Source organism: Centrocercus urophasianus, unplaced genomic scaffold, assembly GCF_019232065.1.
Source record: "Centrocercus urophasianus isolate 14NV4802_14NV808 unplaced genomic scaffold, USGS_Curo_1.0 seq_27, whole genome shotgun sequence".
NCBI classification, from domain to species: domain Eukaryota; kingdom Metazoa; phylum Chordata; class Aves; order Galliformes; family Phasianidae; genus Centrocercus; species Centrocercus urophasianus.
In genome coordinates this window covers 8,009,938-8,069,001 of record NW_024884833.1, presented here as the reverse complement: position 1 = coordinate 8,069,001, position 59,064 = coordinate 8,009,938, and the positions used below count along the sequence as shown (strand labels likewise).

The following is a 59,064-nucleotide window of genomic DNA, read 5'->3' as shown; positions in this document are numbered from 1 at the left end:
AAAAAAAAAAAAAAACAAAGAAAGAAAGAAAAAAAAAAGAAAAAGTCTATTCAAACTAAAGGCCTGTTAAGGTAAATTTAATAAACTCCAACTGTGTGATTTCTCATATGCAACTTCATCACCAGCATGATAGTTGCATGACTCTGAATGTGAAAGCAAAGCACTATCTCCTCTATGAACTAATCTGAAGTAAGAGCAGGCACAGCCATGTCTTTTTAGGAGAACAAATTATCTTTTTAAACATTTTTTGGCATTAGTTAATTTCAGATTTACTGGGATATCTAGTCTAATTAGCATATGAGGTGAAGAGTCTGTGAGTCTTGCACAACTGTGCCGTGCTAAGGACCAGTAAACAACATTGGCTTCTTTTCTCTTCATGGGATGATGATATATTCTGGGCTCAGATATTTAGTCTGTGATGATTGGAAATATATTCCATTACTATTCCTTTTCTTTCCATTTATGTTATGATTTTACTCCAGTCTTTCATAATGTTCTGCCAGTATTTTCTCACTTGTTAAGATCGTGAAGAACATTCTGGTTAGAATAATGTGAGGGAAGAACAAACATATCTTTAAGATAGAAAATAACATAAATTGATATGTATCAATAAATTAACAGCAGAATTGATTCAAGGGATGAGCTTTATACCTCAGCATTTACTCTATCTTAAAATTTTGTAACAAGTTTATTTTACAGTCTGCTTCAAGTCAATATTAGCCATGCTGAAACTAGCAAGAAATATTGTGCTATTTCAGCAGCTCTGTACTGCAGAGCAGATATTGCTGGGGAGCTGACTTCTGCACTATGCATTTTAGCATTTTATTATCGAGCTTTGGTCCAGCCCCGTGGATTCAATGTCCATTGACTATAATAGTTGCAATTCTTACATAGCATCATAGAATGACTTGGGTTGGAAGGGACTTTGAAAATCACCCAGTTCCACACTCTGCTATGGGCAGGGTTGCTAACCACTAGATTGGACTGCCCAAGGCCTTATCCAGCCCCAGGTATGGGTCATCCACAGCCTTTCTGGGCGACCTCCTCCAGTACTTATCAGCCCTTAGAGTGAAAATTTTCTTTGTAATATCTAATCTCAACCTATCCTCTTTTAGTGTCAAATCATTACCTCTTGTCCTATCACTAACTGTTTATGTAAAAAGATGGTCTCCATCTTGCTTATAAGTTCCCTTCAAATACTGAAAGTCTACAATGAGGTCTCTCTGGAGCCTTCTGTTCTTCAGGCTGCACAAGCTCAGGTCCCTCAGCCTTTGATTGTAGGAGGGGCACTCCAGCCCTCTTTGTGGAGGGTTCCTCTGAACCCGCAACATAACCACATCCTACCTGTGTTGAGGGCCCCAGGCCTGAATACAGTACTCCAGGTGGGGCCTTAAAAGGACAGAGCAGAAGGGGACGATCACCTGCCTCTCTCTGCCAGCCTCTCTTTTGATTACAGTTGCTCTTCCAGGCTGCAAGTACACACTGCTGGCTCATGTCCAACTTTAAATGACCCCCAACTCATTCTCTGTGGGGCTGCTCTCAGTGTGTTCTTTTCTGAGTCCGTACACGTCTGGGATTGCCCCAAACCAAGTGCAGCACTTTGCACTTAGTCTTGTTGAACCTCATCATGTTTATGTGGCCTCACTTCTCAAGCCTGTTCAGGTCACTTTGGATGGCATCCTTTCTTCCTGTTTTACCAACTGTTCCAAGAAGCTTGGTGTCATCTTCAAACTTGCTGAGTGTTCTTACTCTCACTGTTCGTGTCATTGATACAGACATTGAAAAGCACTAGTCCCAAGACAGATCCCTGAGGGACACTGTAAATTTCTGTAAAGTGAAAAATGTCCAAAACTATTTCAATGTCTTGACTACTGGGCCTTGCTTAGTGAAGAATGAACAGAAATTTTGTCCTTAGTTTGCGATGAGAACAGAGATCCACAAGTGCTTGCTGAAAAGGACGTGGAGTACGTTTGAGAATGAGCTGCCCTAACTTCCTGTGCAAATCTGAGGAACTTTCCCTGTCACAAGAGATGCCTATGTGACCAACATGATAAGGAAGAGGCTCTCTACAGCTCCCAATTAAAAGTGATGAGCTTCTCCCCTTACTCTTCGGAAACTGAGTTTGAAAGGAGAGTATTTCTTAGCAGGGGATATTGTATCCTGATGAGAGAAGACAAAGCTAAAGAGTATTTGGAACTGGAAGGTTTCCTAACCACGAACAGTAATAGGCAGCCCTGATTTCTGATTCAGAGAACAACATATTGAGCAAGTGGCCTTGACCTGGTGGAAAGAGGAGGTCCATTCACAATTAAAACACCTACTGCTGGTCATATTTTAGAGAGTAAGAATAAAATCCCATGCCTCCAATTCATGTGTGATCATCTGGGGTTTCCTCAGTAGCCCTGTCCCATGCAACACATAGTAGATAATGCATCTTTGTACAAGGGAATTACTCAATACTTTAAAATCTTTCCTGGTGCAATTACAAGATCATATGAGGACAGCATAGCCATGGAGATGGGAAGGATTCCCTGATATTACATGGGGGGAGGTAGAACAGGAATTTTTTAACCATAGGAGAAAATGGGATTCACTAGCCAGGGAGAGACAAAGCCTGAAGCAGACCTTAGGAGAATGGAGAAGAGCAGTGACATGAGAACTAGGCCCCCGTGTGATTCCTCATCACTGACTGATGAAACCAATCCCTCCTCCCTATAATAAGAGGTACATATTATGGATGGATGGATATCAAAAGGAATTCCCAGTGAGATTATGAACAGTTTACTCACCTCCAAACTAGAGAAGCTGGTAGAAGTCAGAAGCAAAGAGGAAGAAACTAAGTTTCCCCCAAATCCTAAAGGTTGTCCTCCACTATCTTATAAGCACAGAAATGTGCTTCTCAGGAGGCAGACCTTATTATTCTGGGTACACTTGAGTCAGGAAACCCGTCTCACTGTTTCCAGTAAGTAAGTAGGGGACAGCCAGTGGATATTCTTGACAAGACTCATAGAAAAATAGTAGATATGTGTTAATTATCTTTTCCCTGAGATCTTTTAGAATTCTTGGTACCTTTTTAGTAGACACCAGAGCATAGATAGCATACACAAAACTGTATAGCTGCTGACAAGAAACTGGGTAACAGACATGTTTGACAGACAGAAATGCATCACTGTTCACTGACTATTGCCCACTGTGCATTCCCTCAAGAGCTTGCATGTGTCACTCGTAAGTGTGGAGTAGAGTATACGAGTACACTGATGATGTGTTGATTGGAGTTTCTAACGTTGCAGTGGTGTAACAGACCCAAGGAGACATAATTATACATTAAGAAAAGCTGGGGCTCCACATTCCAGCAGAGAAAGTACAGCTGTTTTTGGAAGTAAAAATGCCAGGTATCTGGTGAAGGGGGAAAACAGAGTGTATTCCCTCCAAAACCCTAACCACACATGAACAGATGACAATCCCTGAAAAAAAGAAAAAGTTACAGTTAAGCTCTAGGCTTATTGCTATTTCAGAAGAAACACATCCCAAATCTTTCCATCATAGTCTGATTTAACACACAAAAGAACTAGCTGGGAATGGGCCCTGATTCATGAGAAAGCCTAGAAGCTGCTCACTTTTGAAGCCAAAGTGTAGCGGGCTTTGGGAACAACACACTCGACTTGTTCACTTCACACTGAATGTGATTTTGCAATCCATGGATCATCAATACATATGTGGCTACATGGACCTAAAGGTCCAGCCCATCCTACTGATGTGGAGAAACGCTGTTCAGTCTGGCAGAATGGCCTCTTTGTGGTTAACCTAGCAATACAGGAAGCTGAAAATGTACAGCAACAGCCAACCAAATTAATGCAGTTCTTTAAGGTCTTAAAGCCAGTGCGAGCCATAGCCCCCAATTGGGAGTAGTACAGTCTGAGGCTATGAAGAAATGGTGTGCACAATTAGACTATTACTGCCACACTCACCAGATAGAGGCGGGAACACCCAAGATATTAAAAATACAGGAACCTTCAGTGATCAAGCAGAACAGCTACTTCCCCCACTCTTTTATGAAACCTATCCCTTCTCATGAGGCCCGCCTAGAATTTGGTTATTTACTGATGCATCCTCCAAAAGGGAAGAAAAAGTATGGAAATACCAAGCAGTGACCCCGCATGTTGATACAGGGGATGACATATTAACAGAAGAAGAAGGATGTGCCTAAGTAAGAGAATTAATATCTGTATGGACTGTAGTCATTAGGGAAGCTGAAACTGAAGAACTGGTGTTTATTTACATTGACTTGTATACTGTGTTTAAAGAATGTTCTCAGTGGAGACTTTTCTGGGAAGTTAATGGGGAACCTTATGAGAGAAGGAAAATAAATAAACTTTCCATTTTGTGAAAGAAAATACCCTTTTGATAGGATGAATTGCTGCATACCAGCCAGGAGACCACCCAGCACATTTTCTGAATAATCAGGTAGACTCTCTAACCCACTTAACAATGGTATCAGTGGAGAGCAAATAAGAAAAGTTGGAGCATGTACTGGAATAATTGCACATAAAATGAGGCAACTCAGGAATTATGGATTTATTCAAAGATACAGACAGTAGAGGATGGTCTGTAACCAGAAAGTTATGTGATGCCATTATTTCAGCATGTGCTGTATGTCACATCTGACTGGGAGAATACAACCCTCTTAAGGACTGACCACTGCCTTTGATAGATAACAAAGGGCTGTGGGAAACTTGCAAGTAGATTGTATCACTCCATTTCAGTTTTCTGAAGGGAAGCAATCCTTATTATTAGGAGTCAAGATAGTGTCAGGGTTGACCCAGGCCACAGCAGCCTCATGGACCACAGGAGGTGACAGCAGGAGAAGTCTGGATATGTGGTTTAGCTGTTTACCCATATCCAAAACATCACAATCAGATAATGGTTTTTACTAATAAGGTTGTTCAAGAGTGGGCCTGAGGCAAATGGATTCAGTTAGTATTCCACACCCTGTATTACCCCCCAAGTCAATGGTATTGCGGAATGTACTAATGGGCTCTTGAAATGAGCTCTGAAACCCCGTGAACCAGGATGAGCACAGTGGGTATCAGACAGACAGAAGAGTGACTAGCCACTGGGGAATCAGTGGTTGTCCACAACTCATTGTTTTACTTAAATCCTCCTGTTGATACTCCGGGGAAAATAGAGAGAATAAAGACTTAACAAATCAATTCCAGTACCCTGGACAGCCAGTTCTGGTAGAATTACCTATTACTGGAATGGTCCCTCTAACCCTTAAAAGTCCTGTTAGTTCTTAGTTCTTATGTGTGGGTAGAAAATGACGGCCATGGGAAAAAAAATAAAATAAAATTAATTCATATTCATTGGAATGTATCTCTTTTTAATTACTGTTGCTATTACCATCATGTTTATTGTTGTGTTTCCTCAGGTGCTGAACTGTGTGGATTTGTGTTTCTGATTATGAGGATTTTAATTGTAAAAGGTATATTGTATTTTATTCTTTTTTCCCTTTCTCCTTTTGTTCACTACATCTGGATCACCAGTGTAGAAGACATAGATACCCATAAGAATAAACAATGTACCAAATGTCTGAGCCACAATGTGGTATAAAGTCCTGTGAAAAATGTCCAAAATGGTTTCCATGTGTCAACCACTGAGGCATTGCATAGTGATGAAGAATGAGTGGAAATAATGTGCTTAGTTTGCAGTCAGAACAAGGAAAATGTATTTCCTCAAAAGGATGTATGATGCATCGGAGGATGGAAAGTTCTGATGCTCTCTATGCAAGTCCCACTCTTGCAAGATGATGCCAATGTGACCAACATGATAAGGAACAGATTCTGACCTCCTGACTCAACTGAAGGGAAGGGTTGAAACTACCCTTTCCCCTTCCATACATACACAAATACTGAATCTCACTTACTCCCATCTTGCATGCAAGTACTGAAACATCCCATTTTTTACAATAAATAAGAGCACTACAAATCAATGGTCAGGTGTGCACCTGTTGCTTTAACATCACCAAACCAGAGACTATGCTGGAACCAAAGGTAATGATCTGGATTTTTGTTCCATGTCTATTCAGTCCCTCTTTTCTCTCTCCCTAGAGCTCACTCTCTCTTTTGCTCTGTCTCCTTTCCAGTTATTTTAGAATGTAATGCAAGGCATATTACCATCGTTTGTCACCAAGAATGTATAGATAGACAAATACACATATATATGTATATTTATTTATGTGTATTTATATATATATGTATATTTTTATATATGTATATTTCTATATATGTATATTTATACATGTGTAAATATACTGTAGGTGTGCTAAGTATCATACTGGGATATAAATAAACCCTTACCCAATTGTTCAGTGTTATTTCACCTTAATTGAGCCCAAAGGAATTTGGAAACCTCAGTGACTTTGATCCAATGGGTCATGACAGATATCACATGTCACTGGCCTCCACCTGGACTTATGAGTTGTTGGCCATAACCCTCTGGCTGTGCCTATCCAACCAACTCCTTATCCATATAATAGACATCGTTCAAATTCCTTTCTCTCCAATTCAGAGATAAGGATGTTATATGTGACTATGTCAGAAGGCTTGCAGAATTCCAGATTGGTCACAAGAAGGCTGACACTTTCCCTTGTCCACTGATGCTGCACCTGCATCACAGAAGAACACCACCAAATTAGTCAGGCATGATCTGCCCTTGGTGAAGCCATGATGGTTGTTTCAGATCACCTCCTCATCTTGTATGTGCCTTAACATGTCTTCCATGATTGCCCCAACAGTCCATAGTTTCCTAGATCTTCCTGTCTACTCTTTTAAAAAATGGGGGTAATGTTTCTCTTTTTCCAGATACATCTTCTCTTTATTTTAAAAGCGATGCAAAGCAAACACAGAAATATAGATGGCACAAAGACTCCAAATGCTCACTCCTTCTCTGAACTAAAATGCTAATGTAGATGCACCCACTGACTTTCGAAGACAGTTCCACATGTAAACAAGTGGATCTGCTTAGAGAGTTCTGTATTAATCTTTTTTGTGAACTACAGGAAAAGTCATGAATAATGTCACAGTACATCACAACCCTGCTCATGCAGATACCTGTGTGTTTTCTTAATAAGTGATCAATTTGAGGACATAAGCAACTCGTTACATTTTTACATAGCCATTTATCTAAAGGTGTTGTACAGCATAAAGTTGAAGTGTATTTAGCCAAAACTTGAACGCACAAATGTTCACATATGCTGACCAGAAGAACACTATCACTAAGTGGAACGTGTACTAAACAAGCAACAGGAAGTCTAATAGCCAAAACTTCGCAAAGTTCTGTCCTTATAATCCTCCTTTGTCCCGAGTTACTTTCATCTCTTCTCCTCAAAAATAGAAGCTTAGGGAACAGTTTATCCAGCACCATAAATATAGTAAGTGTTAATACTGCCCACAGCTAGCTGCAATTGATGTTCTTTAAGAAGTAACAGAGGAGCCTACAGTGGTGGGAGGTTGTGATTTAACTTTGGCCTGAGATTAGAGCATTGTAGCAGTACTTCCAAGTTCTTGGAAGCTAGATAGCTATTTCACAATTGTATCTTGAAAACAAAATAGGGAAGGAAGAGGCATTGCTCAATTCTAATCTGCATTTCATGGCAATTCTGGACATATTTTTAGGATAATTCCTAATGAACAGTTTTAATCAGAACCAAAGCAAGAATATAGTCACAAGTTGATTAGTTTGGAAGGATGACAGCCAATTATGGGATATTAGCATAGGGAAAGCAACCTTCTTTTTGCACATTAACTATTCTCTTAGCTCATGAATTATAAACCTATTGAACTTGATTATAAATGATTCAGTACCAGATCCCAAACAGGATAGCCGTGGGAGAAGGCATGAAAATTACACTAGTAATATGTTCATGATTATTCAATGACCATTCCTTTAAACTTGCAAATTCTGTGTTCACAAATACACACTGTGTCTGACATCACAGTCACTAAAGTGAAACAGGTAATTGCGGCCTAAGATTTATGAATATACCCAAAACCTCACATTTTCAAGCAGGTTTACATGTGCTGTGCTCACATCTGAAGTTTACACTGCTTTGAATAGATGGGTCAGCTAAAATCATAACAGGGTATTCTAAGAAAAAACTGCTATTGTCCAAACTGAAATGTTAAGAACCAGAATTCCTATGCTGAAAGCCTAAATGGACTCTTCTATTAAGAACACGAATCTACAAAGCAGTTTCATTTTGCCTTTCCCCTGTAATTTGAATGACTTGTGCTGATAAGTTGGTTGAAGAAAATAGAGAACAACTTTATTTCTTTTGCACATGATATTGCATTTTGTTGATAATAACTTGCACATAATTTTCAAAAGTGTAGCATACAATTCCTCAGTGTGTAATTAGTAGTTTTCCTATGGGAATTTTTGTTTTAAGGAAATATGCCCCTGGTATGTTTCAGACACACTATTCTATTGTAGATATTTTTATGCCTTGAAAAGTAGGGAAGTGAGGAAAAATACATGAAAGTGGATGTGACCTTGTGCTTGCTGCTAAGCGCAAGAAGAAAGTATTCCAGTATAGTCTGCTCGTACACAAAATAATAAAAATGTTGCAGAAGCACTTGCTGTGATGTATCAAGCCAGAAAGTGTGGTAATGAAACTACAATAAATGCTCGAAGAGTTCTGAGTCTGAAAAAAGTCCCTTAAAATTATCATATTATATTAAAAATTGTCATATATACAAAACGTGTTTACAAACCTCTACAATGGGTGTGTCTGAGTTCCCCAGGAAGCAGGTACATTCTGTGCTTCTCTTACACTTTGCCATGTATTACTGTCTTCATTGTAAATTTTTACCTTGTCACCTTCCCTTTCTGTCCTCCGAAGTCAAACTCAGAAACAGATGAAGGCTGGTGTAAACACAAGGCCACTTTATTTTGTTTCAACAGTACATAAATTCCCACTTAGCACAATCAAAAACAAGCAGAACAAAGGCAATAACGTACACCATTTTTCCAAACACACTGCTCTTTCTTGAAATTATGCGTAAGCACAACAGGTAGGAGGAATTCAACAGCATAACTCCAAATAGGCATTTTTCAGAAAAGAATCAACCAGGACCTACAAACAGGTGACAAGCTGACAAAACCAACGACCAGAATCAGAAAACCTTACTCTGCTGACATGCCCATCTCTCCTCTGAGGAAAGAAGGCTCATACTGAAGCAATGGTTGACAGTCCCCGTGCTGCTATCTTCAACAGCTAAGCAGAACATGTAACCACTTTTTAAAACCTCTATCAGCAAAAGCTTTTAATGGACACACAGCCCAGCTCCAAAGCCAGAGATCCGCCAGACACAGAAATGGGAAGTTCAGTTAACAGAAACATTGGTCCCTTCTATGGAAGGCTCAGTTTTGTATTTGAAGGTGCCTAGGGGCTTGTGGCTAAGCAAGGCTTTCAGTGGCTCAAGTGCAGACCAAGGTAAAATATATTTCTGTTTATGTCAGCTGCTCACAGTTTACATTCTGGTCTTGGCTGTGCTTGTTACCAGCTGACTCAGGTCATTAAGCCAAACACTGAGCCCACAAATTGCGTAAGAGCAATAAATAATACTCTTCTTATGGGACAGATCTTTTAAGTTAAGTATTAGGTGGGTGGCTATGAGATTGTTTTTCAAGCCCAACTGCACTCATTCATCCTAGCTATTTTCCAATTAAAATGAAGTCTGTGAGAAATCACAGACCAAATAGAAAGTCTAAGTCTTGAGCAAGGAGAAAGGATGAGCCTAGGCATAACTTGTTGCATTCACTTCTGCACAGATCACTGTCACTGCAGAAATCACAGAGACTGAAACACATCACTCCAGCTTAGGACACTTTCCAAGAAAAAAAAAGTTTCTTATTGAAATTTCCTGGAAAATATCTTCAAAAAAAACTTCTCAGACTTTCGAAGAAAAGTAACTGTTTTATTAACCTTACACAACAGATTGTTGCTGATACCCTTTTGGTCCCCCAAGAATTGTTTTTGTTGCTGTTTTTTATTTTGTAAAGAGAGCCCAGCAGATGTCATTTGCTGGCTTCTCTGTTGAAATAAGCAGTTGTTTTACACATATTAACAGGGCTCAAAACTAAACTGTAGGACAAAGTTCCTAGTACATGTGAGATCACTGTTAGGTAGTGAACTAACACCTCAAGCTGATAGTGCAGTTTAAAATGCATTGCGCTCTCTGCGTGATCTGAACTTCAAAACAATCTGATAATTGAATCAGCTTACTTGCAGGGACTCCAGTCATAACAGAGGCTTGTATTCCTGTGATGTTGAACTCTTGTCATCACTGCACCATGAGGCATGTGACGGGATGCTGCAGGAGGCAGTACTGGTGCTCCCCCTATGGTCAGACTGCTTTAGTATCTGACCTGCCGAATGCCAGATGTCTTCATGTTTCATAGGAAACATGAAGATAAACATAATATTGTATTAGGTTTCTTCTGGAGTTGTTGCAAGTAGCTTTAGTTTAAAGTCTTGAAGTAGAGAGGAACAACGTAACAATTAGCCATGGTAATTTGGGCTCTTAATATTTTAGCATATAAATAACTGGCTCCCTTCGGAAATCTGATCTGTTCCTGGGCCTTGATGACTTTCTGAAGAAATGAACTCTGTGATTTAACAGAACTGTGCCTGAAAAATTTTCTTCTTTCCTTAGCACTTCCCACCTAAGACTGCGTTAACATGTCATTGTGTCTCATTGTGTCTTCTCTGATCTAGCTTCTTTCTATTTTGCATTATTTTGCATTCTGTTGCCTTTTCAAGTTACATTTTTTCCTGGTCATTTCTCAAATTTCTCGTGTGCCTTGAGTTTTCCTGAATTCCTTCCACTTGTGCACCATCTCCTTAGAGATAAATTGCTCAATGCTAAACACAGGACTGCACATAATGCAAGACTACTTATTTATATCAATCCAGTGTTATTTTAAAAGCTGCCCAACCTATTATCTGTTACAGATTGTTTATGGAAATGCTGGAAAAAAATTTAAAGATTTCTCTGAGAACTACTGCTAATATGATTTCATATTAAAACTGAGATATTCTCTGAAAGGATTTAGATATTTTGTTTTTCAAAGCATGCATACTCTTCTTAAATGTATAATCAGGAAGAGTAATGTCTTTGCTCAGTAGACTTGCAGATAGATAGCAAGACTGATTAATTTTTGCTAATCTGCATTGCATAATCATAATTTGAATAAAAAATTATTTCTCTGTAAATTTTTTTTAAGCATAATATTATTATTCATGTCTGATTTTATAAAACCATTATAGTTGTTTCATTCATGAGTGTATAATCAAAACAGGATCATTTTAACATTTCCTTTTGAAATAAACTGCAATTACAATAATGGAAATGCTCAGTACAAAGAACAAATACACTTTTTTCTCCATAAAGCTTTCTGACTGCATAAAAGCACAGAAGAAATATAAACACTAGGTCTAGCCAACATTTTAAAGTGCAGAACTCCACTTGCCACACATGAATAATTCAAATAACACTGCATAATGCACAAGCAATAGTTACTCGCATTTCATTAATAATCGAAACCTGAAGTGACACAATGAGATCAACATATAAGAGTAGTTCAAATACACTCCATTTATAATTAGTTAGTGCTCATCTGAACATTGAACACGTTAAGCATATTGCCCTAGCAAGCAAGCTTTTCACAAATTACCCTTATTTTTTTCTGTCTGAATGGTGTGCTGACACGGAACACAAAGACACATCAAAAATAAAGATCCCATCCACAATCTGTCGAGAGAACTAATGGGGACTGGCATCTGGTACAGCTGTGTGTACATTTTTCCAGAGGCTCTATCTTATGTCAGTAGCACAACGTCAATTTATGCTGACTGAAAATTATCCCGATGTTTTCTTCTACTTAGTCTTGTCCCCATACTGTGTGGTTGCCTTATTTTTATTTTTTATTTTTATTTATTTAATTTGTTTATTATTTTTTTGAAAGAAGGAGGAGAAAAGAAGTTGCTTTGATTTGTCTTCTATGCCAGTGAGTATGGAGGGGGAGTAGTGTAAGTCATATCTTCCATCAGGGTTTGTTTTTTTTAAGACAGTAGTGATGTTTACACACCACTAATTGAACATTGCTTCTGCTTGCAGTGTGGTTTTGGTATACAACAAGGAAGTTTCTCTTCCTTGGTGGAAACTATGCTGGAGGTGCAGTCACACACACCAAATACAGTCTCTAGCAGAGACTGTAAGAGCCTGAACCAGTGACCTGGCCTGCTTCAGACCACGTATGCAGTGGAGTACAAGGAATCAGACTTTATGCACGCATTGGTTCAGAGCTACAAGTCTCAGCAGTAACTGCTGTCACCTACTGATATTCTCCTACTGCACCAAGCATCTCTACAATCTGCACATAGTCAAAGAATCCTGGAGGCTAATAAATACTTTGCAGCAGGATCCTTCCCCAAAATTGCTTCAGAGAGGTCTGACTACTGCATCCTCTGTATCTCCAAAACCAGACTTCGTCCGTAACCTACCTCCCATGGAAAGTTCTGGGTCTATCTCAAAGGAACTTTTTTCTGGCATTACAGAATTTTTACATTCAATTCTATTTAGATGCTACTTTTGAAACTACTTTCCAGTTTGTTTGTTACATGGCTGTATCAATTCTTCCACTGGTCCCTCTAACCAAATTCAGGTTTGTCACCAGCAATGTATGGTGCTGCAGAAAGCCCATGGCACTGCTATTTGTGGGCAGAGCTCCTCCCCAAGCTGCAATTCTGGAACATCAATTCTCTAAGTCTGCGTAGTGTCTGACTACCAGACATCAGATAAGCTACAATCAAGAAGCTGAATTCCTGACTTGTGCTGGAATTTAGCAAGAGCCAAACTCTCACATGCCAATATTCAAATCCAAAAGTTATTCCCAGCAGATATTCTAGACAGTCCCTTTGTAATTGGGCCACCAGCAGTTTGGTGAGACAAAGCTTTTTTTCTGTACTCCTAGTTTGCAAATAATCATCCCCTCCCTCTCTCCAAATTTTGAAACAAACACTGAATCACATTCTTAACACTACCACAAAATAGCAATAACGTCAGGCACATCTTAGACTATCACTAAAATAAAAGTGTTGATATAATTCATAACTCTGGAAGCAAACTACTATAGCATGAAAATACATAGTACACAAGCCTGCATCATCTTTCTCTGTCCCAGAATACATTCCTCAGGAAAGCCAAAGCTGCAAACAGTGCAACTCCTTAAGAATAGTTTCAGACAGTAACTGAAGGATTAAAACATGTCTCTCACAGATCTTTGGTTTTGGAATGTAAAATTTGGTCAATTAATTAAATTCATGTCAAAATTCATGAGGAAAAATGTTCCCTGAATCAGGAATCCGAGTTAAAGAACTGCAGGCTGTATTTGCAAAGAAGGTGTGCTACTATGTAGTTATAGGACATGTGAAAAACAAAACTGTTGTGACATCCTGATGGAATATGAAATCTCAAACCTTAAATCTCTAATCCAAAAGCCTTAGCAGTGATTGAACACAATGGATACAAAGAGCGTAACTCGTGTAATATATGGCACAGAGTGATGCCGTGTGAAGTTACCTGAGCTAGCTCTAAATGAGCAAGCAGTGCAGCTGCTTTCAGGTGGCATATGCAAGCCAAAATACCATGCTGTGCAGTAGGGCTACTCCATGACAGCAAAAACAAACAACCAAACAACAACAACAACCAACAACAAATAACACAAAACACTGAAAAAGATTTCAGGTACTTTAAGTGCCTAATCCAGGTTATGGTTCCACTGTACTGTCCCACGTAGTCATAACCTGAACAGTGCGTAAGCTCCAGCAAAGCTTAAAGTCAGAGCAAGTTGTTAAAGATATCAGACCAAACGTTCCCTTACACAGACAGAAATTTAGATGTTCATGCGGTTACCTCTCTCGTTTTAAGAGCACAGCGAAGGGCTGTGCCTTTATATCTTTAGAAGATAAATGTGTGAAATAAAGCTCAGCAAAATCAAAGGTGTTTGAAGCAGGCCATACTCAACAAGTATGTATAGCAGGTAGTGCAATACTGTATCCACTAAAATTAAAGCTTTTATCCTTTGCACTGCAGAAAAAACAAACAAACAAAACAAAATAAAATAATAACAATAATAATAATAAAAAAACAATTGTAATAAAGAAACAAGAAGTATCCCCATTCTCAAACTGATCTTGCAATAAAAAAGGCTGTAATAACAAGTAGGAAAATAGACTTTTTAAGAACACAGACTACCAAAATTAAAAGGGTACATTTTTTTACCTAGCATTGTACAGGGCTGTAGTTACTGTTCCAGTGTTGAAAGAAAAAGAGCACATTCAAGCTGAACAGCTTTTTTCAGTAAGGAATTACACCTCAAGTGAAAGGCGGTAACAGCCAGAGACAGCCTGTTTCTGGCGGATTTTGTTTTAAACCTGCCCACTTCTGCTACAGAAAGGAGAAGAGAAATTGTTATCACCCACAGTCTAAACAGTCAGGAAGAAATGAATTTGGTAAGGTTCTACAAGAGGCTGAACCAGAGGAAGCACTCCCTCCAGTCCTGAAGATCCTATTCATTTTCTGCCACAGAGAAGCCCACTCAGGCATCTCTGTACCTGTTTTTGGTTTGTTACAAGTTTCATTCAGTGGTTGCTTACCTGAAGCAGATTCAGTCAAATGGATAGAGAAGTGGTGGAAGATTGGGCTGACTGCTTCCAGATGCCAGAGCAACATTTAGGAAATGCTACTTCAGCTTACAGCGTCACAGAACTGTGCAGTCTTTCTGCACTCGCAGCTCTTCGACCAGTTGTGTATTTTTTACTTGCTTCTTCCACCAGTTCTATTATGTCTGACTACTAATGACAAATCTGAGTTTAATGATAATTAGAACTCTCCGTTATGTATAGATAGATACTTATGTTTTAAAACAAATGAGTATTTTAAAATTAACCGCATAAACAAAAATGAAAAACATCATTAAATGCCCCCAAATGCCACTATTTTTTCCATACTTAGCAATAATATAAAGGAAATTACATTCTTCTGTGACATTCATTATTTGCAAAAATGATTTACTGGCCATTTTTTTTTCAACTGAAATAACATACAACAGTGAGAGCTTCCTTGCTCTTCTTAACACTTTCTATGGTATTACTGAAAGAAACACCAATTGTTTATTTAAGAAACTTACCAAATTCTTAGTCAACGCACATGTTATTTTTGCAAGTAAATTTAGAATTTTGTTTCCTCTTAGAACTGTGACAATGTTTGTCACGTAATTCCTGAAAGGTCTAACAGAATTTTTCAAATTTGCAAGATTTAAAACAGAAATGAGGTGTCATTCCAAATGATCAGGCACTGTTTTAAACAAATATTTTCCAAATCAGATACCGAGTAATCAGCAGAACATTTTGCAGAAGGGAAATGGATTTAGACTGAACTTGAAAAAGGAACCACTTGCTTCCCAGCCACGTACACTTCAGAAATATTCCGGTCATCACCTGAAATAACAGTCAGAAGAGAGATTTGCACATAAATCTCTGCACTGATTTAATTAATTAAAATGCTGCAGTCCCTAGGTTCAGCTTTGGAATATATAATTTTCAGTTACCTAAATTCATTTCTTAAAACTGAGAAACTGTATTTCCCTAACGATATTTCACCGTAAACAACATAAAGATCAATGGACTGCCATCGTTTCTTTTAAAACGTAAACACAGCATCCAGCTGCTGCAGTTTTGTCGTGTATTTTGTACGTGTTTATGTTTTGCCAGAGGATAGGGTCAGCACAAAGGTCACAGACAAGTTAAAGAAATGCCTTTATCTTTTCTTAAGTTTAAAGCAATGAGATAATAAGTGAAATGATACAGCAAGAAAAACAAATGCACCTAACCACTACTACATGAGGATAGCAACAGTGATTAAGATACATCACCAATTGCCTTAATACTTTACCATCATCCAGATCTGCAGGCACTGGGGAGCCCCGGTTGCAGCAAGGATTTGGAGAGCCTTTCCCAGCAACTGGGAGCATCTATGCAGTGCATCCATGCATAGGTGAGGTCTCCAACTTCGCTACAAGAGGGTCCAGCTTTTATACAGTTGAATAACCAAGTTCAATGAGGATTAGGTGGAAACATCTGGTTTCATTCTCCCTCTGGATTCCACCTCAAACCTGGCCAGAGCTCAAAGATGAACCAAAGAAGTCTGTGTACAATTAGGCCTTGTCACTATGCTTCTAAACAAGGAAAGTTAACACATCCTCACAACACTTTATCTAAGCTACATCTCTTGCAGCAAGATGTTTTGTTCAAGATACATATTTTGCTAATGATCATAAATGTCTTGCTAATGATCAGACAAGGATGGCATAAAATGCTGTGTTATGAGATTCATCCAGAGGTAACCTTTGATTCAAGGTCTACTGTTCAGGCCTTTCTACTGCAATTTAGTAGACACAAAACCTGCAAATGCACATCCATACAGAGACAGTTGTTGCAGATTATCTCAACTAACACAGATATCAGGTGGCAGTACCAGTCACCTACTACAAGAGCAAGTGGCTTGCATAAGTCATTTGTTCTGAACTGGTGATTGGCAGTGCATAAAGAAAACCAATGCTACTTTATTGCGAGTCACAATTTAATTCATGCCACAGATGAAGATAACTGTGGCTACAAGTCTGGCAGCTAAGCTTGTGTATCTGCCCATGCCAAATTGCATACTTTGCTATGTCAGAAAGAATAAAAATGATACCATTTAATTTTTACTAAGCTGTTATAAATGAATGTAAAGCAACCTCCACACTGTGTCAGAAGATCAGAGACACACGCAGTAACACAGGAGTATTCTGAACATACCTAGAAAGAGGAACTTCTGGAGATAGTCCTGTGAGGAACAGGAGAAAAACATTCAGCAAACCATATTTACAGTCCCAAATCAAAATTATTTGAAACTGGAAACAGCTGATAACAATAGTTTTCCTAAATATGCTGATGAAATTACAACTTAGTCTACATGTTTTCTCATAAATAATTTTCATTAAAGAAGCCGTATTTGTCAGGAAAAAATATTGCAGAATTCTGACAATATAGACAAAAATATAAATAAAACAATATTTTAGAGCTCTCCAATGCATTTATTTATTGAAAAATAAGGCAAAATTCTAAGCATTTTTATAGTCCTAGGAACTGATAACAGCTAAGAAGGTTTAGGCTGACATTAAAAAACACTCATTCTAGACCTATTTGAATTGGGAACAAGATTTCAAATTACAGAATTTAATCCAAATTCTTGTAGCTGAAACAAAGTAAAAAAAAAGTTACCTCATCCATTTATGCACACATTTCTAAGTTAACAGGGACAGTGATAGCCTTCTGGCCTCATCAGTAAATGTAAGTTTCTGCTGTTCACTGAATTTTTTTAATCATAAAAAAATTTGTTTGAGAAAGTGTCCCCATTGCATAACACAAAAGGTTCTCATGTTGCACAAAAGCTGTGCTTTGAACTCAGATTAGCTATCTTTAGCTCTTCCTTAAGTATACTGTCCTAGTGAAGCCATGGTAATTCAGCCTTTATCTGGGAACAGACTGCCATTCTTGAGTGTGAATTAAAAACGTTAACTAAGTTGCTTTTTCTTGATGGCAGTGCTTTGGCACTGCAAATAGTGAGCTCTCATGATCAGCCAGCTCTAATAGTCTGTGCATCAACATGCTACATGCATTTCCTCTCCCACTGACATACCTATGCCTCCCACTGAGGACAGTAACCTTCTAAAAACACCTCTGCACCTCTTGGGCTGAGCTACAGACAGCAGCAGGGCAGTTCGCACAATTCTTGTTACTGGAACAGCCACAAAGAGACTTTCATGCTGGCTGTATCACAGACCTTTGCCATATTATTTCTGGATCATTAATCTTGATCAGATTACCTCAAAAGTATCAGCAGAGAACAAGTCGAAAGGGCTGTCTGAGGCCTTAGTGTTGATCAGCAGTGCATCAAATTCTTTGCCAACCTCAAAGTTCCCAATCACATCATCCAGTCCTAGAGCTGAGAGGGAAAGCACGCTTATACACAGATCCTCAGTGCCAATCTCTTTCTGTTACATGAAAGCATCTGAGAACTTATCTCAGGTGTTTGTGAGTAATGAAAGAGTATAAGAATTTAGATGAATGCATGGAAAAACATGGAAGTAAGTAAATAAGCAGGTCAGCAATGTTTTTAAGCAACTTTTCCTTAAAATCACATGTATTTTGGTGAACCTGTGAAAAGTATCTGTAAAAGAAATCTGGGAAACAACTGAAACCTTTCTTTTAATTTTTGTTTTTTGAATATTCTCCTCTGATTTTGTGTCATTGCAGATCCTACATATAGACCACTAGCTGTTAAAAGCGGAATAATAATTACTAACAATGCAAAAATATCGAAGTTCTAAAAGAGGCAGAGAGAGGAAGTAAGAGAAATAATGATACATAATAACATTCACTTGCTAAAGAAGCCTAAGATCTACTTGTTTATGTTTACAAAACAGCTTAAGTATCTTTAGCAGGTTGTACAGACATATAGTTACAATAGTAGATAAAAACAAGCTGTGTTGAGAGGATGACTATGGGTAATTAGTAACCAAGTATGGTGAGAGAAATGTCGTATCCAGATATGCTGGTCCCATGCCCAGCTGTCAGGCTTGTCTTATAGCCTGTTATCCAGCTTTGTTAATACAAGCATCACTGCAGCCTCTGCTTGGTTGCACAAGCACTGAAAATCTACAGTTTCACCAAGAGTGAAAGGGGGTACAGAGTACCTAAACATAGACATTTGAGGCTTCTTGGAAATAATTCAGGATAGCCTGAAGATGTTAAATCATCTGCATATTCAATCCACTTTTCCAGTATTCAGAAGTTGAACCAAGTTATCAAAAAAGGGTAATATCTGCACAGAATTTGTCCGCTTGTTTTCAGCTAGCTCCTGTCTGACAGAGGAAATTCAGTTATAAGTAGTGCATGCAAGAACTTCACAATATATCAAAAATGTTTAAACTCCTCAAAATGGTGAAATATTCTGTAGTTTCTACTATAGTGATGTATTCTCTTTATGTTTGTGTGCGGAATGCAATTTTTCAAATAAACACAAGAGGGTGACAAGCATTTAGACTTTCAGTAATAAAGAAAAAAAATCTTTAAATTTCCCCAAATTGTACTTATCCATGCTACTGGAAGCTTGTATGAATAATTTATATTCTACCCTTGCAAGTGACAGAATAGTTCAAAACCAATAAATAAAACAATTTTTCTTGTAATCTGAAGAACCCAGACAAAAAAAATATGAGAGTAAATAGGAGGGGAAGCCATCCATCACTCTTTCTAATTGGCATGACAAAGTTACCAATGATTAAGGGCTAAGGATCTTTCAAAGAAAATATACTGCCCTTGAAAATCATTAAGATGCTTTTATTAAACTGTCAGTATTAACAGAAACACATTATGTCACGATGGTGGTATTGCTACGAGATGGAAGAATATCTCAAAGCAAGTATAGTTTTGAACTTCACTCTGGAATTAGAGAATCTGTGAGTTTCAGCCATCTTTTATACACAGAGACATCGTATCAAAAATAGGGGTGGTTTTCTGTACATATTATCAAGAAATTTCTTCTTACCTTGGCTTCCTCCTAGAGTTGCTAGTCGAAAAGCTTCTTTAAGAGTTAGTCCTGCTTCACTCACTTTATTAATTTTAAGGGTGTTAGATGCTATCACTGTTTTTCTGATAGCATCAAGCATAGAAGCTGAATATCCACCAGCAACATCTAGAAAGGATCAGAAATTCAGAAACAAGCTATGGGAATAACTTTGGTAAATTATTATGAGCTTTACTTCAGTGTTACAAAGTGTAGGAGGTGTTAAATGAAAAAAGTGTAATGTTATGCACTGTCTTTAATTGTGTGATTCCTAACACGTGCTCTTACATACAAGGTCAAATAAATAAAGCACAATGCAGAACAGAAACCAAAATCAGAAAAGCTGCTACTCAGGCATTGCTCACTCTTGTGAAAGGAACAAAACTTGCCTCTTTTTTTTTTTTTTAACCACTTCCAGATAGCGATAAAAAAGTAGGTCCACAAGTTGGAGGCATGCTGGCTTTCAATATAAGTATGTGGGTATGTTTTTATGTTTTTGTATGTTTTAGCAGGACAAGGGGAAATGGTTTTAAGTTGAGGGACAGAAGTTTAGTTTGGATGTCAGGGGGAAGTCCTTTACTATGGAAGTAGTGAGGTACTGGAACAGGCTGCCCAGCGAGGTTGTGGATGCCCCATCCCTGAAGGTGTTCAAGGGCCAGTTGAATGGGGTCCTGGGCAGCCCAGCCTAGCATTAAATGGGGAGGTTGGTGGCCTTGCATATGGCAGGGCAGTTGGAGATTCAGAATCCTTGACGTCCCTTCTAACTCGGGCCAATCTGTGATTCTGTGATTCTGTTTTTGTGTTTTAAATGATTTCTACAAGAGATTCTTCTTAAAGCAAACTACCAACCTGTGCCAAGGCCAACCTTCACATTGTGCTTCAAAACATTTTTTACATTTAAGATGCCACTGTGCAACCTAGATTGGAACAAGAAATGTTTTCTGTGAGAAACATACATTATAAAGTTGGTTTCTGCAATTTAGTAAGGGGTAAGATTTAGGGCAATTTCATGAAAAGGCTTCTCAGAGCACACGTGACAGATCAAGTTTTCTAGACGGGGATAGAGCATTTACACTCATAAATCTGGGTGACAGATTTTAACCACTAAAAGTAAAAGCAGATTTTCCTAACAGAATGTTTTAGTTTCCAAATAAAATAGTTTTAGTGTTATCTGCTGAAAATGAGCTCACAGCACATCTGTGTGGAAAGTCCAAATATGGAGTAAAATATACCCCAAGAAGATGGGAGGTCTTTTCACAAGTGCCAGTAAGTCATGGCAAACAAGATAATACTAATTATATTAAAAGCCAAATGACATTTTAACAATTAGTACAGTTCCCCTGTCATATACTATTCAGTATCTCATTTCTGTTAAAATAACTAAGACTATGCAGCACCTTCCCATTTTGCAAAAATATGTAAATATTTTTGGAGAGAGGGGAGCTGGCCTGAATCTGCCATTAATAAAAAAATTTTAAACAAGAAATATTCATATGTATGTGATTACACTCAAAGATCACAAGTCAGTCCAGAGTAAACTTCTTACTGTTGGATTGAGGATACTATGTGAAAATCAGCTCTATTTAAATGTAAACCATTATCTTCTTTTATTAACTTACGAAAAGTTAGAACTGGGGCAATGCGCAACTGCAGCTCCACGAAGATTAAAAAGACTCAGCTCTTCTTCAGAAAGATGACAGGCATGAGCCATCACTGTCTAAAGAGAAAGAGAATCACCAATTTTATTCAAAGAAGCATTTACTTCAGTGCCCACAAATTTTTGCTGCACTGCTTTCAGTTGCCCATAGGCCATCTGTTACCAGGAAGGGAAATAAATGCACATTTTGTATGAAGCTCTTGAAATCAAGAGGGGAGCAATTTTCATTAGTAGGCATGACATATTGCTTCCTCAGGTTTTATTCATTTACTGATACAAAAAAAAATAAAATGCTAGGTGTTTCGTGGTAGCTGTGATTGTCACACAGTAGCTGCATAAAACAAAAACAAGAACACCATACTCAGCATAACGCTGTTGCAACTTTATTATTTGTATTCATAGCTACCAGAGAGATGAAGTATTGGGATCAGAATTGCAATGATAGAAGTGGAAGACTGTGTATTTTGAACTCCTAATGTGTGTCCCATTGTCTGTAAAGTTTTGAAGAAGTAGACTACATCTGAAATATTCTTTTAATCAAACTAACTCATTTGCTACGTGTCTATGTTAGTTTTCTTGCCCTACATTTCTGATTTTAGAAATAAGTATATTTTGTATACATTGAACAGAGAAATATGAGACAGTATCATTTAACAGGACATAAAACAATGGCTAGATCAGCCTACCTCAGATTACCTCAGATGCCAAAAACCCACTCAAAGAAAAGAATAAAATATGGCAAGAGGTGTTGGGCCTTCCAATCTAATGATACAAATGACAAGTGCACTGGGGCTATTTTCACTGAGCATCTCCTAATGGCACTGTATCTTTTCCTTCCTTACTCATTAAGCTCAAATGAAACTCAGATAGTAGGGTGAATAGTCACATCTTAAGTTAAGGACAGAGATTTGGTAGCTACGTCAAAATGCTGTCATTTTATTTTAATTGAGGTAATTTGTATATATGTATATATAGTCTAGAGAAAAGGAAGGTGAGAGAGACCTCATCATCCTCTGTAACTATCTGAAAGGAGGCTGCAGTGAAGATACTGGTCTCTTTCCCCTGATAACAAATGACAGGATGCGAGGAAACAGCCACACATTGCACCAGGGGAGATTTTGATTCAACACTGATAGGAATTTCTTCACAGAGGGCATGGTCAAGCACTAGAACAAGCTGTCCAGGGAAGTTGTGAAGGCCCCCTCCCTAGAGTATTTAAGAGACATGTGGACATGACAATAATGCTTTAGTGATGGGAATTGGTAGATCAGGTTGATGGCTGAACTTAATGACCCAGAAGGTCTTTTTTAACCTAAATGATGCTACGATTACACAAAATATTTGAGACACAGCCCTGAAAAAGATAATTTAAAAAATAATAATAATTTGCTATCTTAGTACTAATGTCTGGGGAGAAGTGAGTGCTGTTTTTTATGTTTATATTTAATAGGATGCTTCCTCAAAGAACAAGGAGCCTAGCATCAAACGGCACTGGCAATCCCAAATTTCAGTATCCACTGTCAGTGCTGTAGATATAAACATTTGACAGAATTGAGTCTTGTTTTTTTTCTGGCACAAGTATTGGCTCTACTACACTGAAAAAGCAAACAAACAAACAAACAAAAAAAAAAACGTGGACAGTGCATTGCAACAGAACAAAATTAATTAGTAAATTAGTATTAATAAATTAGTATTTAAGTAGCTTGTATTGATTTCTCAGGTAAAAAAAGACAGTAAATACCTAATTTACTTGTGGAAATTTTCAAAGACAGTAAAGGGAAGTTCAATAATTAATCCCTATCAAGTTTCCAGCTTTCCTTTGAGCCTTTCAAAATTTTAAATTTTAAATATGAGGAAAACAGAGTACTGCCAAAGAATTACCAGTCCTGTATTATCAATACTTCCTAGTCTCCTTCCAATCCTACTGCTGTCAGTCCTCTTAAGATCCTTGAAAACAGGCTCAGGGAGCATAGAATCATAGAATCACAAGGTTGGAAAGGATCTACAAGATCATCTAGTCCAACCGTCCTCCCATCACCAGTGCTACCACAAGCACTAAACCATATCTTGTAGCTCCTCATCCAGACGCCTCTTGAACACCGCCAGGGATGGCGACTCCACCACCTCCCTGGGCAGCCATTTCAGTGCCTGACCACTCCCTGAGAGAAAAAGTTCTTCCTCATGTCTAACCTAAACCTCCTCTGGTACAAATTGTGGTCATTTCCTCAGGTCCTGTTTGTTGCCTGCGAGAAGAGGACAAACCCCTCCTCACCACAGCCTCTCTTCAGGAAGTTGTAGAGTGCAATGAGGTCTCCCCTGAGCCTCCTCTTCTCCAGACTGAACAATCCCAGCTCCCTCAGCTGCTCCTCATTAAGATTTGTGCTCCACATCCCTCACCAGTTTTGTTGCCCTTCTCTGGACACGTTCCAGGGCCTCAGTGTCTTTTTTGTAGTGAGGGGCCCAAAACTGGACACAGTACTCGAGGTGCAGCCTCACCAGAGTTGACCACAGAGGGATGATCACCTCCCTGCTCCTGCTGGCCACACTATTTCTAATGCAGGCCAGGATGCCATTGGCCTTCTTGGCCACCTGGGCACAATCAGTCATGTCCAGCCGAGCATCAACCAACACCCCCAGGTCCCTTTCCTCTTCACAGTCATGAAATTCGCATAAGTAAACATTGATGCTTCTCTCCCCTCATTTAAGACAAAGTGTGTGTTTGCCTAAATTTTCAGTATCTTCATTAACACTTGCGCAACCCAGAAAACAGAAACAGTTTACTTTCTCCCAGATGCCACTGATCTTGACAGAACAATACAAACTTTCCAGTAGCCACAATTAACCTGCATATATATTCTACGTGTATTAGTCTAATCTATGTTGTGGAAGCTTATATGCAGCTACCTTGCTGGTAAGCAACTTGTTTTTATCATATAAATCAGTGTAATTCTGATAGGCAGGAAACATGTTCTCCACAACTTTGAGTTCTTCTTCAGTCTCGCTTATGTGACTCTGCAATAAGAAAATAAATAACAGTGAGTTCTTTAAATAGCATTAAGCCTGACATTTCAGATTTCTGAGAAACCTGCTGCTGCTAAGCGCATTATAGATAGAAAATAATCTTTGTAAAGCCTATTGTTAGATATAGCTCTTAGGTTTCTATTTTCATTGAAGAGATCCAAGTTCCATTTGTTCCTTTAAAACCCATCTGAGAACATACAGCTGGATAATCCATCCCGGTAGAGTGGTAACATAGCAAACCATCAGGTGTTTGGCAGATGTTAAAGTAGTAAATAAAATGATAGTTAAGACCATGAAGTAAAAGAAGAATAGCATGGTACCACAGACTGGATCTTGGGATCAGGCTAACACAGCATATCTTGGAACATTAACAACTTAAGGTAAAAAAGATGAGTTACTGAGACAGAAAGATCAGCAATTCTCTTCTGTACATCTGCCCTGTACAGAAACAGCAGATGGCAGAGAAGCAGACATTGCAACCTTGGGCAAGAGTCAGTGACCTTTACCAACACAAGGGTTGCTCTAATTCACAATACTTTGTGTCAGTCTGCCAGTTAATACACTGTGAGGGATGGATGAATTGTGCATCCTTCAAGCTATGAGCATTCTAACTTGTTGTGAAGGTCGTAGTGCTCTTGTACAGTACTATTACAATTTTAATTTTAGAAGAATGTAGAAGATGGACTTCAAGTTAAGGATGTAATTCAATTCTCTTGTGGAAACATTTAAAACTGACTGGTCTTCATGGTTTCTACCCATAATGTTTATACTGTAAACAGAGTTCACGACTTACCTGCACATGGAGATCATGAGTTTGTGCTAAATCACCAAGCGCACACAGCAAATCTTCTGTGCAGGAAGGGCCAAAGCGGGGGGTTACTATGGGCAGTACCCTTGGATACTGAAAATATTAAAAAGACATGACTGTGATCCTACATACATATCAGCAACCGTAATTAAGACAATTCTGCCGCTCATTCCTTACTTTATCCCTGCCAGTATGAATAAAACTATTGTCATTTTCTTATTTTTATCTGAAACTTCAGCACAGGAAGAGAATCAAGGGTTCTCTGGAAACAGTTTTAATGAACTGAAGTTCATCTCATTAGAATTCTCTCCTCATGTGATTCTACCAGGCCTCAGCAGAATCACTGGATTTTTTTTCATATTTGCTCACAGTCCTGTATTCATTATGAGAAATGAGCCAGATGAATAACCAGACCTGTTTTTGAGTCCTTCATTTGTGAGCACCAAAGAGGTAGTAAAGCAAAACTGCAGTTATGTAAAGCCAAAGCCTTTTATTGCTTAGTCCTCTCCTCTCACCTTGCAGTGGACCAAACTGCCTCTAAAGTCCCTATGCTGAACAGATAGGATGATTAGTAGCGTAGGAAATAGTGGGTACCTGGACTACTCTGCTCTCCTGGATTAAAATTTTAATGAAGAGTTAGACAGTGGTTTTATAATTCTGTCTTCAGAAACTGTCAGTACCTCCCCTTCTTGTGCATGTGGAACCAGCACAGGAAAGCATGTCGTAACTTGACTTGCAGTTTCTTATTACATCTCTCAGACACAAGAAGCTCAAGGCATCTGAACATCAGTCTTCTCATCAATACAAATGATCTAGGCATTAAGCCTGATACATCTATCCTCAAACGTGCAAATATAAATGACAACAAATTAGACCGTCAAAAACAAAAGACTGATAAAAAAAGTAGTATTCCTGCTTGTAATACTGAAGTATCAGCCTGCATCTATCTCCTATGCACACGCTGGAAGACATGTGGTGACACAAAATACTAATTTGATAATGGATTAGTAACTGTGCTGAAAAGACATTGCTTTCTGCTACTGAAAACTTCTATTACTCATCTAGTTATCTGACAGAGACTCGGGGACTGACTTTCACCCTTCTTTAACAAAAAACTGTTTTCTGCCAGACGCTTAACACTTTAAAGTGAATAAAGAACATTCACAGAACATTGCTTTTTTGTGCTCTGACCATACAAACCTGAATCTGTGCTTGCTGTAAGTCAATTTCACAGCAGCACAACTAGCAGAACATTTTGCAGAGTGATGACTTCTCTACTACTCAGAAATGTCTGCATATTTATTGATTTGTCATGAAGTCAGCAGAATTCATCAATGGATTAACTATTTCCTGTCCTCACACAACATTTTCTGAATACAGAAATGAAAAGGAAGGGTAACTATACTTACTTGCCTTTCCAGTAGTTCTCTAACAAACCTGAAAAAGGATTGGAAAAAAATTTTTTTTTTTTTTTATATGTTATAAATATCACCTGTAATCTGTATTATTATTTATAAAAAATACAGGAAATATTTACTTAAATGTTCTTTTGAACACTTCAGACACAGATTAACATTTGGACCAGAATCTCAGATGACACAAAAAGGTGCAGCACAGCCAAGTCAGGACAGTCACAAGACACTATTCTAGTTGGGAATTTGATCCTGAATATGCAAAATCTTCTTCATTCACAATAATATTAGACAAGTGCTAATTACTTTGAGTTCTCACTGGAAACAAAATACATTACAATACATGCATTCTAAACATATCTATACAGTGCTGCTGCAAATTTGAAGAAAAAGAAATCTTATCTATCCACAAATTTCAATCCCAGAATTAAATACGGTCTGATTTTAAATACCCTTTTTAACAGATGCTGACATATTTCATATGTTGCTTACAGTAATTATAAATATCCTCATTCACTTACAGGACCCTTGATTTTCTGGAAATGCTTGTACATCAAAGAAAATACACTGTAGATTTACTTCATTACATAAAAGAGGCCACTTCAGGGACATCTACAGAAAGCTACAAACTGCCAATAAGGATAGTTAAGGCTTTTCATAGAGCAACATGGGGCAAATGAAATCTTCCCTGGTTTTGAAGAGAAAAAAAATCCCCAAACTGGACAGGGCCTCTGTGAATTTTTACATCACAGATTTTAGTCCAAAAACCCCATCAATTTAGTCACAACAAACGTTGGATCACATTTCTCTTCCGGTAGAAAAGAAAATGATGAAAGAGGCTAGATTCACAACACTGATACTGATGTCATATCACCAGATGGAAGTGAGAGACCTATGCTCAATTTCTCTAATGAGCAAAGGAACTTTCACACCATTGCCAGACTTCACTACATGAATGGACGCTTGTCTTTCTTCTTATTGATTCACCTGATATGTCACCTAAATATTCCCTGTACCAGAAATTGCAACATCATCCATCACCTCAGGATGGTTATTTTCATTCTTCTTCACGTCCATTAAATGTCAGCAGCATTATTTTGAAAACGAAAATCCCAGCCATAAGTAATTTATACTTTGTTCATGTACACACTTTTCTATAAAGAAATAAGCTCATACATAATAAGCATGCATCTACTGTAAAACGGGTATGGACATGAGTCTTCCTCTTCAAAATAGACATGCAGTGCCACTTTCATTCATCAACTTTTTATTCAAACTCTTCAAAGCAGAAGGGCAGAGTGAAATGAAACACTTGCAGTTGCACATTGCCTCCATGCATACAACACAAATATTTCCAGAGGTTAACTGCAAAGAACTGAAAGTTTTCTGACAGTGTGATAGATCACATTTCTCCCTCTTCAGGAAAGAGCTTTCTCCTCCTTCTAAACTTGCATTGGTTAGGTTCAGGCCTGATTAGGTGAGTACTGACATATGCCAACAGGCAGACTTCTTCTCCAGAGTACCTCTGTGGAGTACCTGTGCCACACTCTCATCCAGCGCTGAAGGACATGAGTTATTAACAAAACCACACAAGAATGGAGCAGAGACATGAGACATGTACTTAAAGGAGAGCTGTACTGCTCATTCTGAAGCTTTAAAAATGGCACGAATAGTTCTGCCACTCTTTGGCCCATTCATCAATACTCACAGTATTACAAAAAAAAAAAAAAAAAAAAGAGGGATTTAGGTAAACAAAAGCAAACATTACTAATATTATTAATTTTAAAATGTCTTCAAATATAAACACCATTAGAAACCTATTACTGTTTCTAACTTTTAATAACACTGTTCTAACATGATTTGCAAAAACAAGCTAGCAATTTTACTGAAGCACTGTAAGAGATTTAAAATATTGTTTGGTATTTTCTCATACAGCATGGTATTTGAAACATTTACAAGGGTGCATAAACAGTAGCATGAGCAAAATCATATTTCAGTGTTATAAATCTAGGTCCAGCAAAGACATTTAAACATTTTCACAGGGTGGACACAAAACACAGGGGAAACCTGAGTCAGCAGGCACCCATGCTTCAGTCCTCTGACTCCCCTCGGATTCCCCTCTGAGCTACAGTAAATCCACCATGCACACTGTTTTGACTTGATTCTCCTGCATTCACTCAGCTGCAAGTTAGGGTGGTTTCAATGGTGTCACACTATAAGAAAAGAGGAATGCAGAATATCTAAAATTTGGTATACGAAAGCTGATTCCTACCACTTTAGCAATCAAACTTCATTCTAAATGAAAGAAGTAGATATATTAGAAGTTAATGGGGGCAAAGGAACCAATTCCCTAACCCAGCACTCCTGTCAGGTCACATAACTTCTCTCCACAGAGCTGTGAAGAGGATGCAGAAGGAAAGCCACAGTATAAATATGTCCTTTCCAAACCATGCTGCTGCAGCTTCTCCCTTTGGAAGAGCCACAGAGAAACTGAATGCGTGGTGCAGCAGCTGGGTAAGTATTGAATCACCAGAACTGTAGAAAACAATACTGCAGGAAGATCAGTTCCTAGTAACAGTTCCTACATCTGTAAATCCCTGATCAGCTCCATGCTCACTTCTCAGATGTATTAAAAAGTCTTATTTCTAAAGGCTGTGCCATCCATTTAATCATCTTACCTTTCCATCTCTTGGACAGAATCAGCTGTAGTCTCTTTGTAATGTGGTACAGCGTCATTTATATCCATACAGACCTTGCCAACAAATGCTCTTTGCCCAAACTTATCTGTTGAGATGCATAAGAAAATAAAATTCAAAACTACTGCTTCTCTACAGAAACTGCTACCAAAGTCCACATTGAAATCAAAAATGTGAATTCTACTCCTGAGAGCTTCATTTCACAGAATTACAGAATTGTAGGGGTTGGAAGGGACCTCTAGAGATCGAGACCAACTCCCCTGCCAAAGCAGGTGCCCTAAACCAGGTCACACAGGTAGGCATCCAGGCAGGTCTTGAACATCTCCAGAGAAGGAGACTCCACACCCTGGGCAGCCTGTTCCAGTGCTCCCGTCACTTCACTGTAAAGAAGTTCTTGTGCACATTCATGCAGAATTTCTCTTCAATGAAGAGAATTCACGGTATTTTCTTATCTTTAAGGTGGAGCTAAACCCAACATGAGATAAATAGGAGTTCTCCCTTTTCATGTTAATATCCCACTTTGAGTTATAATTGAGGACCACAACCAGAATTCCTCACAGCAGTGAGAGAAGATGACTGCCGTGAAGCAGAGGATGAGAAACTCATGCATCAAGGTACTCATGGATCATCTGCTCCAGCAGATGAGCACTTTGAGCTGAAAAGGCCACAAAGAGCTCAACAAATCTTCTCTCCATAAGAAAAAGAAATGAGGGTCCTAACATGCCTCCCATTTGCAGCTGGAGCTACTTCTGGCCTCTTTATTGAGATTCATCAATACTAGGATTGAGAAGTCAGATGTAACACAACCAAAATGCATAAGCTTGTAAACAAATTTCTAAATTGGATTTCTCTTGCTTATCTTTAATGTCTGAGTTGTAGAATGCATTGTACAAATTCCTTCAAATTCCTAGGTTTCCTACAAAATCAAGAAGACTGGGAAATATTTGGTGAGATTCTGATTAAATCACTTTCCTACAGGAGATGTCCTTCGAGAAATCCTGCAACAAACGGGAGAACTTCCACAGAAACAGCAGCCATCTGTGCCCATGAACACAAAGAGGGAAGAGATGAAGGGTGTGTAGGGATTTTTGATGCTGATTTCTAAATGAAACTTCCGCGTATCGGAAAGTTAAAGCACTGACTGCACCTGTTGTCATTCAGCCCTTTAATCCTCAAACAGCAAAAAGGCTGGAAACAGCAGAGGACTGCAGCTGAAGAAAAGCTCCAGCATACATTACTCATGCTCAGTCAGCAGCTGATTTAGGAATGAAGAACAGAATGAAAAGCAGAGAGAGAGGGAGCAAACAGTAGGAGAGAGATGATTAAGTGAAAGGTAACTGGGCTGTATTTGGAGACATAGGATGACAGAAAAAAAATGAAAAAAATCAATTTTGTTGAAGGACACATCCCTTGCTAGTTTGAAACTGCCAAGTTCTGTTTCCTTTAGCAGTCAGCAAATCCTTCCAAATTCACTCCTGCAGTCTTACCTATGATGTCAGCCAGAAGAAGAGAAGTATCTGTGTAAATTGTTGCAAAGTAGCAAGCTGTAGTGGTGCCATTCTTCAGAGTTCGTCTCTATAAAAAGAAATCAGTTTCAACAATTTGGAAAAAAATAGTCTAGCTGTCAAAATGCAGAACTGCCAGTCTGATTTCAAACTGCAAGAACATTTGGTTATTGTGAAATTCCACAGAAATTACACTCAAGTAAAAAAGGAAGGTAAAATATAGCTTTTTAATTCCATAATCACATTTTTAGAGTCTGAATGTTAAGAAATACAAAAACTCCTCTTCCAAAGTGATGTAGGTCTTCAACAATTGCTAAACCCATAGAAACCAGTTTTTCTTCATTCAAACTGAAAATTGAATTCTGATTTATGTCTAGCTTGAACTGTATGGAGTAACACAAACAGCCAGTTATCTGTGCTATTTCCTCATTTGGAAAGGCTCTCCATTTCTTAAAGTAAAGGAAAAATTTTCTAAGGTTAACAAAGCAAGATTCTGGGAAGAAAGTAGTAGTTTTTATTTTGGCACTTTGTATGGCTTGAAAAAATAGTCAATTACTCAAATCCCTCACTATCCCTGAATCCAAAGTAACAAACTCCAGGGTAGAAGTAAGCTGAGAACTGCTCAGAGAGGAGTTTAATTATTTATGTAATCTCACGATTTGAAAGTAGAGGGTATTCCTGCTCATATTACTGCTGGAAGACATAACAGCAGATGAAGACTCATTTAAAGTTACGTTAAGTCATGGGGTCATTTATAACGTCTTTTGATTTGGGGTCTAATGCATGGTGTATTGACTTCCTATCCACAGTAAAGGATTAAATTGGATTCTGGCTAGAATGTAATTTGAGAATTCTTTCTTTCACAGGATAGAAGGTGAGACACTCAGTGTAATACGTATCTTAAGAATGGCTATAGTTAATTAGTTACTTTCTCAGCTTTTGAAATCCAAAGTCCTGTGTTTGTGGATTCCTAAAATCATTGTCAAGTAAAGACTAAAACCTTTTTTTTTTTTTTTTTCCTGAAAATATCACCAGGAAGATTGGCTTTTCCCAAATTTGAGGCATCAGAGGATGTTCCAGCTATAATCCATCAGAGTATAGTGATTATTATAAACAGAATATTGTTTTTTAAAATTTTCACTATGTTTTAACTACAACTCCAAAGGCACAAAGAGTCATATCTGATTCCTGCAGATTTAGGGCTATTTCTAGCAATTGAATATTACTCTAATCCCCACAGCATGATTAGAGTCCTTTAGAAAAAGATCGCGATCTTTACATTATAACAAGCAGGGATAATTTTCAAACCTATTCATTAGTTTAGTCACCCTTAACTTGTTAACTTTTGATCTCAACTCATGAGGAAGTTCCACAACATTACAAATTGTAAAAAAAATTTGCATTTTTAAATTTAGCACTCAGGCAGTGTAACTTCTGGTATATCTTATTAAGGCCAGCTACTTTTTATGTACTTTTATCTTATTTTTTATTTGCTGCCTTTATAAGGTAAACAGACCAACTATTTTTAGCCTCTCTTCCTATTTTCCTGTCTCTGACCTTCATGCTTTTCCACCTTCACTGCATTCTGCCCTCCTCCTGCCACTTTGAGCTCCACATGAAGAACTCAAAATAATGCCGTGCCACCAATTTGTAATAAAACTTCACTCATTCATGTCTTTTCCAGGACCACAGCTGAGGGCGTTTTACTAACCTGTGGCAATTATGTCAAAGTTATGTGCAAAGCAGTATATTCATTCTGTCTTCCAACTTGATTAAGACTGCAGAGAACCTCTCAGAAGATGGCTCTCAGAGTACCTTTATATCTTGAGCCTTTTTATACTCTCCAGTTTGGACAGGAAACTGTTGGTTCCATAACTGAGATTGTTTCGGCAACAAAGAAACTCGAAATACAATTCTGAAAATATCAGCTATATATATAGCTGGATACCTTTCTGATGCACTCGCCCATGACACTCTGCAAACCTGCAAGTATTCTACAGAATTTGGGCACAAAAACACTTTTATGACACTGCCCTACCTACTTGATACAAAAAAGACAAGCCCAAGCGTTGCGTTAATGCCTCTTCAGCTAACTTTGAGCACTCACTGGCAATTCTTTTCCAGGTGGAAAAAAAAAAAGGTTATTAAATATGCTGCACAGTAAGCACTTGATCTACACTGACATCACTCCATCTGAACTGATGCAGACTGTAACACTATGCTGATGTACACAGCTGGAAGGTGAGATCACCTCTATGTTTTATGTTGCTGAAGGCATCTGTGCTTGCTTCTAGATTTTATGATCAACATGCTTTTATTAGGGTAAGATGACACAAAGTCGTTTTTAGAAATATGTGTATTTCAGATTCACTGTGTTATTATTTTGACAACACGGTTTCATAGAATTAGATAAAGGCAAGGCAGCTTATACCGGTCAACTCATTTAATCTTGTGAAGATATTTCAGCCCACATATTAAAGGACACTTTTCAGTTATATCAGAGAATCAATATTCTGCAATATGACATTTCCGTTTATTGTTCAGTGAGTGGAATTTGACCTGAAAGCTTCTTTACTGCTGAGAATGAGCACAGCTCAAACACAGTCTATTTCTTTGTGCCACAATACCATCAACAGATTTCATCAGCAGTAAAAGGTGTTCCTGCTGCAGTGATTTAAGCTGTAGTACTCTCTTCCTCAGTTGCTCCAAATCACCCCAGTATTGCTGACAATGAAAACTTCTCCTCCTTCACAAAGACTTTGCAGAAGATATGTTCATTAAACAGAGGATTTATGCATAAAAAGAAATAATCTCTGAATTTTTGTTTGTTTTTTTTTGCTTCTACTATGTCTGACTATTTCTGAAAGTACACTGAAAGTACTCATCAGTGTCACTATACTCAGATACGAGAAAAGATGTTTGTTGATCCATCGTGTGACTAAATGAACTGTCAGAACAAAACTGAAAGTAGTAGGAAGCAATCTTGGCTGGCAATTAGAACAGTGTGTGTGTTGTCAGTTTTATCTCATTTTCATGACATTAAAAAGTGCTATCCTATGTTTGCTGACCTTCTGACACTTACTTGTATTTTAAAATATGAATGTGGTCAATACATACAACAATTTGCAATACTTACAACAACTCTGGTGTACACTTCTTCTGCAAAATTACTGTCTTTGTATTTTGCCTCTGTTGGGAATGTGTAAGTAGTCAACCACTGCAAAAGAGGTAGATCTACTCTTGTACCAGCAAATAAGTACTGAGGGGCATGAATATGGGTATCAACCAATCCCGGCATGAAGAATTCACTGTGGATAGAAAAGAAAACCGTAATAGTAACAAAAGGGTCACAGTTCTTTTTTCAAGGTAAGTAGTTCTGCTTTAAGCAGCATGTTTAATCAAAAGCCACAGAAGCAAGACACAAGTAGAAATTAACCTTACTCTTTCAGCATCAGCATATCCACTCCTGCTACAGCTCTATCCAAGCTCTTTTTTCTGTACAAAGTAGCTGACTTTTATACAGAATAACAGACAGCTACCTGACAGGAAAGCAATCTGGGGTTAGATATTAGTGTAAGAGCATGACAAATCCATTTGTGTTTAATATTTACTCAGACTGAATATTAAGAAGTAAAACCTAACTGGCTTCATGATAACCAACATTATTCCACTTGAAAAAAATTCACTCTTGCTTCCTAACATGGACATATTTGTAAAGACTCATTTACTAACATGTTAACTGCATGCATCCCAGTTTTCCTCCACTATATGTATCTGTATCTATGAATCTATATATGTACTCAGTCAAGAAATGTCAAGGTTCAACTGAAGAACAGACAGTATATCTACAAACACAGATGCAGATGCATTTGAAAAAAATCACTCTTCAGTATCTTGACAGGAAAGGCATCTTTAACAATGAAAGTGTAAAAAGTTTGTTGCCATGCAATACTCACACGATAACACGGATGAGTATAGCAATATAAGTAGGAGGTTGCTATAATTTTGTTTTGTGCTGGAACTCCATAGACTATAAATTTTCTCCCAGCCTTGCCTCCTTCTCCCTGGCTACCGAATGATCTGTGATTTCGTCTCTTCATAATTTCCCTTCTTTCTGTTTCACTGTATGTTAGAAATGCTGGAAGATCTTTCTCAGTCTGATCCATATTCTCAGCACCTTCCATTTTCCCCAGGCTATTTCAAGTGAAGAAAACATCTGATGACTCATATATTCTGTATGATTAGCGTTCCAACAAAGCACACAGATTTTTCAACAACTGAATTCTAAAGCTACCCTGCCATTCTAGTCCTAAACCATGCCTTGTTTACAGCTATGCTACTGTAAAGCATGGTGGTTACAATCCAAAACTTACCAGGAAGGAGAGGAACTTCATTGGATGAACAAAACAAAAAAACTCACACTGCAATACAGTGAGAAATATGAGGACCTCTTTTTACAAGGTTTTAACTCTCCAATTTTATTAGTTTTTATAAGGAAGTGTGTCAAAGCTCAAGCACTTTAATTTTGTATTTGAAATGTCACAGCTATCTACATTTATTAAGTTCAGAGTTTCAAGCTGAGGCACAGCCCCTTTCTCAGAAAATGGATGTGAAAAAAAAAAGACAACCAGCTGAAGGATGATCATTGTCTGATAGTGCTGTATGAGCCAAAGAGATCATGCATCAGAACTAAATATGGCATTTTGGTCTGTGCAGTACAAGTTTGCCAGCAGAATTCAGCCATGGCTGCAGTCTTGAACTGGAAAATGCAAAAAACAAGCAGAGGCTCGCACTCCAGATCTCATGCAGGATGTAGGCAGCCCTTCCACTACAAAGTTCTACAGAACTAAAAAGCAGTTTTGCCCTTGAGACAAGATTTAACATGTTCCTTGCCTAACGTTATTCACATGAACCCACACTACTTTGCTCAGAGAGAGAAATGTATTTGGTGCAGTTGATCTAAACAAAACACATACTAATGAGTCAGTTCTCTTATGTCAGACGTTTTGAATCCCCACTTCTTGGCCAGTCGCTCCTGCTGATCTGCTTGCTCCAGAAACACAATCTGAAAGGAAGGCAAAAATAGTTATATAAATAGAAATCCCACATTATCTTTAAACGACGGTAAAGGAAGTCGTATCTTACAATGGATTTTACACATTTAATACAAAGTGATGTTTGTGTTGAAATATTTGCCTGCCAGTTATGATTTTCAGCTACCTACTCACAGCCTAAAGAACAACCCTCTCCAGTTGTTTCTAACGTGTAAGAGAAGAATGAAGCAATACATGAACTGCACCTATACCTGTAATCCATATTGCTCCCATGTAATACTCCATGTATTACAACCTACCGTGATGCCAGTAGTATTTAATTACTTCGTCCATGACTGCCTAGCACTGAGTTAAGTATTTCCTAACTTTCTGCTCATACCTTCAAGGTTGTTTATTTTTTAAGAGCAGGGAAGGTGAAAGAAGGTAAAGGAAAAAAAATCATATAATCTTTTAATTGTACAGAACAGATTAAAAACATGCCTAGGGTCTTTATTCTTTAAAACAAACAAACAAACAAACACACCAAAAACCAACCTTACAGTCTCAGGTAACTCATTCCCATTTTGCTCCCAGAGGACATTAGCTCCACTGCTGGTGCATTTCTGTTGCCAACTAAGAGATTTAGCACACTTTAGTTCTATTTTCAGATCCCATGGTATTTTAATCTAAAACATGATTCTTGCAGGCTGAATACTCAGCTTTTCAGTTCTCTCATATGACAACGCTAGGCTCAACAACTTTGCAAGAAGCAAGGATCAAGAGCCCAGGCATTGGGATTGCTGCAACAAGCTCCCGACAGGATCCAGGTTTCCATGGTGCTGGATGAGCAGAGGACCCCATTGCCTCCTCCAACCAAAGACAGTATATTCTGGGCTTTCAGAGCCTATAAATTCTTGCCAAACCACAATTTCTGCCTAAAAATAACACATGGTTTTCTGGGTCCCATGCTGTAAGTAACAGCTTTTTTCTTGAAACTCGAGACTGATCTAGGACAGATATAAGTTTTTTGTGGTTTTTTTTTTTTACTTTGTCTGAAGAGCAGGTTTTACTCTTTTAGTCAGAAAAGAAGCTATGAATATCATATTAGTAAATATCACACCAGAAATAATTGCAAGACTGTGGTCCATCACAGGTTCACAAGAAGCAGTGTTTCCTTCCTTCCCAAAAAAGATGTTCAGACCCTTCAGCCAGTTCAACAGCTCTATCTGCTGAGGGATCAGAATACAGACCTACTGAAATTTCCAATGAGCCATAAAGAAAATGTCACTCAGATGCCGAAGTAAAAATGGATTCAGAATGACTAATGTTAGAGCTGCTAAACCAAAAAAAAAAAAAAAAAAGAAGAAAAAAAAAAATAAAGAAAAAAAAGAAATGGCAAATGCTGGAAATGGGTGTTGCCATGGAAAAGTGACTATTACATACTTTTAAAGTGCAAATAAATAAAACACACAAATTATGAAAGAAATAAAAAAAAAATGTCAAGGGACTGGATGAGTGAAACCAGCACTAAACCTGGCAGTCACTCCATTACTGCCAAATACAGCTGTGGATGGATAACCAAGACATCTGTACTCTTTTAAACAAACTTCCCAATAGAACTGCTCAGTTTTTTCATGAGACATTCTCCACTGCTTTCTGAGGCATTTGTTTTGGCCATCTTTCTAACAGTGAGTTGCTTAAAGTCTTTGAGATCCCAGACTTGCACATTCTCCTGAGTATTTGCTTGTACTTTCAATACAGCTGTTATGATTCACTGGGAACCAAACCTTTTAACTAGTTCTACACCCTATCATTGTAAAGTCAAGAAGAAATTCTGTGCCAAAATCACTACAGAATCAGAAAAGTACACTGATAAGACTATAAATTTCCTCTTGTGAATAAGGAAGACAAGCACAGTAACCAGCCATTTGGAAAGGTATTATCACCAAAAAAAGTCAGGTATATCAGATAGATCAACAGCTGCCAACAGCTGCCAACAGCTGCTAATCAATTGTGATGTGCCATCCATGTGATGCATCTAAAAGATCAGAAGATGATGAGCTGAGTGGTCCTCATCCTGGCAACCAGTTCAGTCCGTTCTCTTAATTTCAGGAGATGTTCAAAGCCCCACACAAAATCAGCATATAGATGGCACAGTTAATTATGCATTAACCCCGATATAAAAAACCCTGAGTGCCTCCAAGTGTCACAGTGTGAGTAAGTTTGCTACCAAAAGAGTGGAAAGTGAGTTAAACTGCCCTAGGAAACTTTTTTTTTTTTTTAATCCAGCGGTATCTATATTTGTTTTGACTATGACACTGAGTTGAACACGAGCAACAGGCCACAGGTCCCTTCTTTTCTCCCTCCCACATCCTTCACATCTCTCTCTGTGGTCAGCTGCTGGCACTAACACACAGCTGTTTCCTGCCTACAACCATCCTGTTGTCCTATTCTTGGCCTCACTGAGCTGCTGCCAGCACTGTTTAACGCGGCTACTGTCTTCAGCAGTTTGATGATTGCAGATATGATGCCTATTGCTTATCTAGTTCTCAAAACTGAAATACAAGGGTAGATAAGAGACAGCAGCACTTATCAGACCCTGCTACTCAAAAACTCAACAGCCCAAAATGCCGAGAAGGATGAAGCAATGAACTCCAAATGTCTGTTTTTGACTTGATACCTTCCTCCCCTGGCAGCCAAACACACAACATTTGCTATGCCGTAAGCCAAATTGTAATTACTTGACAATAGCAGCACTTATTCCACAAAATTTGCTCCTTCTAGGCATCCAAAGGGAGCTTTTATCTTGACACTTGTTCTACTTTCTTAATATTTTACTCAGCTATGTTATTCACACCAACATTTCAATGATAACTCAGTCTGCTTTATTTTCCTTACCTTGATGAATGTTACTCTTTCTATTGTGCTGCTCCGCAAACCACTTAACTAAACACAGGCTTATTTTGTTAACTTATGATAACTTGGGTGTGCAATCCTGACGGCAGTGCTTTCTTTGCCAAAGCTCCCTTTTCATCTGCAGGCAAAGCAAAGACAACTGACACCCACCTGTGGCTCCACAGCCGTGTCCCTGTGTGCAGCAGGGGACCAGGCAGCACTCTGTGCACTTGTTGTGCACTCCTGCTGCTGTGAGAACAGCACCTGGCTGTTCACAAAAGCTGTTCACCTCTTCTGAGATCATGCAAAGTTTCTGCATGATGGAATCAGCAACATGAGGCAAATGTTAAGCTCATTTAAACCTAGTTAAACTTAATTCTTTGGAAGTAACAGCAAAATAGTATTGATGTGTATCTGGACAATAGAGGTAAAAATCTTTGAATCACCGTGTTCTTGTCATAAAGCACATCTTCAGTGATTACAGTGGAAGTTCTGCATGTGGCAGAATTATGATAACAGGCTAAATGGTAACAAATTGCACTGTGTCAGATCTTGGAATAGTAAAATGTACGAATTGTCAAAAAGAGAAGACTATGAAAGTCCTTATCAATCTATTCTGGTGAAAGTTTTCCTTTTGGACAACAGTGTTTCACCAGATTTTTTTCTTAAACAACGGTGTGGGAATGCATCAACTTATGCTCAGCAAACACATCCAGTGCATCCTTGTTCACCAAGAGAAGGGTAGAGAGGGACTCAGAATCACAGAACTGTACAGAACAGAACTGGAGGGGTTGGAAGGGACCTCCAGAGATCAAGTCCAACCCCCCTACAAAGCAGCCCCCTACAGCAAGCTGCAAAGGTAGGTGTCCAGGCAGGTCTTGAGTATCTCAGAGAAGGAGAACGACTCTCTTGAGGCAGAAATCTATAGAGCCTGGTACACTGATACCATGTGTGTTTTTCAGGAAAATCCTTTAAAAGCAGTAACTTGCTAAGCACATGATATAGTGACCTTTTATCAAGAATTGGCACTAACAGAGCAAGTTCCTGGTTCCTGCACCCAATTTACACAAACCAAAACCTTTATTCATTCAGCTCTATGGGTTTTAGTTGACATCTCCCAATACTTAGTTTTCTGTGTTTTTATTCACCTCCTGTCCAGCTTCTCAGGGACTTTGCTATACCCTGTGCCAGACTCGGAATAGCTGCAGGGGAACTGTCTTGAAAGAGGTCTTCATGGACCTGTGTGGATGGTGAAGGAAAGCTGCATGAGCTAACAGTGTGTATTTTCAGTGTAATTCAAATGTTACCAAAGCCTGATGCAACTGTACAGTCATCAGAAGGAAAGAAAATGACTTTTTTCCTTATACCTAGGGTTGCTACATGCACTTCTACGTCTAGGCGAAGTTGCTGCTCTGTCTAGGCAACGCGAAGCTGCCACACCGGTGACACGGCTGAGGGCAACACAGTTCCCTTCCGGGACCGGCCCTGCGCTTTCAATAAGTTTATACTCGTTTTAGACGCAGTTTGTGCCGTTAATGTGCCCAGCGGTACTGTTCCCCTAACTTTTTACGGGCACGTTCCATGTTTTTTTTCTTGTAACAAGAAGAAAAAGACCTCTCTGTACAGGGGGGGATTCGGCAATTACCTACAATCACTCTTACTGTTCTGTCACAGAGAATGACAAACTTACCTGTAAGACTGGAGGAAAACGGAGACCAGCCGAGCACAGCCCCGCTGCGGGTACTCTGGGAACACACGGCGCCCCGCAACACGCTGGGGCTCCCCGCGGACACATTGCTCCGTCCCCGTCCCCTCCGGCTCCCACCACACACCGTTCCATTCCCCGAGGTCCCGTCCCCCTCCCCGCGCCTCGATCGGACCGATTCCCGTTTGCTGACCGCTCCCGGACGGCGCGTGAGAGGTGCCCGCACCGCCCCGCGGCTCCGCGCCTCTCACCGTGCCGCCGTCGTCAACCCCCAGCAGGCGGCCGTGCAGGATCTCCATAGGCGCGTCGGGGCGGGAGTGCACGAAGGTGCCCCTGAAGACATGGGCGAGCGGTGGGCGCTGCGGGGAGCCCATAGCGGGGACGGCTACACTGGTACCACTGCCGCTCCGGCCAGCTGCTCGCTACCGTCTGCCGCTGCCGAGCGCGGCTTCCTGGTACTGTCACCATCTCCCCACCCCCTGGTGACTTGCCCCTCGGGGAGGGGTTTCGGCGGCCCCCGCCCCGCGCCGAGCCCGCGTCCGACCCCGCCGCTGCGAGTGCGGGGGAGGCGGCGGTCGCTTCCCGAAATTTCATGGGCAGCGCCTCGCGGTCCAGCTGGCACCTGTTGCACTGAGCCCGGGGCGCTAGCAAATCTGTTAGACGTTTTCGAAGGAACTGATTTTAACTGCGACGGTCGTTAGATGTGTGTCTTGTGTATCACTAAATGGCGCTTACCGCTTCATTCTGTACTCAGTTATCAAAGGTAAATCTCTCGATGATTGTATCTCGTGTCCTCAGCTCCTGTGCTGCTTGTCGATAGGTACAGGAGCAGGAAATAGTTGCCAGTCCAGGTACCTGAGCTGCCAAGCAGCAGCCAACTGCCTTGTTCAATGGAGGTGGCCTTCAGTGTGTGTGAAAAAGGCTACAGAGAAGGAAAAGGCAGAGATGAATCGATGTTGTGATCCCAGAGAACAGCACTTTCAGGACCATAACCTGAGTTGAAAAACAATGCAAACATATGTTTATGTCAAACTAAAAGAGGGGAGATTTAAACTGGATATAACGATAATGTTTTTCAGAATAAGGATGGTAAAGCACTGGAACAGACTGTTCAGAGGTGTGGTGGCTGCCCTGTCTCTGGAGTTTGAAGGTCAGGCTGAAAAAGGCTCTGAAGGACGTGACTGAACTGTAGGTATTCCTGCTTGTTACAGGGCAGTTGGACTGGATGGTCTTTAAGGGTCCCTTCCCCTCCCTCGGTGTTATGATTCTATGATGCTATTTGCTAAGAGCATCACTAGTGAGAATACTAGAATAAGGCTTCACAGGGCCAGGGTGTTGCATGCAGCGTTAAGGCAGTGAGTGTTCTCTGCACTCCTGTCAGAAGCTCCGTCAGGCACCCAGGTGATGAATGAACTTGGCACCCAGGCGCTGGCACAACTCGTGTCAAAGCTGCAATGCTAAGTTTGCCATTAAAGACCTTTACCCTTTCCTCTTTGCTGATAATGCAAAGGTTATCTTTTCTGCAAGCTTTCTAGATCAACGGTGGAAGGAGAAAAAGCCACAGTGGAAAAGCCCAGGATTAATTTAATTTTGATCTGCTGTGGGCACATCATCAGCATTTATCTTGCCTTCTTTTGAGCAAGAATATTTTAGCCTACCGTTGAGCAAGTTAAAAACCACTTGAGTATACTGAAGTCAGATGAAGATCATACCTTGACTTTACTGTCAGCAAGCCACAGGAATTGTCCTAAATAAAATGGACTTACATTCTGACATTGTTAATTTCTTGTGAGAGGTCTTGCATTTAAAGAAGATGCCAATGAGAGAAAATGGATTGTTAAGACACAAGGCAGCTTTTCACTGTATTTTAAGCTCTTTGACCTAGTAAGCTTGCAAAACAAAACAAGACTAGTTAGTTTGCGAAGGAAATTGGCATGATAATCTTTCATGCAATTCTGTTTGCTTTCAAGACTATAAATACTTCATGCTTCCTTTAGCAGTGGAGTAATAAATGGAAAAGAAAAAGAAAAAAGGAAAAACACAAGAACTCTTTTAAATTAGAACTTGCAAAAGCTGTCTTGCAAAGATGTTTCTTGGGATGATACTCCTGGATCCAATGAGACTGCAGCTGAACCTGTCCATGTTCCAAGCTGAGCCCCCAAGTAGAAAAAACTGCCTTTTTTTTTTAATGAAGGACAGTAGGTGAGCAGTAGACTATTCTTGCCACTGAATGCCAAAAGGTAAAGAGATAAGAGCTGATAAATGGGTTAAACAGAGACTGAGCCCTGCCCGGTGAGTGAAAACTTTTACCAGCAATGGCTACTACTTGATACAACCTGCCTTTTTTTGTGGCAGCAGCTTGCTTTGTTTGCCAAGGCCTATTGAGGCCAAGCTGCACGTTCTCCTTATGCTGCCCTTGGTACTCATGTGCTTTATTTGACCTGCATTGAGCTATATATGGATCTTGGCTCCACAACCTGAGCTCTCAGGCTGGCAGACATGGGCATGCTGCTGTCCAAAGCAATACTCAGCTGTACTCAGTGCTCCTGGGAAGCCCTCACTTGCCTCTGATGGGGATGTGTGCTCTTCCTGAGTATGAGACTGCTTCAGCCATGGTCTCCTGTTCAATACCTCAAGGGTTACCCCCAGCTACCTGACACAAAGGGTACACAAAGCAGCTTCAGAGAGATTTAATCCACCCTATAGTTAATGAGGAGAAGATATCAGGAAACAGTTCATTCCTTTTGTATATTTAGGGATTAAATTCTTTATTCCCACTAACATTTACACTTTCTGAACTTTTGTTTCACTTAGTAAACTGTGCAAAGCTAGATTTCAGCAGCTTGTTTCAAAGTTTTGGGGCACATAAAATGATCCTAAATATCTGAGAAATGCAAGCAAATGAAAGTTGTTTTTCTTTCTGCTTTCAGAAAGTCGTCAATTGGGTACGTGTCACCAAACAAAAGCTTCTGTTTTTAGGACTCTGCTGCTGCAATAAGTGCTTGCAAAGCATGAGCATTAAGGCGATAATAATTATTGTTGTGGTGTGCTTGTTCTTATTTCATGTCATTGTGTCTCAATCCAGTTTATACGAGGGAGAAGAGGTTCTTTTACTATATGTATACCTGATGGTGAGATTAAGACACAAATGGGTCAAATGTTAGCCCGACCAGTTTATTACAAATCCTAGTTGCTTAGGGATATGGGGAAGGGGTGATGGGCGATAGACAAGAGATAGGAAATAAAAAGCAAGGAGTCTTTATAGAAAGCAAGAGAGAGATTGTCACTACTGAGAGGTTCATAGCAGGACCGTTGTTCTCAGGAACTCGTCTGGTTACCGGGGGGGGTGTGAGGAAGCCAGGAAGCTTTGCAGCAAGCTGGCCCTGGAGGGCCATTTTTCCAAAGAGGTTTTCTCCTCTGGGAACTCTCCTTGAAGGTTTCTTTGGGAGTTCTTCTCCAAAGTCCTTAGTTTACTGAGGGCCTTTTGCCCCCCATTTCTCTGTCTTTTTTTCTTCTTTTTTCTCTGTTAGTGTGACATACGTGGCCCAACAGATAAGCCAGCAGGAAGTGGTGTCTTCGTTGCCATGCACAAGCATTAATGCCTTTTGCAGAGGTCAGTCCTTCAAGCCGCACCCTTGAAAAAAGACTGCTTGTCCCGCTTCCGCTTATATTTACAACCGTGAGCAGAGGTACTGTGGCACAGTGACACCCACCATTGTCCCCCTAGATAATTTGCAGTTGTCACTTGGAGTCTAATCACCAGAAAGGCCTCACGAAGCAAGCTTTGAGACAAAAGGAAAAACAGTTTTCTCTTTCATAGATTGTCAAAATGTACCTCGTGTATAATTTGTAACATAGCAACTAAGTCAATGGCAAAACAAAATATAATTGATTTATCTGCTACTGACTGATTTTTCCCCAAAAATTAAAGTGCTGAGTGTGCAACAAATACTTAGAGCTGTTCAGAAAAAGAAAAAAGTGAAGCATGACAAACATCTGCTCTCAGATATGTACAGTATTAAACATGGGAGCTGAGGTTAACCTAGTATTGACCAACTCAAACACTTTGTGTTCTCTGAAACATTTATATAATCAACATCCATTTACAATACTTTTACTTTTCCAAACCTGTCTAAAACTGAAAATCACTCAAGAAGAGTAAAAACAGGTGATCTTAGGGATGAGGTCCCTTCCATTGCCCACCTACAGGGATGTTGCTTCTTGTGAGTCCTGGGCAGAGCTCTCAGCCTTATGTCTTCAAGGCTGCATGGGCTTGGGAGGGCCATCCTCAGACATCTGCAAGGAAGCTGTATCTACTTTCTGATGTCTTACACCCCCAAAAGAGTCTGGTGCTGGCATAATACTGCCACAACGCATCCCATGATTAGAATTTAAAGATCATACTTGTCCTGCCTTGTCTTTTGATACACGAGGGTTGCTCTGAAAGTAAAGTCTCCTATTTTATTATGCTGGCCCTTGACATCAGAGGCAGATATTGTTTGTATGGCCACACTGATTTTTATGAACACAGCATACTGGCTCTTGTTCATTGCTGGCTATGGAATGTGTATGGTGACTGTGAAATACAATGTTTTGTGGCTGAGAGTATGCTCTATCAAATATTGTTATTGTGTTCTTTATGTCTGTTGTAGTTTCCATGGAAATAAATAGGAGGCATTACTTTTGAAGTTATCTATGTCTATTTACGTGAAGTTCAGATTGACTATATTTATCTTAACACTAGTAAGGATTTTCTTATTTTTTACCAGGGCTTGTTCCTACAAAGACTTGTAATAAGTAAGTGAAAGGCATTAATAAGAAAGCCAGAAATACTACATGACTGTCAGTAAAATTCTTGTGTATCAGTAAAGGATCAACATGTACTAGAATTAAAAGCATCGGTAAGTGAACTGTACCAAAAGATTTAGTTGACAAATATGCCTTCCATTTGTACAACACAGACAGCATGCATCAATAGCCTTGCTAGACTTTACTTCTGATTGTGCTAAGAACGAATTGAGCAGAACTTGGATATCTGCTGTTGTAGTGGAGGCTTATTGGGAACAAACTGGACCAAGACTAGGTGTAGTTGACTGAGCCTTTCACCTGGAAAATTCTGCCTTAGAATACCATTATCTGGTAAAAAAATTAAATCAGTTAATTTATAGACATCATTATAAACCACCATAGTTAACTGTTTTACTTGCTAGGCTCATTTTCATGCTCAAAACCCAAAGAGCTGAATAATATACTTCAAGGTTGTATCAGTGATACGACTTTTACCTGACTTCACATTACTAGCAAAGATAAAACCCTTAAGGCATAGACAAAAATAAATTGTCATAAGGAATTGAAATCAGCAATTCTTAACTGGCATTCTCTTTATGCTACCCACACAAGAACATCTCTCCTGCTCAAGAAAAGAGCAAATGACTTCTTCTGTCTCTAACCTTGCCTGACAGTGGTGACTGATAATCCTGAGGAGCTTAGTTCTCCAATTCCAGTTAATGATGGAAGTAATTTACTTCTGAAGTGTTTTGTGATCTGTGAACAAAAATGATGAATCTGACTTACAAATATAAATAATAATATATGCATCCAAGTATACTCCTGTAAAATTGCTGAACTATTGCAATATGTTGACCAGCAGTTACATTCCTAAGCTGTACAAAAGATCTCCTCATGAGTACTAGTTAAGCAGTAAAATCACTCCAAAAAGATTTTCTGATCAAGTTAGAGGAAGTCTACTGGAAATATGAAAATGATGCTGCCGTGCTTTTATTTCATAACTTTGTCTGCCCCCAAAATTAAAACAAACATAGATATGCTGTGGGAATATAAAAATAAAAGCTAAAATTTCAGTCACTGAATTCCAGTAGTAATAGTGGAGTGGGTAGCTGAAAACGCAAATGTATTCACTCACAGGTGCATAGGTTCATGGATTACTAGCTTGGGAAATTAAGGAATTTTACTTTTGTGTTCAGTTGTCTGAAATTGTTTTTGGATTTTTTTTTTGTTCATCCAGAGAAGGGGATTTCTAAAGTGTCATGTTCTTATTTGAATTATACTGCATCTCCAATTTCCTAACAGTTCCTCTTAGAGAGGCAGAGGGAGAGAGAAGGGAGGGAAGGAGGAAGGGAGAAGAAAGAAAGGAACTTACTGACGATAAGTATTACATGGGTGAGTATGTCTGTGCTGTTTATCCACATTCAATCTGAGAAGTTGATAAGATCCCTTTTGCCTCCCAAAAGGCAATTATATGCAGTGAGTAGGAAAAGTTGGAATTTTCATCACTTAGATGTTGGCCAAAATGTATTACTGTCGGCCAAGTGTTTCACAATCTCATATCTTCCCTTGTAGGCTTTTTCAGGATACAACCTCAAGTAGTGGTCAGGAGCATCTGTTGGGATCATGATGTGTTAGAAAGCATGGTTTACAAAGGCTACAAAAGAACAGGTGCCAATAGATCATTAATCTTTTCTGTATCCACTTTTCTAGTCCTTTATTTTGTGTGTGTGTGTTGCATTTTGCCCATGTTTTCTTCTGGGTTTTCACTGGTGTGAAATACTCCTATTTTACCATGCTCACTGACTCAGTGGTATGAAGCAGAACTACTACAAGTGTATGCCATACTGGGACTTAGTCAGTCTGTTCACATTAGTTATTCACTGTACTGAAAATGCACATTTCTTAAGGCTTTTTTTTTTAATGCATATTTGTCTTATGTCTAAACTTAGCAGTCACGCAGTATCCATTCTGTGCACTGCTTGTGTGTTAGTGTGGTTTCCCTCTTGGTGTCAGAGAATCCATGACAGCATTCTATGAGGAAAAGCACCCATTGTTCCTCACTTGCAATGTGTCTACAAGATCCTCCAGACACTTTATTTCTAAATATGTCCAGCAGGATTCTGTTAGTAATGACCAGGAAATATGCAGTGCAGAAATCTGATCTTACTTATTCAGCATAGACATACTCACCTGGCAATCAGCTGCTAGGTGTGGGCACATTGTGTGCACCTAGGGTTAGCAAATAGCATGAACTGTGTAGCTGATAATCAGAATATGGTCTTGCAATCCTGGGAATGCAACAAAGCATCACATGAATTTTTTGTCCCTGTAAGGCACATTTGTCAGGTGGGGTCATAAAGACTTTGAGAATCTGCCTACTTCTGGAGATAATTTTTATTTATTTATTTATTTATTTATTTCACTACTCAGTGTGGTGTTCAAATTTTTATATTGCCATTTCTCATGAATCTCAAGTTGTTATCTGAGAAGCACACTCTCATGCCCCACGCTCTTGTTGACACCTCCAGAAAGGAATTCTGACAGAATTCACAGAAGTATCAGAAGGTTTCTCCTGAAACCTGTGCCAAGGCAAAACAGTACTGCTAGAAACACAAAAGCTGTGGAGGAGCCGTACTGACTGCAGCATTATGAAGATGTACACAGCATACTGCTGCAAAGCAGAATGACACGATGTGGAGACCTGTCATGGCAGCCATGTCTCTGCGATAAGAACCACTGCATCAGTATTCCTTTTAAGCAAAACAATGTTCTGCTACTCCTGTCATTCTTTATATTTTCATTGTGTTTTATAGACCTGCATGGTAAAAAACATCTTTACAATACTGTTTTTCCATGACATCTGTTTACCATAGAGTCTTTCTATTACTTAGGGATTTGTTTTCAGAGTTGCTTGCTAGCATGCGGCTTTAAAGGATTTGTATGATTTATGTAATATTTTCTTAGGCTTCCTTAAAACATGAAGTAAAATTCTGATTTTTCTTCAAAAGAACGGTTTTTAGCTTTTTGTGTTAGCAATACTAAGAGATTCCCTTTTTTATTTCAAATTTTAAGTTGAAACTTAAAATGAAACACTAAACTTAAGGTTCTTGCAGTATTGTGCATTATAATATACTTTCACACTGTACATATATTACGTGCAGCTAAATTTATAGGACTGTAGAAAGAAGGTATGATTCTAATGCTCTCTGACCATCTGTGCATAAAGGCTCCTCTTAAAACAATGCATCCTATTTTATTAGGTTGGCCCACAGCACCAGGGGTGGATGTTGGTGGAATGTCAATAGAGGTTGAACCTTCCCAACAATATTCCATTGCATTCTGTTGCCATGTGACAGGTGGCAGCAGAGGGGCACTTTGATACAATGGCGTCTGATGTGGAAGTGCATATGAAGCAAAGAGGTGTCACTGAATTCCTCCATGCATAAAAAATGACAATCACTGACATTCATCAACACTTGCTAAACGTTCATGGAGACAACCAGTGGATGTGAGCACAGTGAGGCAGCAGGGTGTGTTTGAGCAGTGACAACAGTAACAGTATGTCACCTCCACTTGTGCTGATTTTTATGAGCACAGCATGTGAACCTTTGTTCATTGCTGGCAAAAATGCATATGGTGGTGTCAAGGTTGAAAAATTGTGTTTTGTAGCTCAGAATTTAATATATCAAAAAGTGTTAGTGTATGTTCGGTCATTTCCATGGAAATAAATAAGAGGCATTACTTTCAGAGCAGCCTACATAGTCTGTGCCATGAGCTTACGCATGTTTGAGTATATCTCTAGGAAGATTTTGATATATGATTTGCCAATAATGGAGAATTCATTATGATCCTTAGTAAGTTATTCCAAAATATTATTACTACAAATATTATTACATTTCAAGTAAAAAATAAATAAATAAAAGCATGTTATTTGTAGTTTTAATTTTTGTACCTTGGACTCCCAGACAAGCAATAATTTTATGCTTATTAGAAGAATCCTCTATGAATGCTGTGCTTTTAGACTCTGACCAAGCAGATCCATTTACTTTCCCTTGACAAGCCAAATAGTACTTGTTGTCTTTTTACTTTTAGCTTGTTTTCCAGTCCAGTTCTCATGGCTCTTTTCTGGATCATCTCTGATTTCAGTGTCTTTCATGGACATTGAGAACTGGACACAGTATGCCAGAAGCGATCGTGCTAATACTAAATGCAGAGGTTATGTAATGTTCCTATTTATACATCTGAAACTAGCATATTTGTGATTTTGCTCCTGCTACTGCACTGGGAAGTCAGATTCACTCAAATATTGATCACAGTCAAGCCTATGGTATGATTAGCAAGTGAGTAAGTACACTCTGTATTCCTTGTTCCTTAGCAAACACTATGCGTTTGTTTATGTTGAAGCACAACCTATTTCTTTGAGACAAGGTAGTTAAGCTGTTCAAATGAGAGAACTGTACTCTGTCATTTACTACACTCCCATCCTTCCTGTCTTTTACGATTTGTATCAATGATGATTTTGCATTTTCTTCCAAACGGCTGATAATAATAGCATTAAACAAACTAGAAGGATCTGAAGAATTGCAGGAGGCACAAACCACAATGCACTTGTGCATTTATAGAATGCTTAGATATCTGTCTGGTTTGTAATACGAGCTGGTGTTCAACAGCAGGCTGTGTATGATATGCCATACTGCGTTTTATCTGATAAAACGCATTTGCTAAACATTCAACCTCAGGATTTTTCTCTGAATTTTCAATATTCTGAAAACAGATTTTTCTTTTTACTTTTGCATTTTGTCGTTTCACTGCAGCAGAAAATTCTTATTCAAAAACACACACACAAAAGCAATAAAAACATTGGGGTTATTGGTTGGGTTTGATGCTGTTGCTGTTTTTGTTTCATCACTTCTTGAATCTTGTATAGAAGAGCAGTGGGATCTCTACTACAGAGAATTTGTGTGCATCAGCTGGCACATACTATTAAATGTCAGCTCAGAAATGCTTTTGGTATCCACAAAAATATCTACGGAGTAACGTGCCAAGCTATTACAGAAGAAGCAAGTTAAGTGACAGCTCTTTGTGAGTCTGAGTGCCAGTTTCAAACCCCGTGGAAGTAAGGCTTCTCACACACTCACTCCCTCACTTCCCAGCACTACATTCCCAAAGTCCAAATTGCTCCAGCTGGGAGAACACCACTGACCCAGGATGGTTGGGCAGAGTCTCTTGCCAACACCAACTGGAAGCTGCTCACCTCAATTGCTGCTGGCTAATGGTGCAGGGCATCCCTGGGGCTTGCCTCTGCAAGGCTCTCTGACCGCCAGGATCTTCCCCCACTTCTAGGATGTTTCCTTCATCCAGGATCCTCAGCTGCTCATTTCCAGGGCTCAGTGGTCTGTATGCAAGAGGGAGAACATACGACCAAACTCTTAATGGACTTTCGTGTGTTTCTTTACTAGTGGAAGGATTCAGTAGGTACATTTTTTATCTTAGGTTAGGTGTTACCAACATATACAACCGTCTTCTCTACCAGCTGCAATTAGCAAACAACAGGCTTCTGATTGGAAGTGCAGAAATTCAGCTTTGGAAATCTCACATGCACATTTCTACTTGATTATATTCTTCCTGACAGCACTTACAGCTAAGATGTTTTTTTCACACATGGCACAAGCAAGATTGTTTTTTGTGATTCAGAATGATTTTCGTGACTCATAGGCCCTTTTGAGATGTAAGTGTGGCTCCTGAAATAGTAAGCTGTGACAGAAAGGCAAAGCAGGCAAAGTGGCTTGTTTCCTTTGAGAATCTTGATTCCTGGTTAGTTGTTCACGCACAGCAAGTGCTAAAGTGCTGTATTTTTTGTGGGTTTTGGATTAGATGTAACAGAGAAAAAAAATCTAAGCCTTCAAATGGTCTGCTTTCCTCTGTCCTCCACGCAGTCAGCAATGGGGAAAAACAGCACAGTCACCTACGTGGATTGTCTGTGAATGCTTCATTTCTCAGGGGAGGAATTTAACCAGCTGTCTTGTCAGAGCAAGAGAAATGGATCACTAGAGTAACAGGCAGCTAGTAAGCAAAAGAACTGTGTCTCCTCCACCTCTGCTGTTTGAGGAGGACATTTCTTTGACTCTACAGCCACATCACTTTTAATGTGTCTCTATCCCTCACCTCCCAAGGCAGAACACCTGCTGAGTTGAGAAGAAAAGAAGCTCCCCTACATTTCTAGGAGGAGTTCTTTATCTCTCACATCAGTGCTTATTTCTACTTTTCTTCTCAACATGGACTTTTTTTGCCTTTTGCTTTTTGACTGCTCTATTTTCAAGAGATTTAAGTAAAGCTTTTTACTTGCTAAAAAGCTGGAGTGAGGCAAGTAGCTTGTAGCTGTTTTAATAGCAGCTGTGTGCCAACCAGAGGACCTAAATGCTTGGCCAGCATCACATACATTCCTCAGCCTTCAGTGGAGTTCCTGGGTGGATGGACTCTAGGATAAAGTATGAAAGATTTACAAGTTGTAATATGCTTGGACTCCAGCACTGCAGCAGTGGTTTATCCACTACAGCATGTGGAAGTGGGTTGCTGATATCCAATGGAAAACAACTATCTCAAGTAGTTACTGACCAAATGATTGCTTATCTGGGATCTGGGCAGTTCCAGAGATATGTGCTTGCCAACATTAGAGGGGTTTAAACAGGGGAGTTGCTACATTCTAGTAAAGACAGACCTGGAGTATCACACCAAAAGAACAGTACAGACAAGTAAAACATCCAAGCAAAGTTTCTGAGTGAGAGGTTCATGAGCCTTTCAAGGTGCTTCTACTAACCATATGAGGTGAGTGGTGGTCCTCTCCAAACTCCAACCTAACAGCATGCCTGGTTGCTGCAAAGTAGAAATCCTGTGTACATTTGGAAGTACAGACGCATGCAGAAGATGACTGAACTAATCAATTCACACTGACTTTGAAATAATTATGGTTATTATATCTTCTGACTTTCCCATAGCTGTAACTGCAAAAGCATATTTAACAAAAATAGTGCTTTATAATGAAGGCTGACTTCAATAGGGCCAGCATCTGTCACTGCTGTCCTGGTTTCAACTGGATAGTGTTAGTTTTCTTCCTAGTAGCTGCTATGGTGCTGTGTAATGGATGAGCATAACACTGATAACACACCTGTGTTTTGGCTGTGGCTAAGCAATGCTGCACGGAGCCAAGGATGTTTCAGCTCCTCACACTGCCATGCCAGCACTAGAGGAAATGGTCAAGTGAGAAATTTTTTAATCACAAAATGAAACTGCGGGTAGTTACAGGCATCTGTGCTTTGGGCAGGATGATAGGAGAAGAGAGACACAAGATTTTGTGTGTATTGGTTATTTTATTATTGAAAGAGACCAATTTATTTCTCCAGGGAGAAGACTCATAAAGAATATTTGTATTGTTAAACAAGTTTGTACTGTGAACATAACCAGACATAACCAGAAAAGCCAACTTGTATTTCATGTTCTAGGCAACTTAATTGAAATAGTTCTGAGATTGAGCAGATACAGACAGTGGCTGAAAGTTAGACAACTGACCAGCTGAAGATTGTATTAACACTTAACAGCAATTTCAGTTCCCATGCCTTAAACAAAAATAACACTCACAAATATACACTAAGTAACTCCTAACCCCCTAACTTTCATTCACTTCCCACATGCAGCCACCTGCTCTGTTCAGAACCCATTTCTTTAAATCATGCTCAGATGCACCAGCTTAAATAGTCTTGAGATATTTTTTTTTCAGAGTGATAATGAGTTATACACTTTTACAATTTAAGTCTGCCTGCTAATAAAATACCTAATTTCACAAATGGCATAACTAAGGTTGCACATAGCACTTAATTAGTGCTTTCTGAGCTGTTCTTTTTTGTGTTTTCTGATTTGAACTCCAAAAATTACATGTTTCTCTTAGCAGCAACTCTGTAGAAAAAAAAAAAAAAAAAAAAGTTTTAATAAAATTTGCTTATCAGATTGCTGGTAAATGTGTAGAAGTTATATGGAGAAAGTTCCTATAAGGAGAATGAAAACAGCTATGCTAGCCCTATGGCTTCTACCAGTAGAGCATTTTGAGTAATTTATGAAGGTACTGGCTAAAAACTGGAAAGTTTTCATTTTGCATCAACAAGGGGGGTTCAAGGACTGTGTATTAAGACAAAATTGCGGTCACTGTGCCCTGTATGATGAAGTGGTCTCTCGAATTAGTAGCTCTTTCATCAGTTAATAAGTTGTTCTTTTATGATCAATATGTTGCCTTGGACTCAAAAGCTACAGCAATTTCTGTCCTGTCTGGATCTGGCTTCAAATCACATGTTTGTTCCCTGAGCCATTTCAAGCCTCTCATTACATCAGCCTGTGGTTAGATGAACTTTAGATTAAGATATAGAAGTTTTTTCACTAACTTGAAAAGAAGAGGGGAAGGAAGAAGAGAAAAAACTACCCATGTCTTTCACATGGGAAATAAAATCTTTTTTTCTTATTAGAAGTTCTAAAAATGAATGCAGCTCTTGCAATGCAATTCTTTCAATTGCTATGCACCTTTAGCAACCACAGAAAAAGATTGAAATTATTGGATTTATGGATGGTATGAATAGTACAATGAAGAAGGACCAAATAAACAAGCTTGCAATTTTTTCTTTTTTTTTCTGAAAAAATCAACCCTGCATCCTTGAAGAAATGGAAAGAAAGTTTTCCTCCTTAATGTACTTTCTTTCTCCCTCAGAACTCTAGATATAACTGCTTCTTCTTTCTTCCCCAGTTAACATCTATATAGGAAGACGTAGATATTTGAGGAGTATTTTATATTTGAAATACAGTCTTTGATAGGTTAGGGAATGCTTTCTGCAGTAACAAATCACCCTCTAATTACTGAATGTACAATATATGTTTCCAAGTCATTCTTCTATTTCACAGTACCATCATTTTAAGTGTGTTTTTTGGTTTTGTTGTTTGTTTTTTGTTTTGTTTTGTTTTGTTTTGTTTTTGTGTTTGTTTAATTTAGCTAACAGTTTGAGAAGCATTAGTGGATTTTAATTCAGCTCTTGGTAATAGGGAAGGTTAGTCCTCTTATGTCTTACATCAGGTCATAAAAAAGCTATGCTGAACTTCAAGAGGCCCTCAACATTGCATATGTACTAGATACTGACACTCACAGGCCATTTCACTCTGTAGGTTGGTGTTTAATGGAACCAAGCTGACTGCCACTAGTTGAAACCAAGGCCTTGTATATCCAGTCAGTCCTCCTGAAGATTTATTAAACACTAAATGTTGCATGTATATTCAAGAATCTAAAACATCTTTATATATATATATATATATATATATACATATATAAATATTTTTAGAACCTTTTCTTATTTCTCTCAAATCAATATATTTTATTGAGTCATGAACTTGCTCTTCTTATTCAATATGAAGAGAATGGAAAAGCACTTTGCTTTTTTACTGTCTTTAACTAGATGAAAATCAGAGTAATTAATGCTGCTGGGATGTTACATATTGACTATTACATTCCATGATCATCCACTGTATACAGGAAATCTCAGTAGGAAGTAGCAAAAGAGACATTCTGCATAATATAAACTCTAAGTATTCATACTTATGCTAGTATTTCAGTAATCCATATAGCACTGTCTCTATAAAAAAGAATAAGCAGCAAAAATAAATTGAAAAAATCTTTTTTTTGTTGAATAAAAAGTAGTTGGTCTTCCATCTAGTCTTGAGAGTTAAAAGAAATTGGCTTTTGCTTGTAATTTCCAGCCATCCAATCTCTTTGTATAAGAAATAAAAAAAAAATTACAATAGAAATAAAGGTTATATAGCTCAGTATGTGCTCAATTAAGTAAAATACCTTATTTATTTCTTCACAAAGTTTATACATGACTGCTTTTGACATGTCTGACTGCTGATCTCCTTTGAAAGTTACAGCTGACCTATACTGTGTGTTTACATGACTAGCTTAGTCATATTTTACTAAATGTTCAAACTATCAGGACTCAGTACGTGAAAGCTACTGTCCTTTTACAGAATCATGGAGACACAGAATCACACAATGGTTGAGATTGGAAGGGATCTTTGAATGTCATCTGATCCAATCTCTCTGCTCAAACAGGGTCATCCAGAGCGGGGTGACCAGGCCCATGTCCAAGTGGCTTTTGAAAATCTCCAAGACAGTAGACCCAACAACCTCTCTGAGCAACCTGTTCCAATGCTCCACGACTCACACGATATAGCAATGTTTCCTGATGTTCCTGTTTTCCTGTTTGTGCCCACTGCCTCTCATCCTGGCACTGTGCACTATTAGAAAGAGCCTTTGTCTTTTCTACAGCCCCACTTCAGTTATTTATAGACTTTGATGAGATACTGCTTGAGCCTTTTTTCTTTTTCAGGCTAAACAGTCCCAGGTTTTTGTCTGTCCTCACAAGAGAGGTGCTCCTGTTCATCAGTTGTCTCTGCGGGCCTTCTGTGGACTCTCTAGCAACAACTCATCCCTCTTGTACTGGTGAGTCCAGTACACAACCTTGTACCCAAGCTGTGGCCCCACCTGTGATGAGGAGAAAGAGAATAATAACCTTAGAGAGGAAAGTAGAACAGTACATGTCATTAAAAAGGAACAGTGGGAGGAGTTAGCTCATAAATTTAGGAATATTTTTGTGCTGCATACTCAATGGCAAATCCCAGTTAAGATCTTAAAGACGATACTTCCTATTGTCTGTTAAGTCCTGTGTTAGTTTTGTACTTATTTTTATTTAGAAACACTAAGCTTCTTCCTAATATATCTAAAATTGTTATCATTCCAGATTCAATTATATAATAATGTAAAGATTTATTTTTTATGGTAATTTATATTTATTTATTTGTATGGTTTATATATATATATATTTATTTATATGGTAACATAACAGGAAGGACTTCCAAATCTAGGGATTGTATGATTCTATGAATCTACTGACATCAGCCATCTGACACCACCTCATGAAGTTCATGTAATATCGATTTCTGTCTTCAAGATAGATAGGATTCTTTAATTTAATCTTTCTTTAAGAGAAAGTCTTTTTCTTTTAATTTCTAGCATTATTGTATTCAAAGACATCTCTTAGATGAAATTATCAAGATCTCAGTTTGCAGCTGAATTAGAATTCTTCATGTATAGATACAATTCTCTCCATGCACCAGTATGATGAAAACACGATGATTTCTGTTAATTATTAAATATAACAATATTTGACTTATATTTTTTTATTTCAATTCATACAACACTAAAACTGTAGGTAGTTGTCCCAGCTATTATTACTGTATTGCTGTTTTTGTTGTACAGATTTTCAAATTTGAACTTTTTTTCATCAATACTCACCCACTTGTATTTGCTTCAGTTACTACAAGGAGAATGGCAATAGAGATCTGAATGTTCCCAAAACATTGTATCTGGATGCAAGGCCTCTGTAACTCAGTACTAGGCTCCTAACAGCACGTACACTTCCAGAAAGAAGCATGATAGAGGGGGGGATGGAAATTTTTGTGCTCAGTCTCCATTGTTAGAGATGCGATAGTCTGCCAGCATTCAAAAGGCCATGGTAAAGGGCAGAGCAGGCAAGCTGTCATTGCTACTGCTCAAGAGATAACACATTTGTGAATTGTGAATGAATTTGGTATTGTGTATATGTACAGTATATGACATCTACAATGCCTTTATTCATCTTACACTTTTTAGTAGGCCATACATATTATCTTCAAATTTTATGGAGTAAATTACTTCCGTTTGCTTGAAAGAAGGTGAAGAAAAACATTTCACCTTTTTTTTTTTTTTTCCAGTTTCTTAATACCAAAGCACTCAGAGGCTAGATGAAAATGGAGAAGGCCTATAAGCATGAAAATGCATACTAGCTGACCACGTCTTTCAGAGACTGCACTAATCCTGTTTTGTGCTGCTGCCCTCAGACTTGCAGTGCTGTGGCTACAGATGTGCGTCAGGCTCTCCATCTGTTTTATCTTCTGCCTCGTGCAGAGGCCAAAGAGACAGAAACAGGTCCTTTTTTTTATTTGTTTAACTGCCAGAAGGATAAATAGTTGCAACTGCTAACATAATAAACATAGGAGCTGGACTCAGAGCCATTTTGTTTGGTCAGCAGTGTGAGTTTCCATGACAACAACAAACAAAAAAAGGTTAACTAGTCAGATTTAAATAAATTGTTTTCATAAAGACATATTTAAATAGCCATCTACGGAAAACGTAACGGTGTCCCCAAAAGATTTAATTTGTCTATACGTACAAAAATTCAAACCCAGATCTGGCCAGATACTTCATAACATTCGGGTTCGTAGCAGCAATGCTCTGTTGATGAAATATAACAGTGCTTATCAGCTCATGACAAACTTTTCCATGGCTTATTCTTCTTATTTATTGATTGCGTTAATAGGTTGCTTGAATGAGAAGAATTGGGAAAGGGGTGGAGAAAGGAGATGATGGACAGAATTGAATTGAAATAATATTTCTAAGTGGCTGTGCTCATGTGAACAGTACAGACAGTTTTCTTCCATGCTTCTTCTGCTGGGGAAACTTCCATCATGCCCCAGCTACCAGAATTTCCAACTCCAACAGGAGTTGGAGTCTTGTACATTCTGGACAACAATTATACATAATGTGAGCCATCTGCAGTGTCAGCTTAATGTCAAAATCTGACCCTGCTGTCACTCCAGTGATAGCCTACTTTTGTAAATGCCCAGCATGCAATCTAGCCTTTCCTGAAATAACCAGTTCAGCCTGCAGTACTGCCTTTATGATTCTGCCAGCATTATTCTACATGAGGCCTTTTAGCACTGTTGTCTGCTTTGGATGACCCATGTCAGTGCTCATTTTGATGCAGTGTTGTGTCAAATGGCAAAAAAGTTTGTCAGAAAATAAATCCCATTGTGTTCCTGTTTATTTTCAGGTATCAGGAAGACTGCGAGTGACTGGGCTGGAATTCTGAGTGCTATTCAGTTTGGTGCAGTAAGTCTGGTTCCATGAGTTGAACTATCCCAATCACAGACCTGCAAATGGTGCAATGCACCCTCAACCTAGTTGCATTTGACTAAACTAACATACATCCCCAAGGGCTTTGGTCATGTTCAATGAGAAGGTTCACAGCTAGATGAATAAATGGTGTTGCTTATTAGAAGAGCTGATTCTTCTGAATTGCTGGCGCTATATATGTATATACTGCATGTGTAGGTACCAAGAATATGAATATGCACTCAACAACAAACAAATTAAATTATGAAATAACTCTATAGAGCTTTCTAACTTTCCCAGGGAAGCACTCATTATAACGAAGTGTGATAATTTATCCAGTAGGTATTCTTATGGAGTAGAGAAGAGAGGCTCAACCCATAAAGTGATTCCAGTGGTGTGTCCCTCATCTGCAATGGTATCTTCCCTAAAATGCCCCCTCTTTTAAGCCTTTTTTTATGCAATTTTCTTACTTTCAGGCAGAACTTGAGTGACTCTAGTCATACATGCACTTTTTGTCCTTGGTGTAAAATCTTCTTGCTTTGCTTTTACAGACCAAAGTTTCAAAGTTCAGAGCACGTGCTCAGTGTGGGGAAGTTGCAGGGTTGCACCTTGGAGGTTGGTATCCTTTGGAATGGAGGTATCATAATGATGTTACAGTGAGCAAAGTTCACCCAGGGACATGTTTCTGATGTTTCCTTCTGAAGGAAGGAAGGAAGGAAGGAAGGAAGGAAGGAAGGAAGGAAGGAAGGAAGGAAGGAAGGAAGGAAGGAAGGAAGGAAGGAAGGAAGGAAGG

General features: G+C 38.9%; 1 protein-coding gene across 2 annotated transcripts; it reads right to left on the bottom strand.

Annotated features, from left to right (window-relative positions):
• Window positions 1-8,923: 8,923 nt before the first annotated feature.
• GDA (guanine deaminase) lies at window positions 8,924-40,904 on the bottom strand. Of its 2 annotated transcripts, none has more exons than XM_042826868.1 (14): window positions 40,717-40,904; window positions 35,809-35,897; window positions 33,969-34,140; window positions 30,815-30,902; window positions 29,310-29,415; window positions 26,629-26,656; window positions 25,205-25,312; window positions 24,295-24,402; window positions 21,353-21,450; window positions 20,583-20,650; window positions 19,716-19,862; window positions 17,992-18,110; window positions 16,922-16,949; window positions 8,924-15,562 (listed from the first exon to the last, which is right to left on the bottom strand). In XM_042826868.1, exons 1-14 carry the CDS (start codon window positions 40,837-40,839, stop codon window positions 15,492-15,494), a joined length of 1,353 nt encoding a protein of 450 aa, XP_042682802.1. In that variant the 5' UTR covers window positions 40,840-40,904; the 3' UTR covers window positions 8,924-15,491. The 2 variants fall into 2 exon arrangements, with proteins under 2 accessions (XP_042682802.1, XP_042682803.1); XM_042826869.1 differs by lacking the exon at window positions 40,717-40,904 and adding an exon at window positions 40,451-40,470.
• Between the last annotated feature and the right edge of the window lie 18,160 nt (window positions 40,905-59,064).

Coding starts and splice junctions, on each gene's coding strand:
- GDA (XM_042826868.1), bottom strand. CDS start 40,839: ATGGGCTCCCCGCAGCGCCCACCGCTCGCCCATGTCTTCAGGGGCACC. Junction 18,111..19,715: donor AACTCTAGGAGGAAGCCAAG/GTAAGAAGAAAT, acceptor TTTCCCTCTCAG/CTCTAGGACTGGATGATGTG. Junction 15,563..16,921: donor CCAGAAGTTCCTCTTTCTAG/GTATGTTCAGAA, acceptor CTGTTATTTCAG/GTGATGACCGGAATATTTCT.